The sequence below is a fragment of the Sorex fumeus genome, unplaced genomic scaffold (assembly GCF_029834395.1).
Source record: "Sorex fumeus unplaced genomic scaffold, SorFum_2.1 ptg000035l, whole genome shotgun sequence".
NCBI lineage: Eukaryota > Metazoa > Chordata > Mammalia > Eulipotyphla > Soricidae > Sorex > Sorex fumeus.
In genome coordinates this window covers 37352411-37424499 of record NW_026606092.1, presented here as the reverse complement: position 1 = coordinate 37424499, position 72089 = coordinate 37352411, and positions in this window count along the sequence as shown.

Sequence of the window (72089 nt, the reverse complement as noted above, 5' to 3'; positions counted from 1 at the left end):
AGGGTTTTCTCCTGGCTCTACACTCAGAAATTACTCTTGGTGGTGTTCAGGGGACCATATAGGATGCTGGGAATGGAACCTGTGTCAGCTGCATGCAAGGCAAATGTCCTACCTGCTGTGCTATCGCTCCAGTACTGAGGGGCCAAAACTTTTTTTTTATATTAAAAAAGTTTTTAATGGTGAGACATCATGAGGTACAGTTGCAGACTTACACATTTTTGTGCTTGGGTTTAAGCAAGTTGTCTGAAAGTATATTTGGATAAAAAGAAAATATGCAAAATATTGGGTCATATAGTTCAAGGAAAAGAAAAGATGCATAAATTATAATTTGAACAGCAGTGGGATGTTATGTATGCTAGCATGTTAGCATATGGTAAACATTAAGAAAGACTATAAAAAGCAAACAGTTTAAGTTAACATGCTCCAGCCAAGTTAGAAGCAAAAATAATCAGTATAAATACTCAGAATTATGTCCAAAAATCACACTCCAGAATAGGGAGTGATAGCTAACCAGCAAATGTTCTTAGCTATGAAACTGAAGTTGAAAAATTTTATTTACTGGATAATTAAAATGCAAAAGGTCTTATAAATGGTTAATTTCAAGAGCTTTTTCAAAACGCTTTCAAAACACAAAATTTTCTACATAATGGGCTGGAGCATTAACGCAGCGAGTAGGGCGTTTGTCTTGCATGCGGGCTGACCCAAGTTCGATTCCTCCATCCCTCTCAGAGAGCCTGGCAAGCTAATAAGAGTATCCCACCCACACGGCAGAGCCTGGCAAGCTTCCTGTGGCGTATTCCATATGCCAAAAACAGTAACAACAAGTCTCACAATGGAGACTGTTGTCTCTCTCTTTCTGATTCATTTCACTTAGTTTGATACTCTCCGTGACCATCCACTTATAAGCAAATTTCATGACTTCATCTTTCCTAACAGCTGCATAGTATTCCATTGTGTAGATGTACCAAAGTTTCTTTAACCAGTTGTCACTTATAGTTATTCTTATGTTACCTGGAAACAAGTACCACTGAAAGAACAGGAGCTAGAGGTCCTCATTACTAACTTTAGATTACCTCTGGCTTGCCGGGCTCTCCAAGAGGGGCGGAGGAATCGAACTCGGGTAGGCCATGTTGGCTGTGTGCAAGGCAAATGCCCTACAGCTGTGCTAGAGAAGTAGCAATAAAGAAACATTCAATATTGAAAAAATATAACTATGCAGAGTTATGTTTGTAGGTACTGGCAGAGATTAGAATTAATAATTGCCTGTCCACCTACTGTAATCTCATTGAGAGTTAAAAATTTTAAAAATATCTGGAGTTTAATAAATGTTTTATTTTTTCTTAAATGAACAATTTATGGTCACATGAAAGTTTTTACCTTAATTAATGGTGTTAATTCCAAGTTAGAAACATCAAAACACTTTTAAAATACTTTAACTCTACACCTCAAATATATCTCTCTTGCATGCATTCATCAAGGGCACCAAACACTCCGTTAGTAAAATGTGCCTTTATGGGACAGAAGAACAAAGAAGGAGTTGCCCCTGAGAAATTTCATTTAATTTTTCAAACTCTCCCATAGAAAAGAAAACTAAAAATGTTGGTGTATTTATAGTTTTGTCTGTTTTGTGTGAATGCATGACTTGTACTTTTATTTTAGAGAAATAATAATATATTGCATTGTTACTCAATTTGTATGTGTAAAATTATTCCTAAATTAAATTACATCAGGACAGTTCTTTAAGGTCTTATTTTTTCTTTATTTGTTTTGTTTTCATGTGTTTCCAGGTAGTTAGGAATATGACTGTAAAAGACACTCATGGCTTGGTGATGAATTAAAAGGGTTAATGAAAGCTTATTGCTAGGATTTTCTCTACATGGTAGTGTTCATTCAGTTATTTCGAATATTCTGTTGCTGACATTTTAAACTTTGAGGCCACACCCAACAGTGCTTATATCATGTTTCTAATTATGTGCTCAGAGATCTTGTCTTGTCAGGCTTAGGGACCATATGTGGTATCCAAGGAGTTGGACCACACAAGTTGCATGGAAGGGCAAGTGCTCTCCCAGTCTTCAACAATTTTTTTGTTTGTTTTGTGAGCACCATCTGCATGCTCAGGGCTCTGTCAGGAAAAACCAACAACATCAGTAGGATCAAGATGTTACTTCTTGAGTCCTCTTCTAGTAGTGACATTTTTATTAGTTATCTCATGCTATTGGGCTGGAGCGATAGCACAGCGGTAGGGCATTTGCCTTGCGCACAGCCAGCTCAGCTGAGTCGGGTTCGATTCCTCTGCCCCTCTCAGAGAGCCCAGCAAGCTACCGAGAGTATCAAGCCCACGCAGCAGAGCCTGGCAAGCTTACCGTGATGTATTCGATATGCCAAACACAGTAACAACAAGACTCAAAAATGGAGATGTTACTGGGCCTGCTTGAGCAAATCGATGAAAAATGGGAGAACGGTTGTTTGATTTTTGTTTATCTCATGCTATTAATACAAAATCTCTCAGATTGGGTGATGTATGCAACAGATGTTTTTTTCCCATGTTCCTAAAGGCTAGGAAGTGTAAGATGTTGGCACCAGTGTGATTGAATTTTGGAGAGAACCCTCTTCCTGATTAACACAGCTGCTTTTTTGTTATGTACTCCCAGGAAGGAAAACAATTCCTGGTGTCTTCTTTTAAAATGAATCCAATACGGTAGTTCCACCTTTATGGCTCTCTACAAATCCTATTTCTTCCCCAAAGCACCACACCCAGATTTTTATCACAGTTAGGTGTAGGATTTCAACACAGAAAAGTTGAAATAACAGAAATATTAATCCTATAACACTATTTTATTCCTAATAATCTTGTCATACTTTCTCAACTCACTTATCTTTGAAATGCATAGTGATAAGATGTTCTAAAGCTCAGGAAATATGGAATCATGGTAGAAGTCAACTTACTTCTGGTAAACCTGTCACTAAAATTTATTAATTTTAGCTCTCTGGCTTTCAACATCATGTGTATTAAAATAACTTAGGAGTTTGGATATTACAGTTCTTTGCTGCATTTCAGACCAATACTCTCAGTATCACTGGGTGAAACCCAGGCACTAGTAGAGAAATATTTCGAATCACCTGATGAAGTTTTTTAAAATATTAATTCTTGTGGTCTATTGTTGGATATGCTGATGAAGCATACATAGGAAAGGCATGAACATCAGGACGAGAGTCAAATGATAATAGGCATTATAAAAATCAAAGAAGGATTTGTGATTAAAATGAAAGAAAACATAAGAATGACCATAAATATCTTCATTAAATTTGCTCGTATGAATCATGCAGAATAAAATAGAAAAAATCTTTGTCAAGGCTTCCCATTATATTCAGAACTCAATACTTCAGTTTCACATGTGTCTTCATTTCAGAATTATTTTTGGATTCACAGTCTCCAGATTTACTGATTGAACAGGAAGAAAAGGAACAGTCATTACTTGTCTTTTCTTTTTTGGCATCATGTCTTAATTCAAGGACTTTTTAGTGTAAACATAGAATTAAACTAGAGATATAAGTAGTTATATATGCTGCCACTTTGGTAGATGTAGAATCTGCAGCATAAACTGTTTAACTAATTGATCCTCTGAACTTGAAGCTAGTGAAACAATTATGACAAATTGCTTGATATTCTCTACCTCAGTGCAATGAGGATATAAAATAACAGTAATGAAAAAATATCAAGCCTGATTTTTTTACCAAGGGAATATTGATATTGTTAGGCTCAAATTTTATTAGACATACAACCACAGTTGTATTCCTAATAATATTTTACTTCAGTGATCTCAAATGTGGACAGGGTAAAAAACCAAAAGGTAAAAATGTATTTCTAGAAGAAAGCTCTACATGAAATAATTTAATTGATCCATCCATCCTATTAGAGCCTTAACTTCTATAGGAAAAATTTTGAATACAGCTTACACCTATCTTATTCAACCCTCTCTCAACGTATTTCTGACAAATTATCAAATAATAGTAATCCTATTTCATGTGGAAAAAATTAATTCCACCTGCTCTCATCCCTTTAAGGGACAAAAACAATATAGATAGAAACTTAAGGGTGATGCCGTGCTCAGGAGGTCCAAGGGTCCAAACAGGAGATTCTTGACCCCATTGGACATTGGTTTATCTCAAGGGCCAAGTACTTGTTGATGCTCAGGTTATGCTGCACTAGCATATCTGACCACTCAAATGATGGGGGCAGCTCACAGGGTCACACCTGGTGGCCCTCAAGGCTGTCTAAGATTGCATCCTGAGAATCTCAGGGAACTATGTCATGTAGGAAATCAAACACAAGTGAGGCCCATGTGCCATAAACACTATATTATCTCCCAGTCCTTAGATTAAAAACTTTTTTATGGCCCAGTAGAACTGGGAGGGAAAAAATTTTCATAAGACAAGATAATACTACATTATTGCACCATATTTGATGGGGTTAAAATATGGCTTGAAACATGGGAACACTTGCAAGGATGATTAGATGATTAGAGGCCACCCTAAAAGCCTCTATCCCTGTCAGAGAGCCTGGCAAGCTACCAAGAGTATTTCACCAGCATGGCAGAACCTAGAAAGCTATCCATGGCATTTTCGATATGCCAAAACCAGTAAATACAATAGGTCTTATTCCCCTGACCCTGAAAGAGTCACCATTTGGCAGCTTTAAGAAGGATGAGGAAAGGGAGGCTGATAAAATCTCAGGGCTGAACTAGGCTGCCAAAATGAAGAGGATAACAATGACTGTCTGTACTTTCAATGCACGTACGCTGGCATTGGATACATCCATTGAGGACCTAATGGTGTTAGTGCGAAAGATCAAGTATGACATCATTGGTCTGACCAACATGAGTAGGCATCAATCTCATCACGCGTTTTTCGACACTGAAGAAGAACTGTTTCTCGGAACATGCGAAAAAGAGGTGTCAGTGTCCTTGTCAACATGAACTTGGCCATAAACATTGATTCATTCTAATGCCTAACAACCCGAATTGGTCAATTACACTTGCATAGATGTGGCTCAATGCCAGCAGTTTCTAACTTCATTGTCTATGCACCAACATCCAGTTATGATGAAGAAGAAATTGAGAAGTTCTATGTGGAACTGGAGAAGTTCTATAAAGAAGACCACACCTTCTACAAGATCATTGTCGGTGATATTAATGCCGAGATAGGACCGAAAAGATCAGTCGAAGAACTCCAAATTGGGACCTGTGGCCTAGAATGGAATGAACAGGGTGAGAGACTGTCTGAGTTCATCATGTCGACCAAGACCATCCATGGTAACTCACAATTGCAGAAGGCCTAATCTAAACATTGGACATGGGAGTCTTCCAGTGGATGGTTCCACAACAAAATTGATTGGGAAAAGCATTCGCAATGCCCGCCTTCTACAACTACAAGAGCAAGATGACTGCCCTCTGACATCCTGATGGATCTTTTAGATGTGATAGAAAAGATTATCTATGACTTCTACTCGAATCACTTCGATAGCCATGTCCACCTGCCCACATATCAAATTCTGCAGCACAAATATGTCGTTACCAACATTCTTCTCCCTTCTGAAATCCAACACGCCATTTCATTGGTAAAGAAGCAAACAGACCCGGCCCAGACAAGGTCAGATTCAAACACCTGAAGAACCTGCTGTCAGTACTCATCAATACACTGGCTTGGCTCTTCAAACGCTATCTTTCTGAATGCAAGGTTCGGTCCCAGTGGAAAACCAGCAGGCCTATACTACTGTACAAGAAGGGAGACATCCACAACATTGGTAACTATCGCCAGATCTACCTTTGGTCTGTCGTCTACAAGCTTTTCACTCAAGTTATCAGGAATAGGATTGGCAGAACACTAGATGAAGGACAACCATGCAACAAGTCAGTTTCCGAGAAGGATTCAGCACAATCGACCATATCCACATGATAACCAAGATCATTGAGGTTTATTGGGAGTTCAAGATGCTGCTCTGTCTAACGTTCATTGATTTAAAGAAGGCCTTTGATACTGTTGAGACTGAAGCAGTCATCAAGTCCTAGTCAAACAGGGCATTCAAACTCAATACATAGGATCCTCTGTGAGCTGTATTGCGGATTCACTACCAGGATCTCACCATCTGCAGGGAGGTGATCATTGACGTCAAGAGAGGGATTCAGCAGGGTGATACCATTTCACCAAAACTCTTTATTGTCACCCTTGAGAACATCAGGAGACTACTGGAATGGGAAGGAATGTGAGTGAAGACAGACGGTCGGCAACTACACCATCTCCGCTTCGCTGATGACATCATTCTAATAACACCAAACATCAGCCAAGCAGCACAAATGCTGGCCGGCTTTGACCGGGAGTGTAGAAAGGTCGCACTACAGCTGAATATCACGAAGACAATGTTTATGAGAAACGGTCTCATTCCTGACATTCCATTCACTCTCAACAGGACAAACATCTCCGAATGCAACAGTTATGTGTACCTAGTCAAGAAGTCAACATGACGAATGACCTGGCACCTGAGTTGCACAGAAGGAAGAGAGTGGCTTGGAACGCTTTCCAGAGCTTCAAAGAAATAGCTAAGAGGACTAAGAACCTCTAGCTCAGGGCACATCTCTTTGATTCCACTGTTCTTTCTGCATGCCTTAGAGACCTATGCCTTAGAGACCTGGGCCCTATTAAAACAGGATGAGAACGCTATTCGGATCTCCCAAAGAGAAATTGAAAGTATCATGCTTCATTCAAATGAGAGAAAGATTCTGGAGTTCCGACCTCCATTGACAATCAAATTCAGGGATGCTGTCTCATTTGCCAAGGCATGGAAAATCAGATGGGCTGGACACGTAATGAGATTTGGAGATGACCACTGGACTAGAGCCATTACCAACTGGATTCCACTCAACGTCAAAAGATCGTGTGTCTGCCCTCCAATGAGATTATGAGACTTCTTCGTCAAGAACCTGAACGTTCAGTTTGAGGCTGTTGATGTTCCTAGAATAAGCAGATGCCATTGGGCTACCCTAGCACACGACAGGGACAAATGGAGACAAATGGAGACATTACTGATGCCCTCTAGAGCAAATTGATGAGTAATGGGATGTCAAGTGAAGAATACTACATCCATAGAAACGTATGTGGGGCTACATGTGCTTATTAAATGAATCATGAATTAGCACACATTTTATAAAGATGTTTAATTTAGGATTTGATAGACAAATAATTTCTATGAATATTTGGATGAAGGATACTGCAAATAAGACAAATAAAGAGATGTTAAATTTTTTTCAAAGAATCGCAAAATCTATCAGTTCTTCTGAGAATCTTTTACATATCTTATTAAGGACCATGTCCTGCTGAAATGTGTCTTGTTTTTACAGTCAGATTCATTGATGTATATCATAAACAAATGAGTTTCCAAAATAGAAGCACAGTGAGTGTGTACACACTTCTATAACTACAAATGGAAATAAGATATATAACATTTACTAAAACTCATAAGCCTACCTATATTTCCTTTCCCATCAATATTGTCTTTCTCAAAATTTTTTATGTTATTTTACTGTCAACTAATTATGTTAGCTTTTGACCTTTTTTCAAGTCAAATTATATAAAAATGTACTCTGTGTGTGTGGCTTCTTTAGATCAACATAACACAATGATTTCATCTTTGTCATTGAATGTATTGAGGGTACCAATTTTATTAGTTTTGATAATCTATTGTTTGAATGTCATGTACTCATCCATTTAAATGAGTGGAATTTTTACTGTTTGGGACTATTTAAGTAAAATGTGGTTATCTTTTATTGAAGCCCTTTTATAGACATATTTTAATTTTTATAGAGAATATACCTAGACATGGAAATAATGAATAACAAAAAATTTATATTTAAAATTTTAAAATACTAATGTATTAGTAAAGCATTAACCAAGGTGGAGATTATTCAAAGGATTGGAACACAAGTCTGGCTTTTAAGATCTCTAGATTCCATCCCAAGCACTGCAGTTTTCCTACCAATGATTTCATGGAGTGAACCAAGATCATTGACAAGCCACAATGCTATAGTTGCAAAACAAACAAAGAAATAAAAAATTACCAAGGTGTTAGATCCGCTCACACTTATATTTTCTGTTTGTTTATTTTGTGACCACATCCAATTGTGCTCAGGGCCTGGGGTACCATTCATAGTTCTGAGTATCAAGCATGGATTGGCCATAAGCAAGTGCTTTAAATGGCTGTACTATCTCTCTGTTCTATCTGACATTTTCTAATAGTTTTTACTTGTGATATCAGCAAAGCTTAATATCATCAGTTCATTTTTAGCTGGTTTTTATTATGTGCAATTTTATCAAAGTGTGAGTTTTTTACTTAATTTCTTAATTTCTCAGTTTTTTATCTTAAATTCTTAATTGATGTCAAGAGAGGGGTTCGGCAGGGTGATACCATTTCACCAAAACTCTTCAGTGCCACCCTCGAGAACATCATGCAACGACTGGAATGGGAAGGAATGGGAGTGAAGATAGATGGTCGGCAACTCCACCACCTCCGCTTTGCTGATGACATTGTTTTAATAACACCAAACATCAGCCAAGCTGCACAAATGCTGGCCGACTTTGACCGTGAGTGTGGAAAGGTAGGACTACAGCTGAATCTTACGAAGACAATGTTTATGAGAAACAGCCTCGTTCCTGATGCCCCATTCACTCTCAACGGAATGACCATCTCCGAACGCAACAGCTATGTGTACCTAGGTCGAGAAGTCAACATGACAAATGACCTGGCACCTGAACTGCGCAGGAGGAAGAGAGCGGCTTGGACCGCCTTCAAGAGCATCGAAGAAATAGCTAAGAGGACGAAGAACCTCTGGCTCCGGGCACATCTCTTTGATTCCACTGTTCTTCCTGCATTAACTTATGCCTCAGAGACCTTGGCCTTACGCAAACAGGACGAGAACACTATTCAGGTCTCCCAAAGAAGAATAGAAAGAACTATGCTTGGAATATCACGTTTCACTCAAATGAGAGAAAGAATCCGGAGTTCCGACTTCCGTTGACGATCAAGAATCAGGGACGCTGTCTCGTTTGCCACGGTGTCAAAAATCAGATGAGCTGGTCACGTAATGAGATTTAAAGACGACCGCTGGACTAGAGCTGTTACGGACTGGATTCCACGGGATGTTAATCCAGTGGCTGCCCACCTACCAGATGGTCAGACTTCTTCGTCAAGATCATGAACGATCGGTTTGAGGCTCTTCATGTTCCCAGAGCGAACAGATGCCATTGGGCTATACTAGCATGCTACAGGGACAAATGGAGACGTTACTGGCGCTGACTCGAGCAAATCGACAACTAACAGTAAGTTAAGTGATTAAGTGATTAATTTCTTAATAAGCAGCATCTTACACACTACTGAACGTTTAAGTACTGACTTATCTAGAATAGCTATTAAAATAATTTGTTCATTCTTACTCTGTTAAAATTACAATTATTTATTAATACATTGGTTATTTTTATAAGGACATACACAGCAGTGCTTAATGATTCAGGGGTCACCTCCCAGCTATAATCAGTGTGGAGACTGTGACTGATGGCTCTATCAGGGATGCAGGACTATTTAGACAGGTTAGATCTGGGAACCAATAGAGTCACCAGTGTAAAGAAAGGAAATAGAAACATTTGGGTCTCAGTCCTCATGAATGTTAATCCAGTGCCTTGCCCTTTAGAGCTATCTGTTGTTTTTTAATTAAAGACATATTAAAACCCCAACTTCCTCCTCATTATCCTCCCTCCCCTCTTTCTTTTTCCTTTCTTTCCTTCATTCTTTTTCTGCTTTTCTGAGTGTTTCTTAGAAACTATTATATTTTTAAATTTATGTTTTAATTATTCACTTGCAATAGTATTGATTTTTTTCTCTAGTAAACAAGGCTTTCTTTTTTCCAGTTTCTATTGACATGCTATGATTTGTCACACTGTAAATAATAGTTTCATACTGTTATAACATCACACCCACCACCACTGTATCATTTCCCTCCACTAAAGACTCATAGATTCCTCTTATCTACCACCCACCAACTCCTTTGATAAAGATAGTTCTGCAGCAAATTATCAGGTTATTTTGCTTTTTGTTACTTATTATTCTTTCACTATGCTTTTTTTTATAATCCCATAAAAGAGAAATCATTCTGCCTTTGCCTCTTGCTTCTGACTTCACTCAGCATTTAGGCCTTCTAGTTCCATTCATGTAGCAGTAAATTTCATGATTTTTTTTCTTATAGCTGATTTATATTCCATTATGTATATATACCACAGTTTCTTAATACACTTCTCTGTTCTTGGGCACATCACTTGTTTCCAGAACCTGGTTATTGTGAATATACCTGCAGTGAACATAAAAACAGATGCCAAAAAAAATTAAAAATTAAAAAAAAAAAACAAACACAAACACAGATGCCTTCTTTTTTAAAAAAAAAGTATTTTGGGGGCCTTTGTTGTAGATATCAAGAGTGGACCTCCTGGGTCTTAAAGGAACTCATTTGTCAATTCCTTAAGAAGTTCTTTACACTCTTTTCAACAAGGACTGTACCAGTGGAAATTCCCACTGACAGAATTTCCCCCCCCCACATCCCCACCAACACAAGTTATTTGTATTCCTTGTGATGCTCTGGTGTAAGATGATATCTCATTGTCCTGGTTCTTATCAATCAGGATTTTGAATATACTATTTCGTTTTCTTCCTGCTTATAGAGTTTCATTTGAGAAATCTAATGTGAATTCTATGCTAATTTCATTGCATTTGAGACACTGCTTCTCTTGTGTCACTGTAAATTGTCTCTATCTTCCTCAGTTCTTATCATTGTGATTACAAAGTACCTTAGTATTTGTGTTATTCTTTGGGCCTCCAAGATCAGCATACATGAATCGACCCACAAACTAGGTAAGTTCTCAGCTATTATGTGTTCCATCGGCAATTTGCACATTTACTTCCTGCCAGTCATGAAAATCCCTGATTCATGGGTTGTTTCAAGTATATACCTTAATTTTTCTTTATTCATTTAAATATTTTTATGATTTTTCTTTATTTATGATCTCATGTCTTCAAGGTCACTAATTCAATCTTTAGCTACTTCAGTTCCACTGCTGAGTACTATTTCTGTATTTTTCAGGTCCTTTAATTGTTTTTGAAAGTGTTCTTTCATTTTTTTCCATCACACTCTATTAAATTTTTTTCTATTAAAATTTAACAAATTGTTTTCCAATAGTTTCCTTCAGTGAATACTATGAATTTTGTTGTTCTGAGACCAGAGTCAAAAGTTCTGATGTCCAGAGGAAGGACTTTCTGAACTTCGATCCCTAATTATTAATGAAACTGATGTCCTTCATTTTCCTATTGTTCCTAGTTCTGTAAGAGAGCTAAGAGTTGAAGTTCCAAATCCCAAATTGTCTGAGAAGCAATCCAGTGCACTGAGCTCTAGAAAAACACTTGCAGGGCCTCCTGAACTCATGAGAGATGGCACTGGGGAAAGAATGGAAAAAAACAATTTGACTGGTGTGGTTTTCATTCGATTGTCAGTACTGCTTTTTTCTTACTAACTATTAATGACATAGACTTTCATTATATAATAAGAGAAGTAGTCTGTTATATCTAATGCTAGAAGTCAGAAAAATTCCATAATAATAGTTTATTTAAATAGACTTGTTTGTAAATCTTCAAAATAAAGATATTATATTTTACTTATCACTGTCACTGTCCTCCCGTTGTTCATCAATTTGCTCAAGTGGGCCCAGTAACGTCTCCACTGTGAGACTTGTTACTATGTTTGGCATATCGAATACCTCACATGGAGCTTGCCAGGCTTTGCCATGTGGGCGAGATACTCTCGGTAGCTTGCCGGGCTCTCCGAGAGGGGCGGAGGAATCGAACTCCGGTCGGCCATGTTGGCCACTTGCAAGGCAAATGCCCTATCCTCTGTGCTATTGCTCTAGCCCATTCACTTATTGCTAATTGATTTTACTTATAAAATTAATGTAATCAGATTAAGGGAGATTCAAGTAAGTTATATATTTACTTAACCTTTATTCCATGTGGCTCACACAAATCACAAATCATCCTGTTAATCGTCAATTGCCTTGAGCAGGCCCCAGTAACGTCTCCTTCATCCTAGCCCTGAGATTATATTCAAGGTATTTGGCATATTGGGTATGCCACAGGGAGTTTGCCAGACTCTGCCCTGTGGGCAGGCTACATTCGATAGCCTGCAAGTTTGTCCAAAGTAGGAATGAGATAATAAGATGTCATAATAAGATGTTCCGGGAGCTGGTTTTTATAGTCTCTGAGTCTTGGCCGCTGATGGGATTACACGGCGCCAGGGGGCCAGTTGGTGGGTGTGACCCCCACCTACTGGAATTTGGAGGATCTGGGTGGAGGATGCTTGGCCCAAATCCGAGTAGGTTTGGAGATCTCGGTCCCAGAAACCGTGTGACTTTGTCCCTCTGCCAGTACCTTCATATGTGCGGAGAGTGGTCTCAGCATGGTGGTGGCTGGTCCTGGAGGTCTTTGGCTGCTGGAGCCCTGGTCGGCTTCCATTTGGCTAGAACTTTAAAAATACAAGACACTTTTGGGGTGGTAATCTCCCAGTCAGTCCTCAGGAAGTTCAGAGGCTAACTCAGTACTCTGACCCAAAGATCTGGTACTTTGGGGGCCTAATGGTATGGGAAACACAAAAGCCAAATTTAATGCTGATTGGAGGGTGAGACACATGGTGCTAGAGAAAGAATTTGGGGCCTAGTTTATGCCAGTCATCTACTCTTGTCTATCTCTCCAAACTTAGAATTCTAGGTATTTCATAAATTGGCACATAAAACATACAAGCTTTTAAACAACTTATGAGAGTATTTGAAATATAAACCTAATGTAAAAATATGAAGGTGGTAGGTGGAAGTGATAATGCAGTGGTAAGGCACTTAATTTGCACGTGATCGACCTGAATACAATCTCTGACACCACATACGATCACAAAATCCCCACATTCTCAGCATAATCAGGCATGGAATAAAAACAAAAAATAATGTGAGAAATTAAAAATAAACATTTAATTGTAGCACTGTAGCACTGTCCTCCCCGTTGTTCATCGATTTGCTCGAGTGGGCACTAGTAACGTCTCCATTGTGAGAATTGTTGTGACTGTTTTTGGCATATCGAATATATCACAGGTAGCTTGCCAGACTCTGCCAAGTGGGTGAGATACTCTCAGTAGCTTTCTGGGCTCTCCGAGAGGGGCGGAGGAATCGAACCTGGGTTGGCTGGGTCGGCCTCGCCGGCTGGGTACAAGGCAAATGTCCTACCTGCTGTGCTATTGCTCTAGCCTAAACATTTAACTAAATGTGTAAAATAGGTAGTTTTGGACTCTAACACTTTTATTATCTTGCTAGTTATTGATATTTATTCTGGAGTGATAGCACAGCAGGTAGGGCATTTGTCTTGCACGCAGCCGACCCAAGTTTGATTCCTCTGCCCCTCTCGGAGAGCCCAACAAACTACCTAGATTATCCCACCCACATGGCAGAGCCTGGCAAGCTACCCATGGTGTATTTGATATGCCAAAACCGTAACAACAAGTCTCACAATTTGTTATGAGACGTTACTGGTGCCCGCTTGAGCAAATCGATGAATAACAGGAGGACAGTGCAGTGCAGTGCAGTGGATTGATATTTATATGTATGTACATCTGTCACTGTCACTGTTCTCCTGTTGTACATATAGATAGTAAATACTATACAGTTATAAGAAAATGTGGTATTATGTGAATTTTTGCATGTGGGTTGAACCAAGAGATCTGTTAAGTGAAATAAATCAGAGAGAAGGACAAATATTGGAAGATTGAATGATGTCACTCACTCCTGGTATAAGAGAAAGAAAACAAAAAATGAATAGTATAAAATACTGAAAAATAGGTGGCCTTTTATTGAATAACTGATATTACCAAGCTATGCGGAATGGTGTGAAAGGAAGAATGAAGGAAATGGCTAGGGGTTATAGGTGTACAATGATGGAGGATTCTGGAGACTCTGGTGGTGAAGGTGCAGAAATTGTACATCAAATCCATGTAAGTTAACACTACTACTGTAAACAGATTACCTACATTTTAAAAAATAACCAAAAAACCCCTAAAAAACTCAGAAAGTTATCAACATATTCAGCTTCACCATATTCTCTGTATTTGACCTCAAAACTAGCTTTGAGTTCTTCTGTTATTATACAACAATATAAAGCCTCAAGATTCAAATTTTGCACTCTCTTCAAAAAGTGTTTTGCACATTTCTTTCTTTTCCTTTTTGCAACATTCCTTCACCTCTGTATACCATACATCAAGTTCTCATTTATGAAATCCTTTTGTAATAAAACTTGCTTGAATCCTCAAAGATGAGTGTCAATTCTTATATATAAATTTCAACTCCAACATTTTCTCTTTTACTTACTTTTAATGTGTGCCTCATTATCTCAACTGGACTTTAACCTCCTTATATCAGGCATCTAATTTTGCAGCAATCATTTTTTTTTACTGTGTATTGCTTTTGGTAGGTGCTCACTCATTATCTGTTGATCAATAACCTACATGTTACAAACAGCTTTACATGGTGTGGAAGTAAAAGATGTCAAATAAGCAAAGACATATTGTTTCTACTTTTGCAGATGGAGAAGGTGGATAACTATAATTAGGAACAAAAGAGAAACATAATGAATCAATTTGATGGCCAATAATAACACAAGAAGATTAGTAGGCTTTCCTTTTCTCATATAGCTCAATAGAATAACGTGGATAAAGAATGATGGAAGAAGAGATAAAAATACTGTAATTAAAGTTGCCTTCAATTTCATCATATTAATTTAGAAACTCTGGCAACTGTGCTCCACAGGAGACAGAAAATGATCGATGTGTCAAATTATGGCTTCCTATAGCAATATGGGGGTATTTCTTGAACTGATTTTTATCTATGGACAAAACAGAACCAGCAAATTAGTGTCACTGAAGTGAAACCTTTTCACTTTAATAGTATCAGGTGAAAAAATGAGATAAAAACATTTATTCACAGAATAATTTATAACTTTCTAAATATTGGCCATAAAATAGTCTAAGCAAACTAATGAGCTGTACAATTTAAACTACAAAGTCTTGAGAATTAATGTATATAGAGAACATATATGGTATTCATTCTTATGTTTTTAGTTAGAAAATAATGACACTTTATAATTCATTCTATGAGAATCAACTGAATACCTATTTCATTCTAGACATGAGATACTGAAGGAGGCTTTAAGTCTGGGCTATAAATAAGACATATATCACTCAAATCAAACTCATAGGTTATTGAAAAGAGTGAATTAAAATTTTTAATGGGGGAATTGTGAGTTCAATGATGAAAGAATGTACATTATACGGAAAACAGATAAAGGTGATATGGAGTTAAAGGAATTTATCCCAATGTACATATAACATATGGTAACATATAAAAATGGTGATCCAGATGGAATATAGTACAATGAATAATGGAACAGATATAGAAAAGAGAACATTATAATAGTGAAAACAGTGTATTTATTTATTTTTTAGATTTTTTCGGTAAGCCTTTATTGCTATTCTGTTGCAAACTTAGATTGTTTGGGTTATCCAAATCATATGTTATTCTATCGTTATTCCTGAGTTGGAGAGGAAAGATGGAGATGGATGCTTTTTTTAAAACTAAAATTTCCTTCAAAGTGTATTAAAACAATGAAGTCTTAAGCCCACGTTTTATTGCACATCAAATCATTTGTCATTATCATAAACATAACTGACCAATTATGGCAGCTAATCCTGTTGTAATTTATGTTCACTTTTTTTGTTTGCTTTTGGGTCACAACTGCAGTGTGCCGGGGACTGAACAATTGTCACAACTGCACACATATCGTGTGCCGGGGATTGAACCCAGGTCACCTGTGTGTAAGACAAGCATCCTATCCATTGTACTATTGCTCTGGTACCCATAGTAACTTTCTTTCTTTTATTCTTTTGCTTTCAATGCCAAGGACTTACATGAAAATTTCACACCAAATCAAATGTAGCATCATTCAGATGGAAGAAAAGTCAAATGTGTTTTGATTCATCACAAATCAAATTTTCACTAAATGAATGAACATAGGTGAAATAGAATTCCAGAATAAGGGTGGTTCTCCAAAATTATTAAAATACCTAAGTTGCACTCTAGCACTGTCCTCCCATTGTTCATCGATTTGCTCGAGCAGGCACCAGTAACATCTCCATTGTGAGACTTGATGTTACTGTTTTTGGCATATCGAATATGCCACGGGGAGCTCGCCAGACTTTGCTGTGCGGTTGGGATACTCTTGGTACCTTGCCGTGCTCTCCGAGAGGGAAGGAGAAATCCAACCCAGGTCAGTCACATGCAAGGCAAACGCCCTACCCACTGTGCTATCGCTCCAGCCCATGCCACTTATATTTCCTAAGAGGTTACCAAATATGATTAAATACCATTTTTTCTTAAGAACATCATTATAATAAAGAAAATTTTAATATAAACTCCATTTTGCAAATTTTATAGCTCTCATGAAAATTAGATTATGTTATTTGAAATATTTTGCACAGGTGACTCAACTCAAAAAAGTAAATTACTGAGTAAATTGCTTCAACTATAAAGCACCTATTCCTGTGTTTCTGAAACTTAATTTATACAAGCATATTGTGACATTTATATTGTAGTATATTAGGCTAAGTAATAGATAACAATTTCACAGAAGTACATTTCCTGATTTCAAGGTTATTCACAAGTCAAAGAGACATGTAAATTTCTAATTATAGCTTTCAACAATAAACACTGAATATTTGACCATCATATACAACTGAGGAAAAAAATCTTAAAATAAGACTAAAAAATTAGATTTAGGAAAAGTTTATTAATGTTACATGATAATGAATTACTGCTTATAAATAATATTTAAGCTAGGATAAAAGAAAACTTCAGACCAGGGGAATATCATGAATAGGCAAAATATTCAAAGTCCTCAAACTACAATTAAAATGGGTGAATAACAGTATTACAACTTCACAACTCTCTCTATATAAGTGAAAGAAACAGTTATATGAGTTTAAAGTATATAATATGATTATTTGAGAGATGTATACATTGTGACACATTTATTACAACCAAAGTGACATACCCAGTATCACAGTTAATTCTTTGTTCAGGTTATGAAAACTTTTAAGATTTACTGATCTATATCTTTGGAGCGATAGCACAGAGGGTAGGGCGTTAGCTTTGCACGTGGCCGACCAAGGTTCGATTCCTCCGTTCCTCTCAGAGTCGGGCAAGCTACTGAGAGTATCCCGCCCGCATGGCAGAGCCTGGCAAGCTCCCTGTGGCGCATTTGATATGCCAAAAGCAGCAACAACAAATCTCACAATGGAGATGTTACTGGTGCCCTGCTTGAGCAAATCGATGAACAATGGGAGGATAGTGGTACAGTGCTACAGTACTACATCTTTAGCACAAACTTCAAGTGTACAGTAAGCAAAGTGTTACTAACCTTAATTTTAATATTTAATTTTATCCTATTTTCTTTTCATTATATAAAAATACACTTTTATCTTTGAAATTGCAAACATTTCTCCTAGATTCTGGCAACTGACTTCCAGAAAAATATAAAATAAAATATTCAGAAATAAAATTATTTTCATAATTACTTTTATAAATAATAAATTATTTTGGGGTCACTCTTGCTCATAATTGAAAATAGTTCTAGCTCAGTATTCACCGTCAATTCCTGGTAATTCTTGGGGATCATTCAGTGACAGGGATCAAAACAGGCTCGGCTATATTCAAGGCATGGAACATCATCTCTGTACCAGCTCTTAGAAATAATAAAAATTTAAATCTTTAAAGAGGTTTTCTTTGTACGTCTTTATGTGTGCACATGAATTTGCAAATGCACACCTGCCAACTGTCCTTTTTGGCCCAAAAATCCTAGGTCTATCTACTTGAGTCAAGTTTAATAAAGCTACGAATGGCCTAGCATAACAGTGTTTGCAGAGCCATATACCTGAGGACTTCTCATTTCATACATTATTTACACCTGGCCTACGTGATCCCATATATTCTGGGCCTATATACTTCATATCACAAAAAGTTAAAAATAAAGAATCTATTTATCTGCAAAAAATTCTAGACTCATCATACCTAGCTTTTAAATTCACCCATCCGATTGTTAGTTAAGTGGAAAGAAAAGCCTGAGACTTCCCCTAAACAAAAAACAAAGTTTAGATTTTAGCAATGCCATTTGTTTATACAAAACAATTTCTATTTCTGGTGCATTTGGATTTGCAGTTTTGAAGTTGACAGTAGAATAATAAAACATTGGTAGAGGAATACCATCAAGACCGTCTGTATTTCCAGACGTCAAATTAATTTTTACACCAAAGTTAGAGCCTAGAACCATCACAATTGAAGAGCTCTCCTTCCCTTATATAACTGAAGAAATTTTAGTTGTAAATCAAATTTCAGGAGTGGAATGGAACTAATATACATTAGCAGTGAGAAGTCTGCCACTCTTATATTCAACCAACTTCTTTATTCATTTTATTGTGTATTTATATTTGGAAAAAATGTAATCATCCATGTCAAGAGAGGGGTTCGGCAGGGTGATACCATTTCACCGAAACTCTTCAGTGCCACCCTCGAGAACATCATGCGACGACTGGAATGGGAAGGGATGGGAGTGAAGATAGATGGTCGGCAATTACACCACCTCCGCTTTGCTGATGACATTGTTTTAATAACACCAAACATCAGCCAAGCGGCACAAATGCTGGCCGACTTTGACCGTGAGTGTGGAAAGGTCGGACTACAGCTGAATCTTACGAAGACAATGTTTATGAGAAACAGGCTCGTTCCTGATGCCCCATTCGCTCTCAATGGAACGACCATCTCCGAATGCAACAGCTATGTGTACCTAGGTCTAGAAGTCAACATGACAAATGACCTGGCACCCGAGCTGCCCAGGAGGAAGAGAGAGGCTTGGAACACCTTCAAGAACGTCGAAGAAATAGCTAAGAGGACGAAGAACCTCCGGCTCCGGGCACATCTCTTTGATTCCACTGTTCTTCCTGCATTAACATATGCCTCAGAGACCTGGGCCCTACGCAAACAAGATGAGAACGCTATTCAGGTCTCCCAAAGAAGAATAGAAAGAGCTATGCTTAGAATATCACGTTTCACTCAAATGAGAGAAAGAATCCGGAGTTCCGACCTCCGTGGATGATCAAGAATCAGGGACGAAGTCTCATTTGCCAAGGTGTCAAAAATCAGATGGGCTGGTCACATAATGAGATTTAAAGACGACCGCTGGACTAGAGCTGTTACCGACTGGATTCCACGGGATGTCAAAAGACCGCGTGGCCGCCCACCTACCAGATGGTCAGACTTCTTCATCAAGACCATGAACAATCGGTTTGAGGCTCTTTGTGTTCCTAGAACAAACAGACGCCATTGGGCGACACTAGCACGCGACAGAGACAAATTGAGATGTCACTGGCACCCGGTTGAGCAAATCGACAATCAACGGGAAGTCAAGTGATTTATATTTGGAAAAAATGTTTTCCACATGACATGATATTATTCATTTGGTCATAAAAATAATGGTCATTATAAATATCATTCAGTGGTTAGAGAGATTGGCTGCATATATTGATAATGACACGACTTGGAATTATTTTTTCCTTTTTGAGTCACACCTGGTGGTGCATAGGGGTTACTCTTGGCTCATGCACTTAGGAATTATTCCTGATGGTGCTTGGGGAACCCTATGGAATGCTGGGAAATCAAACTCCGGTTGGCCATGTGCAAGGCAAACACCCTACCCCACTGAGGTATGGCTACAGCTCCACAATTTGAAAATTTTTGTGCTATACTTAGTCTCCTCCCACAGCACCCCCAGCTCTGATAGCAATAAGTCTATTTTGACTCCGCAATTTTAAATCAATCATCTGCTTATGAACAACCATGGAAATTATTATTTATTCTGAGAATTATTTCCAACAAATAATATTTTGTTAAACTTTAACATAATGTACGTTACAAAATGTGTATTTCTATTCATACATATTCTATACATTCTACATAATTACAACTGTGTTTTGATATTTATATAAAACATTCCCTGAAGCACCACCAAGAGCAACTCCTGAGCACAAAATCAGGAGTATATCATGAGCAGAATTAAATGTCTCCCAATCAAAAATATCAAAAATCTAATATAAAAAAGAAACATGTAGAGTCAAGTTGGTCTAAATTTTGATGTCTATGAAATAGCATATTCAGGATTTGAACAAAGGGAATTTATGCTCTCAGTTTATGCTTCTAAATATTATACTCTATCTAGTAAAGCAAAATTATACGACCTTTCAATGGATTCTAGTACTTGTACTTTTATTTATTTTAATTTTTATTTTATTTTTATGAAGTTCACGATGATTTATTACATTCAATATTCCAACACCAATCCCACCACTATTATACCTTCAAACCACCACCATTATTTCCAATTTTCTCAACCCCTGTCCAAGCCTGCTCTAATAGCAGGCTCTGAATGACTGTTTGTATTGCTTGTTATGGTTAATTCAGTAGAAATGATTAAAATATATTTCCTTAGAAGAAAGTGTATGAAGATTGTTGTACCTCACCCTGGAGTGATGAAACCCTTGTATAAAAGATTACTAACATATTGCTGGTTAAGCCTTGTGTCTTAAAATTTTCTTAATTGAGATGGGTTGCCTTCTACTTTATATCTCATGCAATGTAGTGTGTTTCTCTTAGTATATCAGTGAAGCACACTATTAGAATATTACTTGCTCTAAGAATTCTAAAATTTTGACGAGTTGATACAAGTGGAGTTAATTTTGTTTTATCTGGATGGTGGCTTTTGGGTCTGGGAGCATCTTTAAAGCTTGCTGATCTCTTTAGAGATTTCTTTCTGAGTCTCTGGATCGAGGATGGTTATTGAGCTCATATGGTACCAGAGGCAGGTCGTGGGCATGACTGCCAGGTTCCGGAAAGAACAGGAGAATAGCAGAAGGTCATCCATTCCTGAGTCCATGAGAGCCTGGAGATTTCAGTCACAAACCCCGCATGCCTATGTTTTTCAACAGGTTCATTCCTGGATGAGGCTCTTCCAAGCCTGTGGAGATCAGCTGATAGCATGACAACGATTAGGTTATGGAGGGTTTTGGCTGCTGGAGCTCTGTTTGGGTGGGTAGAGGGCTCACCCACACCTACTCTGGGGTGCCCTGGATATGAGACTCAGGATGGAGCGGAGTCTGGACTGTTTGTAATTTAAGTTCTAGTTTATCATTGCCACTTAGTTTTAAACACATAGCACACAAACACAAAGACACACAATTTTAGTCCAAATAATCCTTAAATTCTCCATGCTACTATGGCTTCTGGTGTTGAGTTAATATTTACATTAAAATTAACTATCTATTCCCCTGTCTGTATCTAAATAAAATTATGAGTTATTTTATGACAGGAACAATATTTCATTCTAGGAAATCTATAGTATGTAACACACAAAATGAAATAAAATGCATTTACAATTATTGTGTGTGAAATAAGTAAAATCAATTTTTCAAATGGCACAATATGTACTTATTAAATATTTTCACAAATATCATTAACATCCAAAATCAAAACTTGATTCTGAGTAGTCACCAACATAAGCAGCAGAGCAAAAACTTCTGAGTGCTCTTTAAAAAGGAATGTGAAAACTAACCAAAAAGAAAGTCAAAATTAACTTTTCTGAACTCTATAAATAGATGATAGGCTTAAAGTACTCTGGGAGAATTTAGTTAAATAAAATTGGTTGGATCTTGTTAAAACAATGCACTTTGTAACACTTGAACTTTCCAACTCTGGGTTGTGTATCTTCAGCTCCTTGTGTGCCTTGAAAAACAGCTCATATTCACAGTAAAAATTAGCTAGCTTTGAAGCCACCAAGGAATCCAGAGAGAGAGAGAAAATTTGGAGTTATCTCAAACCTTATTGCCAGATAATTGCCATATTAGTCATGCCTGGTGCCTCCATAGGCGGCATTCCTCACAAGGCTCTTTTATATGTCTTTTCTGGGGGGATTATTTTCTGAAAATTATGTGGAGTTATTGTTTAACTTTAAAATAGTCTTGTCACACCTGGAAAGCTGTTCGTTTCCTGTGTCTACTTAGGAAAGAATTAATGAGGACCATGAAGGCAAGTCATTCTGCATGTATTAAGAAAGTGCACACCAAGGTCCAGAGCAGTAGTATAGAGAGTAAAGCATTTGCCTGGCATGTGGTAGACCTGGGTTCAATTTCCCACAACTCATTTAGTCTCCCAAGCTCTGCCAGAAGGGATCCTTGAGCATAGAGCCAGGAATAAGCTCTGAGCAATTTCAGGAGAGTCCCTAAAACCAATAAATTAATAAATTGCTCTTTAGTTGTTGCTGAATTGAATTACTACTACAAAATCACAGATAGATAATTAGTTTTTAAACTTTATTTTTATTTTTAAAAAAGTATTAAAGATCATATTTACAAAATGACTGTGTTAGGCATATCATAATTCAATACCAATCCCTCCACTAGTGTCATCTTCCCTCCACTCAGTGTTCCCAGATTCCCTTCCCACGCCGAGCTCCACTCCACCCCTGCTTGTCAACTGGACAGGCACCTTACAAAATAGTTGCTGCTTAGGCATCATGTTTTCAGTTTTGTTGAATCTGTGCTTTGGATACATGACTATACTACTCACTCATATCACTGATTTAACTGAAGCACTGATCCTGCTCATCCTTTGCTTCTGTTCTCTTCTTCACCCCTGGATTTCTTTCCTTCTCTGTCCATCTCCTCTTCACACACTGTGATCAAGGATAATCTATGAAGCCCTTTTACTACAATAAATTTACTACAATACATTTTCTCATCCAATATTCTAAACTCCACAAGTAAGTGAGATCATCCTGTATTTTTCTTCTTCTGGCTTATCTCACTCAACACGGTATCCTCCAGTTCCAACCATGTTTCAGCAAGTTACACGATTTTGTTGTTTCTTCAGCTGCATAGTAGTTCACTGTGTATATATACCACACTTTCATTATCCATCCACATGATGTTGGAATCTTTTTCAGAGCCCGGCTTGCTTGTATGGTCGTCCTCGTCTAGTGTTCTGCCTATTCTATTCAGGATGACTCGAGTGAACAACTTGTAGACAATGGACAACAGGCAGATTGGGCAATAGTTGCTTATGTCGTGGATGTCTCCCTTGCATTCAGAAAGATAGCATGTGAAGAGCCAAGCCAGTGTATTGATAAGTACTGGTGGCAGATTCTTCAGGTGTTCAGGTCTGACCTTGTCTGGACTGGGTGCTTATTTATGCTTTTTTACTGATGAAATGGCGTGTTGGATTTGGGATGCGAGAACGTTGGGAATGACATATCCATCCATTCTACGGAATTTGGTATGTGGGCAGGTGGATGTGCCTATCGAAAAGATCTGAGTAGAAGCCGTGGATAATCTTCTCCATTGCCCTTCTGGAAGATGTGATAGATACATCAGGATGATGGAGGGCAGTCATCTTGGTCTTGTAGTTGGTGAAGCACAGGCAAGCAAGTCAGGTTCTGAAAAGGCTTCAGCTTGATCGACCATATCCACACAGTGACCAAGCTCATTGAATTTCGTGAAAGTTCAAGACACTGCTCTGTGTAACATTAGTCGATATAAAGAAGGTCTTTGATTCTGTTGAGATTGAAGTGGTCATCGGAGCCCTAGCCAAACAGGGCATTCAAACTCAGTACATTAGGATCCTCCGTGAGCTGTATTATGCATTTACCACCAGGATTTCACAATTCTACGAGGAAGTGTAAAGAGAGGGGTTCAGCAGAGTGATACCATTTCACTGAAACTCTTCATTGCCATTCTTGAGAACATCATATGATGACTGGAATGGGAAGAAATGAGAGTGAAGATAGATGGTTCGCAACTACACCACTTCCACTCCACTAATGACATCGTTCTAATAACAGCAAGCATTAGCCAAGCAGCACAAATGCTGGCCGACTTCGACCAGCAAGTGAAAAGGTGGAAAGGTCGAACCACAGCTGAATCTCAATAAGACAATGTTCATGAAAAACGAACTAGTCCCTGATGTTCCATTGGCTCTCAATGGAACAAACATCTCCGAAAGCTGCAGTTATGTGTACCTGTGTTGAGAACTCAACATGAGGAACAACTTGGAGCTAGAACTACACTGGAGGAAGAGAGCAATGAGGAATGCCTTCAAGAGCATCAAAGAAATAACTAAGAGGATGAAGAACCTCCTGCTCCGAGCACATGTTTTTGATTCCACCATTCTTCCTGCACTAAGATATGCCTCAGTGATCTGGGCCCTACAAAAACAGGACGAGAACGCTACTCAGAACACCCAAAGAGGAATCAAAAGATCTATGCTTGGAGTATCATGCTTCACTCAAGTGAGAGAAGGAATCCAGAGTTAACACCTCTGTCAATGATTGAAGATCAGGGACAGTGCCTCATTTGCAAAGGTGTTGAAAATCAGATGGGCCGGACACATAATGCAATTTAGAGACGACAGCTGAACTAGAGCTGTTACTGACTGGATTCCATGGGATGTCAAATGGACATGTGGTTGCCCACCTACAACATGGTTAGACTTCTTCGTCAAAACCCTGAACAAATGGTTTGAGGCATTCGTGTTCCTGGAGCTAGCAGATGCCACTGGGCTACACTAGCATTTGACAGGGACAAATGGAGACTTTACTGGCACCAGCTTGAGCAAATTGATGATCAACAGGATGACAAGTGATGCAAGTGATGCTGTTGAACACCTAGGTTGGTTCTTAGCTATTGTACTGAGTGCCACAATGAGTAATGGTGTGCATATATCCTTTTGAGGGAAGGTTTATATCCTGGGTTCCAAAGTGGAACTCTTGGTTCATATGGCTGTTCAATTCTAATTTTACTGAGAACTCTCTGCACTGTTTTCCATAGGATTTGTACAAGACAACATTCCCACCAGCAGTAGATGAGTTTCTTTTTCACCATATCCCCTCCAACACAGATTGTTCCCACCATTTTTGATATGTGCCATTCTTACTGTTGCAAGATGGTGTCTCATTATCGTCTTGATTAGGATTTCTCTGATAAGTAATGCTAAGTATTTTTTCATGTGCCTACTGTCCATCTTCTTGCTTTCTCTAAGAAGTATCTACTCATTTCTTCTCCCCATTTGTTGATAGTTTTTTGTTTTGCTGTTATTGCTGATCTTTGTGAGTATTTTATATACCCTGGATATCAAACCTTTATCTGATGTGTTGAATACAACTATTTCTTCTCCATTAACTTAGCTATCTTTTGATTAGCCTGGTGTTTTTTGGCCATGCAGAAGCTCTTTAACTGTATGTAGTTCCATTGGTTTATTTTTCATTTTGTTGCAGACACAAAATTATTAAGTGATATACATTATTTATTAAAAAAAACTTTGATCAAATGTCTTATATGTATCTCTTTATCAGTGGGTAAGACTTTACATAAATTAAGCAAAATCAGAAGAAAACTAAAACAAAAAACAGACTCAGAAAATTGATTTCATACAGATAAAGTCCAGATTAACATGCACAATCTGAGTGTGGATTTTTCCCGGAGTTCAAGATCTTGGGTATAGTTTCAATTTATGGTAGATGGTAGGCATGTTAAGTTCTTGGAACTATTTTGAGGGAAACAATAAATATTCATTATTTCTCAAAACCAAAGTTAAAAATGAGCATTTTTTTCAATACTGGCCCAAACCCAGTATTTTCTAACAAAGCAAATATATATACTTCCAACAGTGACTTTTGTGAAAATTAAGTACAAATTTAATTCTTCAAGAGTAAACTTATCTAAAGAAATTTTTTAAGGATTATGATCAAGCCAACTTTGTTTATATTAATTGTATAACCACCACATACCCTTCTTTTATCTTTCTGATTTATCTCAATTCTATTATTATATAACTTTGGAAAATTATCTCAACCTGTTTGCATTTCTCCATCTTTATAGATGTAGGAAGCTAATTTTTATTTATAATGTTTTACACTTACAAAAGCAATTATGCATTGGTCTATTTTTCTAACAACCTAAATTTGAATAGACCAACGTAATGGATTGAAATATCAGACTGATAAAAATTTGACTATGTTCAGTGTCAATTACAAAAATACTCATGTCACATATTGTGAAACTTTGACTATCATAAAACTAAAAGAGAAATCTGAAAGCATTTCTACGTTTTATGTTTTTTCTGGATTCGTCTAAAAGAGTTTTGAAAAACTGCTGAAATAATTTGGAGCCTTTTCTTTTTTAGCGAGAGCAGAACTTTTCCCAGGCTGGTGGAGTTTGAATCCACCCCCGGATTCCTGAAACAGAACACTCCCCCAGGCACCATGTCTCAACAGTGAGGGGTACACTGCTGGTGGGCTACAAACTTTATACCAGGCAGTTCCCAAATTATTCCCTTACAGCAATTGTGGAGGACCTAAGTTTCCCTATCCTGGAGTCTCTAAACCAATTGTCAAACTCTTCCAGATAAATAATGCCAATCTGTGCCAAAGGACAGATCTCAGAAATATTAAACGCTTGGGAAGCATAGTCTATCATCTCGCACACATACACATACACACAAATCAATTGCTTTGTGTTTGTGTGTGTGTGTGTGAGAGAGAGAGAGAGAGAGATTATTTCTCTAGTTCTTTATTTATTTTTTTATTAAAGTAGAATTTCATGAAAAACCTCCCATTCATCTTAATAAGGGAAAAGTGTCTCCCAAACTGTTGCTGTCATGTACACACTGGTAAGGTCATGAGAAAGGAAAATGTGAGGGGAAATGAGAGGCATTAAAAACATTTTTACCTACTTGGAAAGATAAATATATGTTCAGGATAAATAGCCACTATTACACAACATGCACCGTAGCACTGTCACTGTTCTCCATTGTTCATTGATTTGCTCCAGCAGGCACCAGTACAGTCTCCATGTGAAACTTATTACTGTATTTGGCATATCACATACACCATGGGGAGCTTGCCAGGCTATGCCATGTGGGTGGGATGCTTTCCTTAGCTTGCCAGGCTCTCTGAGAGGGATGGAAGAATCGAACCCAGGTCAGTTGTGTGCAAGGCAAATGTCCTACCCGCTGTGCTATCACTCCAGCGATCTCTTCATAACGCAAGGAGAGATAATTAACAAGGTTCAGGAACATAGAAATTAAATACATAAAGAGAGGAGGAGGGATATTTGGATCCAGTTTTTCTATAAAAAATTTAAGCAATTCTTCAACAGAATGGATTATAGGGATAAAAGTGTTCATCACCAACTTGAAAAATTCCAAAGAAGAAACCACATTTTTTTCTTATCTTTCATCATCTTTAGTGACAATATTAATAAAGTATCACATTTTTCCAGAGGTTCAGAAGTTATTGCTAGAGAGTTATGGGAAGGGAAGAGAATTTACCTTGAGGTGAACAGGCTGAAGAACCAGTGATTATATGCTGTGCCAAAATTCCTGTCAGGGCAGGAGGTAATTACAACAATGGTGTGTGGTTTGAACTGAGTTTCTGACAACCTCCTCCAGACAGAAAAACTGTGATATACTGAGGATCGAAATGGAGAAAGAAAGAAAGAAAGAAAGAGAGAGTGAGAGAGAGAGAGAAGAAAGAAAGAAAGAAAGAAGAAAGAAAGAAAGAAAGAAAGAAAGAAAGAAAGAAAGAAAGAAAGAAAGAAAGGAGAAAGTTTTTATTGCAGATGAAAAGTTTTTCTTTCTTCCTTCCTTTCCCGTGTTTTTTTCTCCCTCCCTCATTTTTTCCTTAAATCAATTTTTAAAAATCTCCCAATAATCCATTAGTAGAAAGCAGCATATCTGAAACATGCTGTCATGTCAGACAAATGAATCTCCCTTAGGCCTCAGGCACTCCCTCTTACTTCCATCAAATTCAACCAAAAATACAAAGATAGAGAAAATTGAGCATTTTTGAATGTCAGAAAGGCCTATCAGGGAGGCACTAAGTCATCAGCAACTTTTTAAAATGTGTTCCTGAAAGCCAGGAGCTCCTTCCCTCACAGAAGGTCGCAAAGTTCTTTGAATTCCATGGGAAAAGAAACTCTAATTTCAAAAATAAACTTTGAAGCTGTTTGAAGATGAAAGAGGAGACTAGCCTCTGAGGCAGCTCTGGAGCTGTGGGGAGGGACTCCCAGTATTTTGAAATATGCTTCACAGAAATTTATTAGAATTTAAAAGGACTGTGCAAACAGATCCCCTATGGCTCAGCCCCACTGAAGGTATGTGACAGGGTTTTAAGAGTATAACCGAGGCTAAGGTTGATGCTGACTACTATCAAAGTCTTGTTATTTGATTATACAAAATGATTTCTCCTTCAACTGAGAAGATAAAAAGCAATTATTTCAGATACTTACCTGTGAACTTAACTCTACTCACTCTCTCCATCTGAATCAATATTAGAGAGAAAGAAATGAAGCTCGATCACATTTCTCATCGACCATGGAGCACTAATATTCTTCCTTTGACAGGCTGTTGGAACCTTTACTGCAAAACTGGCTTAGTTCCCAAGTAGATCATTAGGTTTGCATGTAAAGTTAATGTACAGGACTCCAGATGTTTATGAAGCTACAGGTATTTATTAAACAGCTTGAAGAGAGTAGCTTCCGGATTCCCCAGGTTTTATGTCCAGGCCTCAGTCTGGCTCTTCACTGGTTCCTTGCTGGTTCACATGTACATCATCCTTGATCTATTCTGGCATCTCACTGGTTCTATCTCTCAAAGTCCACCCCGTTCTGTATATGCCTCTGGGGCTCCATGGTCTACCTCTCAGGGCCTGTAGCTCAATGATTCTATGTCCCTTTGTCTGTCCTCATATCTTAGCCCATAATGTTGAATGTAGGATGTAAGTGAAAATTGTTGCATTCTTGCTGCATGCCCAGGTCGAGGTGAAGGATTAAACTGTCTATCAAGATGCAAGCATAAGGTCAAGGAGAATTGCCTGAATTTTGTTCCCTCTTTAAGGGTCGTTGTTCCTATTCCTTAGCTGTTTCCATTCCAACTGACTTTCCCTCATGGTAGAGAGATTTAAAATGAAAAATTATATTAATATATTACCTCGTAGCATTCCCCTTCCTTTTCCATCTCACCTAAATAGTACAAAAATGAACAATTTTAGCTTACAAAAATTTCTTGCATTTTTTGTACTGGCACTGTGGCACTGTCCTCCTGTTATTCATCGATTTTCTCAAGCGGGCCCAGTAATGTCGCCATCGTGAGACTTGTTGTTACTGTGTTTGGCATATCTAATACGTCACGGGTAGCTTGCCAGGCTCTGCCGTGCGGGCGAGATAGCTTGCCGGGCTCTCTGAGAGGGGCGGAGGAATTGAACTCGGGTCGGCCATGTTGGCTGCGTGCAAGGCAAACGCCCTACCACTGTGCTATCGCTGTACTAATTACTTTAAATTGCAATGTTTAACTCAGTAATAACTCAAAACCCTTTCAATTAAAAGTTCATTGTTTTTATGTTACTATTTATTATATTTTCACTGACATCTATGGTACTAATATTGCTTAAGTCTCAAATATAATCTCTTTTTACTTCTTCTTCTTCTTCTTCTTCTTCTTCTTCTTCTTCTTCTTCTTCTTCTTCTCTGCTTCTCCTTCTTCTGCCTTCTTCTTCTGCTTCTTCCTCTTCTTTTCTTCTTCCCCTTCTTCTCCTTCTCCTTCTCTTTTCTTCTTCTCATACTTTTACTATTTTAAGTACACTGTCTATATATTATATTCTAAATTAAGAGATTTATAATTTAAACATAAATATTTCAGAGTTCTGACCTCCGTCAACAATCGAAGATCAAGGACACTGCCTTATTTGCCAAGATGTCGAAAATCAGATGGTCCGGACATGTACTGCTATTTAGAGATGACCGCTGGATTAGACCTGTTATTGACTAGATTCCATGGGATGTCAAATTGACAAGTGGCCGCCCACCTACAACATGGTCAGACTTCTTCGTCAAAATCTTGAACAAATGGTTTGAGTTTCTTCGAGTTCCTACAGTGATCAGATGCCATTGGCCTACACTGTCACATGACAGGGACGAATGGAGACATTCCTGGCATCCACTCAAGCAAATTGATGATCAACAGGATGACAAGTGATACAAACGATAATATAAATATCAAATATATTTTATATAAATGTTAACCATCAACATATCATTAATCATCTGTTAATCAATAAATGGCTTATGTTAATATGTAAACTTTTTTTTCAAATGTACTTAAACATTTGTTTACAGCCTTGTTCATATACAATTATTTTGCTCAGTGTTCCACACCAATCCCACTACTGCTGTTAATTTTCCTCCATCTTTGTCTCCAGCTTTTCTTACACCCCCGAGACAGAAAATACTTCATTTTAAAACAAAATGGCAAATGGAATTATCAAAAAATAGTTCAGTAAAAGAAAATTTATGAAAATTGTTACATCTCACAATGGTGTTATTAAAGTCTTTGAGAATTTACTGAGCTGTTTGTTGGTAGTGTGATATTGTTTTTGTTTATGGGGCTTAGCAGGGTTATATGCTATCAAACAACTATTTTAATATTGGAAAACGAAAATGAGGCTATTAACTTATTTTAATATATTTAAATATTAGAAGATTTATTAGATAATTAATTATCACATGTCTACCTAATGCTGAGCAAAGAACAACACCCAGTTCATTACTTTCATTAGTACTTTAGTTTTGCTGTCTTATATAAATATTAAAAACACTATTTAGCTGATATGGTGACAACTTCCCTAATAACTGAACTGCTGGAAAAAATTTAGATATAGCAAGATAAGTATATAATTATTATAATTCTCCCCTCTCGGAGAGCCCGGCAAGCTACCGAGAGTATTTGATATGCCAGACACAGTAACAACAAAGTCTCCAATGGAGACGTTACTGGGCCCGCTCGAGCAAATCGACGATCAACGGGAGGGCCTTTACCTTTTACCTTTACCTTATTATAATTCTATAAACCACTATGTCTCTTGAAGATTTCACAACCTTATTATAGTACATAGTACATACATTTCACTTTAAGCATAGTATGGCTAAACCTTAGGAAAAAATGTAGACATAAGGGCTGAAAAGATAGTACAGTGGGAGAATCACTTATCTTTATGCAGCTATGGTTATATGATTATATTACTTTTGACCATAATCTTGCTATTTCTTGGCATAGCAGTTGAATGTTCATCATCATTGCCATCAATTGTCCTCTGTATGGTACTGTAAATGGTCTTGTCATTTAGACTCTGATTTTTCTCCCCCCAATTCTGCAATATTCTAGGGACTTGAGAGGTAGCACTGTGGGATAGGACATTTGTCTTGCATCTGGCTGACCAGGATTTGATCTTTGGCACATCATATGGTTCCTTGACCTTGTCAGGAGTTATTTCCTGTTCACAGAGCCAGACATAAGCTCTGAAAACACCCCAAAAGAAGAGTTTTCTATATTTTGTAATTTCAAGATACCAGACAAAAAAGATCAATTTATCTAGTTTAGAAATTAAAAAGTGTTTAATCTTTGAAATAATAAGTTTTAAACTGTTAATGAAAAAGAAAAACAATTATTTTCATGCTTTTCATGGTAATTTAGAATGTAAAAATTAATGAAATATATTTAGATATTCATACATTAAATTGATAAAGGTGATAGATCATGACTGTACATCTATTATAAATGTTTATACTCTAAGTGTCAACATTTCTACTGTAAATAACACTGTCATACACCTAAAAGTACTGCTTAGATGATCAATAGTTTGGGAATTGTGCAAGAACATGACTTTGATTTGTATATACAAATAAATAAAATGTTCTGATTCCAAATTATTATTAAAATGTAAGTACATACAACCAATGAAAACATTTAGATTTTATAAACTTTTTCCTACATAAATATTTAAACTTCTGGGGCCAGAGAGATATTACAAAAATAAGGTGTATATGTTACATATGGCTGTTGACCTAACTAAAGTCAATCTGCTGGACCGCATATGATCCCCTGATCAGCTCCAGGAATGACCATTGAACCCTGAGCTAGTATTTCTAGCTAGTATTTCTACCCAAAACACTGAGGAGTGTGAAAAAGTCCCTCACCAAATAAAGTTTAAACTTTATAGAATAATATAGGACTCAAAATGCTGGACTTATGCAATTTTTCAATTTTATAGTTTTAGAAATTCTCATTTCTAAAAAGAGAAATTGAGAAATTCTACATGGAGCTGGAGAAGTTCTATAAAGAAGATCACACCTTCTACAAGATCATTGTCGGTGATTTTAATGCCAAGATAGGACCAAGAAGATCAGTCGATGAACTCCACATCGGAACCCATGGCCTGGAATGGAACGAACAGGGTGACAGACTGTCTGAGTTCATCTTGTCAACCAAAACCTTCCATGGTAACTCACAATTCCAAAAGGCTGAATCTAAACGTTGGACATGGGAGTCTCCCGATGGACGGTTCCACAATGAAATAGACCACATCATATTCAATCGGCGGTTTTGCCTAACCGACGTTGCTGTTGTCCCAAAATTCCAAACGGGATCAGACCACCGTCTTCTTCGTGCAAAATTCTACCTCACAGAACGAGGAGAAAAGAATGCAAGGTTTAAGAAGAGGACTCCCAGAACAACCACCAACTGGGAGATCTTTGGCTCTATTGCGGCAACATGGGAAGATGCCGTCATTGACAACATTGATGAGGAATACTATCGAATGATTCAGCACCTCCATGATTGTGCAAGGAATGCCAAGATAGAGATAACCACAAAAAAAGTCTTTCTTCGAACACTCTTGAACTTATTTGCCAACGTGGCTTGGCACATGCCTCAGTCAACCACAAGCGAACATCTGAACTGGCAAAACAGTGCAGAGAAGCCATCAAGGATGACCTCAAAAACAGGAGAGCAGCAGTACTGGTACCAAGATGCAGCAGAAGCTGGGAAAAACATTCGTAATGCCCGCCTGTCCTTCACCAACTACAAAACCAAGATGACTGCCCTCCGACATCATGATGGATCTATCACATCTTCCAGAAGGGCAGTGGAGAAGATTATTCATGACTTCTACTCAGATCTCTTTAATAGCCACATCCACTTGCCCACATACCACATACCACATGATGGATATGTCGTTCCCAATGTTCTCCCTTCTGAAATCCAATATGCCATCTTGTCAGTAAAGAAACAAAGAGCACCTGGCCCAGACAAGATCAGACCTGAACACCTGAAAACCTTACCATCAGTACTCATCAATACATTGGCTCGACTCTTCACACGCTACCTGTTTGAATGCAAGGTTCCATCCCAATGGAAAACCAGCAAGACTGTACTACTATACAAGAAAGGAGACATCCACGACATTGGCAACTATCGCCCAATCTGCCTATTGTCTGTCATCTACAAACTATTCACTCGAGTCATCCTGAATAGGATTAGCAGAACACTAGATGAAGGACAACCATGTGAACAAGCTGGATTCCGAAAAGGATTCAGTACCATCGACCATATCCACACAATAACCAAGCTCATTGAGGTATCTCGGGAGTTCAAGATGCCACTCTGTCTAACGTTCATTGATTTAAAGAAGGCCTTTGATTCTGTTGAGACGGAAGCGGTCATGGAAGCCCTAGCCAATCAGGGCGTACAAACTCAATACATCAGGATCCTTCGTGAGCTCTATTGCGGATTCACTACCAAGATCTCACCATTCTACAAAGAAGTGATCGTTGATGTCAAGAGAGGGGTGCGGCAGGGTGATACCATTTCACCGAAACTCTTCAGTGCCACCCTCGAGAACATCATGCGACGACTGGAATGGGAAAACATGGGAGTGAAGATAGATGGTCGGCAACTACACCACCTCCGCTTTGCTGATGACATCGTTCTAATAACACCAAACATCAGCCAAGCGACACAAGTGCTGAACGACTTTGACCGTGAATGTGGAAAGGTCGGACTACAGCTGAATCTTGCGAAGACAATGTTTATGAGAAACAGCCTTGTTCCTGACGCTCCATTCGCTCTCAACGGAACCACCATCTCCGAATGCAACAGTTATATATACCTAGGTCGAGAAATCAACATGATGAATGACCTGGCACCTGAGTTGCGCAGGAGGAAGAGAGCGGCTTGGAATGCCTTCAAGAGCATTGAAGAAATAACTAAAAGGACAAAGAACCTCCAGCTACGAGCACATCTCTTTGATTCCACTATTCTTCCTGCATTACCATATGCCTCAGAGACCTGGACCCTACGAAAACAGGATGAGAACACTATTCGGGTCTCTCAAAGAGGAATCGAAAGAACTATGCTTGGAATATCACGATTCACTCAAATGAGAGATAGAATCCGGAGTTCTGATCTTCGTCAACGCTCAAGAATCAGGGACGCTGTCTCATTTGCCAAGACATCAAAAATCAGATGGGCTGGACACGTAATGAGGTTTACAGACAACCGCTGGACTAGAGCCATTACTGATTGGATTCCACGAGACATCAAAAGATCACGTGGACGCCCACCTATAAGATGGTCAGACTTCTTCGTCAAGACCCTAAATGATCGGTTTGAGGCTCTGCATGTTCCTAGAACAAACAGATACCATTGGGCTACGCTAACACACAACCGGGATGAATGGAGACGTTACTGGCACCCACTCGAATAAATCGATGAATAATGGGGATTAAGTGATTAAGAAATTCTCATTGCTCTATTAACTAAACCTAACCACTACCACTTATGTTTCTGCACATTTGATACCACAGTATTGTTGTAAGAAGACATTGTATCTTATATTGCCCCCACCCCCTCACCCCCACTGAGGTTATCCTCAGTTTTCTCCACTCCTGTGTAGTGATCAAGACTTATCCCTGCCTATGCTCAGGGATCATGACTGGTGATGCTCAGGGGACCATATATGTTACTGGGGATTGAAGTTAATTTGAATTGTGTGGAAGGCAAAGCCTCCACCTATTATACTATGTTTAGAGCTCCAAGACACTATACCCTCTGGCTTTTTTTTTTTTTTTGGTTTTTGGATCATACCTGGTGATGCATACGGGTTAATCCTGGCTCATGCACTCAGGAATCACTCTTGGCAGTGCTCTAGGAGCCATATGGGATGCTGGGAATCACACCCGGGTTAACTGTGTGCAAGGCAAATGCCCTACACGCTGTGCTATTGCTCCAGTCCTGACACCATCCCTTTACAGATGCGATACTACTTTTCTTCTTGCATTCCTCCATCTGTCATACTTTGCTAATTCCATTTGGACCAATTCAGACTTGTACTTTATGAAAACATTTTTCATTAGTATTCCAAACATAGAACCATCGACAAGAGCTTGCCTTTCTGTGATACTCAGATCACACACACACACACACACACACACACACACACACACATATATGCTATCTGCTCTAAGATATCATCAGATCGCCTTATATTTTTTCTCAATTGATCATTTCCCCCATTCAGACTATTTGTTCCTTGAAAATAGAGATTATTTATCAATAATAATGCAACACTTAGAGCAAAAATATGACATAGAATTGTGTTGAAGTTGTAGATGGGAGAAATGGGTCTCCTTAAGACTCAGGAAATGTTGTAGGTACCTGAATCTTTGTTGTCTAGCCTAAAGATGCAGGTAACTTGGGTAAGGTTGAGGTAAGGGAGGTAATACCCTAAATAGAGGGAGATTACTTTTGCTTTTCTGTCTGAGCCACCTAGATCTCCTGTGTTTTTTGAAGAGGTAAGGCTGGGAAAGTTGGCCATAATCCCATATATGAGAGTTTGTTTCCTACCAAGCGCACTGGACAGCTATCAAATTATACTAGAGATTCACTTCCTGGATTCCTAACACCTTGAGGCTAACTCTTGAAGAACCCTGACCACAGGGTATAGCAAGGGAATTCTCTGCTGAAAAAAAAAAAAAGAAAAAAACTCAGTTCTAATCCCTCTCCTCTAAACTCCCAGATTCATTAAGTAGCCTCTCAGAAAAATATGTGAGGAAAGAGATGAATAGTGAAGTAAGATATCTTTAGTCAGGAAATATGATGGACAAAGAAAGAGAAACACCAGGCTTCTCTAGAGTAGACCAAGACAAGAAGATACAACCCAAGTTGAGAGGTGGGTTGACCCCAAGATAAGTGTGTACCTCCTAAATTGAGATGTGGGAAACTCCCAGAATGGGGAATACATGCTGCTTGCATCTGAAAATTTATATTATAGAGGTTTCCCAAACTGTCCCCACTGCTGTTTTCTACCTAGGCAAGAATCTATTCTTAGGATGCTATCGAGATGAAGAGCTTGGAACTAGTGGAGGTCTTCATTCATGTCCTTACCATAATCTTTTGTTTATGCTAAAGTTTCTCCTTCCTGGGGATCCAGTCCCTTCTATGATATATATATATATTTTTCAGTGACTTTCTAGTATCTTCAGTAGTTTACTCGGTCCACATTTTCTCTGATGTCTCTGACTCCCTCTCTTCTTGCTTGTCTGTCCACCTCCAACAGTGAATAAGTATTCCTGACTCTGCAAAGACGAAGTAAAGATGTCAGGGCCTTGACTAATAAGTAGCTCAACTCTAAAATGATTACTGTTTTTTCTCCTCCCTGTAATAGGAAAGAAAGAGGGGTTCAATTAAGAATGAGAGTTATATTACTCTGAGATACTTAAAAAATCTGAGTATTATAAAGTATTTTTGTATAGGAGAGACACAGTAACATAGTATGAAGCACAGGGAAAATAAACTTTTCCATTCTCACAAATCTCTGTTTTCAGGGGAAAAAATGTAAATGCAAAATAGGCAGAGGTAATGACAATGAGAAAGAAACAAAGGAGAAACATTCAAGATAGAAAGTTGTGCATATGCATGTATTTGAGTAATATGAATAACTTTTGAGAGGTTTACTGTGCATAAAATATCTATTACGACTCAACAGTTTCCTCATTTAGCATGAAAAACACAATCTCTTTGTGTTATGCTGCCAATATGGTGGCACTCAAGTGGGAATACACAGATTGTCAACACTGTTGGTTATTCATGTCTGCAAACCAGCCAAAGATAAAAACATGTGCAGAGGGGAAAAAACACTGAGTTTAGGGACTCTGGAAAACTATCTTTACTTACTTAATAAAAAAAATAGTGTGTGAAATACATAAGCCATGTAAGTCAAGTTAGGAAAGCAACTCAGAGCAGATTTACAGACGTTAAACAAGGGTCTTTGGAGGGAGAATATTTCAAAGCAATCTGCTTAGTGAGTTTCACAGCCTGGGGGCTTGACATCTGCAGACAGCCAAATGCCTGTAGGAAACTAACAAGAAGAACATACAAATTAACAGCATGCAATCTAAATCTGTAATATTTCTTGAAAGAGGTAAAAACATTATCAAAAGAAAACCAGGAAAAAGCAGATGAAATTTATTCCAGCATTACTGGCAATGCTTTACATTTAATGTAGAAGAAATATCAACAATTCATTTAGAGAAACTAAATTCTTTTCTTCTGTAGCACTGCACTGTACCAATGTCCTCCTGTTGTTCGATTTGCTCAAGCGGGCCCAGTAACGTCTCCATCGTGAGACTTTGTTGTTACTGTGTTTGGCATATCAGACACATCACGGGTAGCTTGCCTGACTCTGCAGTGTGGGCGAAATACTCTCGGTAGCTTGCCAGGCTCTCCTAGAGGGGCGGAGGAATCGAACTCAGGTTGGTCGGGCTGGCCACATGCAAGGCAAATGCCCTACTGCTTTGCTATTGCTCAGAGACTAGGATTACATGCAACTGGATTACATACAACTGATCTTAATATCTAGTTTCACCACAGAAAATTGGAAATATTCCTTTGAAAAAGCCTTCTCATTTGCAAAATGAATTAAATGACTTGTACATTTCAGAATAGTTCTAAGAATTAGAGATCAAATTTTCTGTACTTCAAACACAGAAAATGAAACTTGTAAAACACTCAAAGGAGAGCTGTTAATATTTAAATTTTCATCACTGCAAGTTTTAGAATGTTTTGTTAACGCGGAACCAAGAATTACAAGTCAACCACCCATTTTCTCCAGCTAAACTGGAAATTGCAGAATGTAGTTACCCAGAATTGCTTAAAATATCTATTCTCCTTGTCAAAATCTAGTTGAAGAATTTAGGGCTCTGGTTGCTTATTGTTATGCCTTCTGTTTCTAATCATTGAACATTTTGATGGAATTTTATTTGAAGCACTACATGGTTTGCAAAACTGTTCACAGTAGTAATTTCTTTGTAAAACATTCCAATCCCAAACTATCCACTATAGTGTCTCTTTCTCCATTGTTGTCCCATGTCCCCCCCAACCCCTCATCCCTGCCAGCACCACACTATCGACCAAAGTCTGCTTTCCTTCACTAATGAACTGTATCTACCCCTAGCCCTGTCCCTGTGAAAGCATAATACAGGTTCAATGTAGACCCTATAAAAATACCTATGACATTTTTAGAGACATAATCAAATGCTGTTGAAATTTATATAGTGTAAAAACAATTCTAGGAAAAAATAAGACGGGAATTCTTCTTTTGTCCCAACTTCAAAATATACTATAAAGGTCCAGTAACACAAACAGCATTGTCCTGGGATAATTATAGACTTTAATGCCAAGGAAGTAGAACTGATATTCCAGAAACAGATTCTCAGGTATATGGACAGTTAACCTTTGATAAAGGAGCAAAAATTTTGAAGTGCAAAAGGAAAACCTTTTCAACAAATGATATTGGGAAAACTTCTCAATCACATGCAAAAAATAAACTCAGACCCCTTTCTAGAATCATGCACAAAAATCATATTGAAATGAATCAAGGCCTTAATATCAGAACTCAATCAATGCATTATATTGAGGAGAACATAGGTAGAACACTTCAAGACATTGAATATAGAGTCATCTTTGATGATTAAATAGCTACTGGCTAAGCAAGCAGAAACAAAACAAAAGAGACAACATAAAACTGGGTGAATCTGTACCAAAAAGGAAATGATAATTCCTCTAATAAGAGTTGTTATCAAAGAAATATAAAACGCTGAGAGAATTTAACAAGGCAAAGATAGCCAACCTCATCAAAAAGTGGGTGAAAGGGATGAACAGAAACTTTTGCAAGAAGGCATAGCACTGTCAGCACTGTCCTCCAATTGCTCATCAATTTGCTCGAGTGGGCACCAGTAACGTCTCCATTGTGAGACCTGTTACTGTTTTTGGTATATCGAATACATCATGGGGAGCTTGCCAGGCTTTGCCGTGCAGGCTGAATACTCTTGTAGCTTGCCAGGCTTTCCGAAGAGGGGTGGAGGAATCAAACACCCTACCCACTATGCTATCACTCAGGTCCAAGAAGACATAGAGATGGACAAAATATATATGAAAATATGTTCATTGAACGTCAGGGAAATGCAATTTAATGAACATTTAATTCGCCCCCTCCTCCCCAAATATTCTACCTCGGTTCCTTTTTCACTCATTATAATCAACATTTCTGTTCTCTGTCTTTATTCATTCTAGGCCCTAAATGTTTTCATAAAGTAAAGATTTTTTATTGTTTCTACTATTGTTTGTAACAATCACCAGAAAATAGAAATTAAAAGCATCTTACTCACAAACAAGTGTAAATTTACTTATCTGTATTAGTGATGGTTTTAAAATTTTTTGAAGATAGTTCTGAGATTGATAGTGTTTCCATCTATTTTCAGAAATAAGAACATGGTCCAAAAGGAGTACAGTCCATTCATTTGCTATTTTCACTTCATTCCTTCACTTGAACAATGTGTACATTAATGATTGAACATTATTAAACAATTTCAATGGCAAGAAGCCAAAGTTTCTAAATCATTATTATATTTTATCTGTTTAGAAGTTAACCTACGGTTTCTTAAAATGTTTACCAGTTGTGAATAATGTTGAATACTAAAGTCTTCTTTGGAATTTTTTAAATCACAAAACTAATTGAAAACATTTTAAATTTTATTGTCCATCATTCATGTCTGTACCTTACAATGTGACAAAGTATTTACTTTGTACACTCAATTTTTCACATAAAAAATTCTAAATTTTTCAAGATAGAATTGTCTTTACTTCTCAGTGTCTTAGTAGTCTGATGCTACTTGTTTTTAGCATTATAGAATCACTTCACTTGATCACTTGACATCCCGTTACTCATCAATTTGCTCAAGTGGGTGCCAGTAATGTATCTATTCATCCCTGTAGCGCGCCAATGTAGCCCAATGGTGTCTGCTCGTTCTAGGAATATGAAGAGCCTCAAACCAAACGTTCAGGGTCTTGAGGAAGAAGTCTGACCATCTCGTAGGTGGACGGCCATGCGATCTTTTGACGTCTCTTGGAAGCCAGTCGGTAATGACTCTAGTCCAGTGGTTGTCTCCAAATCTCATTACATGTCCAATCCATCTGATTTTCAACACCTTGGGAAACAACAGTGTCCCTGATTCTTGATTGTCGACGGAGGTCAGATCTCCAGATTCTTTCTTTCATTTGAGTGAAGCGTGATACTCCAAGCATAGCTCTTCAATTTCTCTTTGGGAGATCTGAATAGCATTCTCATACTTTTTTCATGGGGCCTGGGTCTCTGAAGCATATGTTAATGCAGGAAGAACAGTGAAAGCAAAGACATGTGCCCAGAGCCAGAGGTACATAGTTCTCTTAGCTATTTCTTCGACGTTCTTGAAGGCATTCCAAGCCACTCTCTTCCTCCTGTGCAGCTCTGGTGTCAGGTCATTTGTCATGTTGACTTCTCGACCTAGGTACACATAGCTGTTGCATTCGGAGATGGTCGTTCCATTGAGAGCGAATGGGGCATCAGGAATGAGGCTGTTTCTCATAAACATTGTCTTCGTAAGATTCAGCTGTAGTCCTACCTTTCCACACTCACGGTCAAAGTTGGTCAGCCTTTGTGCCGCTTGGCTGATGTTTGGTGTTATTAAAACAATGTCATCAGCAAAGCGGAGGTGGTGTAATCGCCGACCGTCTATCTTCACTCCCATTCCTTCCCATTCCTGTCATCACATGGCATTCTTGAGGGTGGAACTAAAGAGTTTTGGTGAAATGATATCACCCTGCCGGACCCCTCTCTTGACATCAATGATCACCTCCAGGTAGAATGGTGAGATCCTGGTAGTGAATCTGCAATACAGCTCAAAGAGGATCCTGATGTAGTTTGAATGCCTGTTTGGCTAGGGTTTCGATAACTGCTTCAGTTTCAAGAGAATCAAAGGCCTTCTTTATATCAATAATCATTAGACAGAGCAGCATCTTGAACTCCTGAGAAATCTCAGTGAGCTTGGTTATTGTGTGGATACGGTCCATTGTGCTGAATCCTTTTCGAAAATTGACTGGCTCGCATGGTTGTCCTTCAACTATTGTTCTGCCTATCCTATTCAGGATGACTCAAGTGAACAGCTTGTAGAGGACAGACAACAGGCAGATCAGGTGATAGTTGCCAATGTTGTAGATGTCTCCCTTCTTGTACATTAGTACAGTCCTGCTGATTTTTCATTGGGACGGACCCTTGCTTTCAGACAGGTAGTGTGTGAAGAGCCGAGTCAGTGTATTGATGAGTACTGATGGCAGGTTCCTCAGGTGTTCAGGTCTGACCTTGTCTGGGCTGGGTGCTGTTTGCTTCCTTAACAACAAAATGGCGTGTCGGATTTCAGAAGGGAGAATGTTGGGAACGACATAACCTTCCTGAAGAATTTGGTATGTGGGCAGGTGGACGTGGCTATTGAAGAGATCCAAGTAGAAGTCATGGATAATCTTACCCATTGCCCTTTTGGAAGATGTGTTAGATCCATCAGGATGTTGGAAGGCAGTCGTCTTGGTCTTGTAGTTGGCGAAGCACAGGCAGGTGTTGTGAATGCTTTTACTGGCTTCTGCTGCATCTGTTCTCTTTGACATCTTCCTTTATCGCTTCTCTGCACTGCTTTGCAAGCTCGAACATTCATGTGCGGTTGCCTTAGTCTTGTGCCAAACCATGTTGACGAAAGAGCTCTAGAGTTTTTGAACACAGGCATCATTTTGTGGCTATCTCTCTCTCGGCATTCTTTGCACAATCATGGAGGTGCTGAACCAGTTGATCATATTCCTCCTCAATGTTGTCAATGATGGCAGACTCCCATGTTGCCACAATAGTGCCAAAGAGTTCCCAGTTAGTTATTGTTCTGGCAGTTCTCTTCTTAAACTTTGCAGCCCTTTATCCCTGCTCTGCGAAGTAGAATCTTGCACAAAGGAGATGGTGGTCAGATCTCATTTGGAATTTTGGAACAACAGCGACATTGGTCAGGCAGGACCTCTGATTGAATATGATGTGGTCAATTTCGTTGTGGAACCGTCCACTGGGAGACTTCCATGTGCAATGTTTAGATTTGGCCTTCTGAAATTGTGACTTACCATGGATGCTCTTGGTTGAAATGATGAACTCAGACAGACTCTCACCCTGTTCATTCCACTCTAGGCCATGGGTCCTGATGTGGAGTTCCTTGGCTGATCTTTTTGGTTTTATCTTGGCATTAAAATCACTGACAATGATCTTGTAGAAGGTGTGGTCTTCTTTATAGAACTTCTCCAGCTTCATGTAGAACTTCTCAATTTCTCCTTCATCATAATTTGATGTTGGTGCATAGACAACGAAGATAGAAACTGCCGGCAGTGAGCCACATCTATTCAAGTGTAATCATCTGATTCGGGTTGTTAGACATTAGCATTAATTGATGTTTATGGCCAAGTTCTTGTTCACAAGGACACTGCCACCACCAACGCCTCTTTTGTCACATGTTCTGAGGAACAGTTCTTCTCCAGTGTCGAAAACAGCGTGATGTGATTCATGACTACTAATCTCATTCAGACCAGTGATGTTGTACTTGATCTTTTGCGCTTGTACCATCAGGTCCTCGATGGATGCATCCGATGCCAGCATGCGTGCATTGAAAGTCCAGACAATCATTTTTGTCCTTCTTCATTTTGGCAGCCTAGTTGGGCCCTGAGATTTTATCAGCCTCTCCTTCTTCATCCTTCTTAACACTGCCATATTGGTGCCTCTTTCAAGGTCAGGGGAATGAGATCCATTGTATTTACTTGTTTTGGCATATGGAATACACCACAGATAGCTTCCCAGGCTCTGCCGTGTGGGCAGTACACTTCTTAGCTTGCCAGGCTCTCCGAAAGGAAAAGAGGCTTTTAAGGGCAGCCTCTAATCATCCTTGCAGGTTTTTCCATGGTTCAAACCATATTTGAACCCCATCAAGTATGGTGCATTAATCTTGTATTAAGTTATGTTTGATTAACAAGTAATCATAAATAACTTGCGGCAAATCAGCAGCTCAGTCTGGAAAGTGTCCTGGAGTGTGGCAGCTGCTGGGTAGTGGAGGTATTGGAGGTAGTGGAGGTTTTTCGGGCTGCTGGGAACAGGACGAGGATCTGTTCCCTGGTCCATTGAGCCTGGAGTCCAAGGTCACAGAGTTCTGCTTCCTTGGGGCTTCACTCGTGCTTGAGTCTTGGTCTGAGTGTCTGGAAAGTGTCCTGGAGCAAGGCGACAGCTGATTAGTGGAGATAGTGGAGGTAGTGGAGGTCTGCCAGGCTCCTGGGAGCAGGCAGAGGATTTCTGTTCCCGGGTCGTTGAGCCTGGAGTCCAAGGTCACAGAGTTCCACTTCCCTGGTTCTGTGGGGCTTCACTTGCTAGTGAGTCTAGGCCCGAGTGTCCGGAAAGTGTCCTGGAGTGTTGTGATGGCTGCGTAGCTGAGGTAGTGGAGGTAGTGGAGGTCTCATAGAAGTACAATATAGAAATTTAACATTAATAGAAATGTTTCTTTATAATGATGATTTTGTTGTTGTAATTTTCTACAATATCTAATCTTTCCCGAGAAATCCAACATATCTATCATTTTAAAATCCACAATTAAGCTTTTTGTGTATTTGATTTTTAATAAAATAGTTACCTCAAACATTAAAAGCATAAAAAATAAGTAAAGAGAAAAAACACATAGATACCCACAGATTCTTAATTAAGAAAAAATTCTTAATTTTTACATGGGTATATGACATAGTACACACATCTATATAGAGGGACATATTTATGTGCATATGTGTAGTGGTGACTTCTTTTCACATTATTAATAACTAATATTGCAAATTGTTATTTAAAAATAAAATATAGTAAGAAAAACAAATCTCTAAAAGCAACAAAAACTGGACACTGGTCTTCAGCAGGAAGCTTACTATATAGCAGAGTGAGGGAAAAGGTAGATGAGATGTTGGGGTGGGAACTGGGCTGATGGGGGAAAGTATGGTGCTGGAATATTTTACACACAAAAAAATGACCATCAATAGTACCATGAATCATAGTATTTAAAATAAAATTTTATAAAATTGTAAAAAATGGGCCAAAAGACATAGCACAGGAATTTAGATGCTTGCCTTGCCACTGGAGACTCTGTTTTCTACCACCACAAATGGTCTCCCAAGGAACACCAAGAATAATCCCAGAGTATACAACCATTAGTAAGCCTTGAGTAAAACTGAGTGTGACCCCAAAACAAACGGAAAATATTAAAAATGATGCACTCTTTGCACTTTCTTATTTTTTTAATAATTCTTAAGAAGCACACTTTTTATTGATTACCTATTTTGTTGTACGCATGTAGTACAATAAATTAAATTCTTGTGTTCAATGTGGATGGGGAACCTCATTTTCTCTCATCACTCTGCAGCATATTTCTTCTGTGAAGAAGGAACATTTGCATGAAAATTTTAGCATCTACCTCCCAAAGGTCAAATACTGGGTCATATTTTCACTAAGTGGGGTGCAGTGCTAAAGGTTTTAGTTTGCTAGAAGGAATTGCTTCTTTTTGATTTTGACCTTCCAATATCTACTAGAACATTCTCTTTCTTCGAGCTTCCTCCCTTTAAGCATTTCGAATTAAAAACCAGAGAGAAAATATTACTCCGGACTGAGAAACTTAGCAGTCATGTGGGCAATTTTTTTGTCTATATCCTCCAGACTATCTCAAGGACCTCCCCCGTACCCAAAGATTTTTCTCAAGATCATGACAGCTTAAACTTTAAATTACTTAATCTAGCCAATATCTGGGAGTTTTGCAATTTGGGAAAATGGTAAATTGCTCTTTTCTCCAAAGATTATAAAGCACAATATTTGAACTCTGTTAACAAGTGATTATTAGGTGTGATTTATTATCTAGTAAGCAATGAGAGGAGAGAAATTCATTGTTATACAACTGATAGAAAGGAATATCTCTAGACAAGTTTGGAAACTAAAATCTGCTAAAATTACTCTATAATGGTATTTTTCACAAACAGCAAACTATAGATTGAATTGAGCAGTTCATTAAATTCCTCTGAGTAAGACCACATATCATCCTAGAAATTTCACTCAGAATGACCTCCCTTACCCCCCAAAAAATATTCAGCTGAGGGAAAGAAATCGTTGTTCTGTTTTCTATTGTCATAAATTATTCTCACTTTTTCTTGGAATTCATTTACATAGAAGTAGATACTATATATGTTTTTGGGTCTCATTCTATATAATATTTATTTGGATTCTTCTATTAATTCATCAGGAATCTATACCATTTCCATTAAAGATTTGGAAACAAATCATGATTTTGGATGCACACATTTACAGGATTGTGTATTTTTAAGCATGAATTTTAATGGACACTTTCTTTTTGCCTTTTTCTTGGATAAATTAAATACTTAAAACTGAAATTGATTGATCATGGGATGGTTCTAGATCTAACTTTTTACAAATTGTTAGGTACTCAACTCAACTTGTTTCTTCTGTTTATACTCACATACCTATAAGGTATGTGAGTTCTGGTTGGTCCAAATTCTGATCAGTTTTTTTTAAACTATTCTATAATTTTTACCATGTATTTCACTTCATTTTAATGTACATCGCATATAAATGCCAACACAATATCAGGGGATAATTGTAGGGGCCTTGCATAATAAACTTACATAAGACAAGAAAATGCAACTTAGAAAAATTATTAGCACTTAAAAAGCTTATTAATTGTATCTAATTTTAGGAAAGAAGAAAGTTGATGAAATTTTAGAATGTTACCTTTTAATAGAGAATCGATACAATGAAGAAATATAGACCACTCTTAGAAAAAGATAAATTATAAGATCAGAAATTAGAGCCTCCATTTATGAAGAAGTCAGTATTAATTACAGACAAATTTGTAACAAAGAGCTTTGAAATAAATATGTATTCTGTGTCGGAGCCTGAGTTCTAAATCCAATCAATGCTATAATAATAATGACCATAAAAGTTTATTTTATGGGTTCTATAAAAAATTTAATTTTTGAGATGGCTATAATTTTATATTTTCTAGCATCTCATTCTGTTATTTACAATAAAACTGCTGCGAATATAAACATTTTGACAAATTTTAATGCAAAATTTCAGTCAAAGCTTTGTTTTTTTCATAGTACAGTATCCAGATTGCATTCAATTAGGAAGAGATTATGTAGTAAAAACATTGACACAAGGAGGCTCATTTTATAATTTTTCTTCCAAATGAATTTTGAAGGCCTGTGTGAAGATTGCAGATGTTTTTAAAAATTGTGTATATTCTCAAAAAGACACCATGTAGAGTGTGTGTATGTGTGTGTGTTTGTGTTTGTGTGTGTGCGTACATGTGGTGTGCTTGCATGCACCAGTATGCTCATATGTACATGTCTCTGAAGAAATATTCTTTGAGACCTGGACACTAAAGAAACTATTACCTAGTCAGGTATATCAGTCAAATAAATCAATTACAATGATTGATTACTACTATGTGAAATGTCAGGGAATACTGTGATTCTTTGTTTTTGAAAGGACAAATGTGAATAGGGAGATAATGAATTTGGAAATAAAAAAAATATTAGAAGGTGGTTATGTATCATTTTAGTTTTCAGGATAAGGAAGACAAATAATTTTAGATGAGGATATAAATTACAGATTAAAAGAAGAAGAAGGCATTGTTTTGTAATAAAGAAACCAGAGGAGTAAAGAATGAATTTGAGAGCACATAAGAAGAAGGAACCATCAATATATTTTGTTGATTACTGGATGAATAATTTTGTTCATCTTTTTAAATATATAAATAAGTATAATATGACTGCTTTTGATGTGTCTACTATTAATATGACTCTTCCATAAAGCATTTAGAAATTAATTTAAAAATCTCCTTAATGTATCATGAAATATTTTTGTACATATCTATGTATGTAGATATTATTCATTTTTACCATTAATTTTTTACATGAAATTCTTATAAACATAGCACTTCTCTATACTTTTATCCTCCTGACAGATTTAGACTGAAGCTAATAGTTATTCTTTGTCTCAGAGAGATATTTTAACAGTTAATTAAGAGTATGGTTTTGGTTTACTTTTTTTTCTCAGCATGATATTTGTCATCTTTAGTGTTTGTTTTATAAAATATTGACAAACAAAATATCTGCTTAGCATTAATGCCTTTGTGTCTACTGCTAATTTGTAATTGTGAAAAGAGTCAATTCCATTCAACTTGTAGCATCACACAACTTTGTTGCTCCTGAGTCAAGTCTCTTCAGGGATAGTAGATGCTATATAAGAGCTACTCAGCAGAATATTGCCTTTCTAGTTTCAATCCTTCTCAAATACTTTAAGTATAGATCTCTGAAGATAAAATTTAAATATTAGTTTGGCTAAGGGAAGATATGGTCTAGTATAAAAGTGATTCAAAGACATTCGTTCTTCAAAAGTATTATTAGTTGTGCCTTTAGAACTATTAGGAAAGCTTACACAAAGCAACCTGTAGATATTTGAAAGTCTTGAAATGAATTCATAAATTATATAATATATGCTTACTACTTTCGGAAAAGTCTGAAAAGTATTAAATAGTACATTTAGTGCGTTTGCCTGAATATGAGGTTATTCCTATGTGCAAAATAGAGTTGAAGTTTCTTGAAAATTCTTTGCCACAAAGGTACAATGTCTATACTTATAATGTTTTACAGGTGATTCAAATTCAAAGACTTTCAAATTCTATATGCTTTTGTTTACAGAAAATTACAATAAGAGGTAGGGCCAAGATGGTTCAAAAGTAGTCAATCTGAGATTCCTTTATGGAATCAAAACAAATAAACAAACAAACAAAAATCATCTAAATTGAATGAAACACTAAATTCCATGTGTCTCTCCTGAGAACATTAATGATAAGCCAGGCCACTATGTCCATGAGCTTCTCCACTGTGAACTAAAAAGCTGAGAACCCAGGAAGGGTTACCTCCCTTCCCAAAATATCATCAATGGTGGAACTTTGTCCTGAAAAAATGGCAGGACAAGCCAAAGACTAATACCACAACCTTAAAACTGTTTTCACATAACTTGAGCTTCAGGGAAGAACTAAAATGGCAAGGTATCTGTGGCCTTTAACAACTTTCTGGAAGGTAAGTCTGAACCCTTTCAGAACAGGGAGAAACCTGGGAGAAATGCCACTATTCCAAGTTGAGGGAAGAACAGCAATGGACTGCAGGACGTCTGTCTTCACCAGATGAAAAACCAGCTTCCCCACCCACACCCTACAATATAACTCATAGTAGGCAACAGAACGAAAGACCAGAGTCCAAAAAACGACTCTTCAGAGTTTAAGGGAAGTTGATAACAAACCTACCTTTGTCTGATGTGCCCATATTTTAAACCCTGTTTGAACAATTGAACATCTGATGAGAAACCAAATGTTCAATTGTTAAGGCTGAGACAAACTTATGATTGGGGTTGAGCAGGCATCCATCAGGACTTTCAGGAATAGAAAAACATAAATGAATTAAATGATATCAAGTTCTTTTGACATTGGAAGCAATGTGTGGGGTACTCCTGATGCCAGACTCCCATCTCTGGTCTACTAGTGGGCTTGAGTACCAGAGTGACTGTCAACCACCAGCAACTATACCTACTCAGATATAGAATAGATTTACCTAATCTTAGGGATATAGTGTGAGGCTTAAGTGGAGCCATGAGAGGTTCCATTTTAAGACTAAAACTCATCAGGCCTAAGTTTCAGTTTGCCCTATCAGAACGTCTCAACTTCTGAGAAAACAATATCACTCTGGGCAGATAAACTGCCCATGGCAGCAGCCTATCAGAGCAGTAGCGACTAGCCATGTAGAAAGGGACTAGGGAGTGGAATCACTAGACTGGATAGGGACCAAGAATTGGAAACATAATGTTGGTCCCTGGAGATACAGGACTAGACAAGGACCAGAACTGGAGATATATTGCCAGTTCCTAAAAAAAAAAATGCTGTTATGTAACCAAACCCTATATAAACTGCTCAGAATTCAGAGTCGGGGGTCCTTGTCAAGACTCCACTGCATTGGATGAGACTTGGACCCTAGCTCAGGCTAGCAATAAAGGGGCCTGGCATTTGCATATTCATGTCTGGTCTGGTCAATGTGCAAGCAAAACTCCCTTTCTGGGACATAACAATAGCTGATAAAGTATACTTGAAACCCAAATATCCAAGAGCATCATAGCTGTTACAGGCCATGTCTGACTACAAATGCCTAGTAAGCATCCTGGTGCACACAGTCTTAGAGCCATTGATACTGACTTAATTTTGAAATGTGAGTCCCTCATTGCCATCTAGGATACCTCATACTCAGATATCACCTGAGACATCATATGTGCCAGGCATAATGAAGAAATGAGGGTCATTGAGCAACATCTATGAACAAGAGCAAAAGATCAGAAAAGTCTTCAAACACATTAGAACTTTTAAAAGTCCCTGAGGAAGCCTCCTAAGCAGCACTCTTGTTGATACTGAATAAAAATGAAGGAATCAGTTAAAAGGATCATTATTAATCCCAGAGGAAAGTATAAATGAAATATGAGAAACATTTAAATAGACATAAATGAGCTAAAGAGAACAATAGCTAAAATAAAACAACAGTAGCATCAATAGTTCATTATATTGTGATTCGGCGACAGAATCAGGAAAGTTCAAACTCAAATCAAAAATCCAAACAAGAACAGATAAAGGACAATTTAATGGCTAGGAAAAAATATTTACATATAACAATAACAACAACAAAGAACCTCACAAAAAGTGAAGAAAAAAGCTAAACAGATGCATGTTCAAAGATGACATATACAAAATAGCACATGACAAAGAGTTCATCATCACTGATTAGCAGGAAAATGAAAATCAAAATTTCAGAGTAATATTGCCTCATACTAGTAAGAATGACCTATATTAAAATATCTGGAAACCTCCAGGGTTGTAAAGAATTAATGAAGAAGAATCACCACCCCTCTGTCATCTGGGCCTGTAGTTTTTATGTAAAATAGTATGGAATTTTTTTTCCAAAAACTAATAGTGCATTTACTATATGAGCTCCTAATTCCATTACTTGGCATCTTTCCAAGGAACACAAAATACTTAAGTGAAAAGCATATTGTTTATTTATATTCATTGGAGGACTGTTTATAATGGTCAAACTCTAGAAACAACTTAAGTGCCCAACAACAGATAGATGGCTGATTAAGTTGTAGAATCTATATACAATGGATACTACTCAGCTCTAAAAAAAGATGAAATCTTGTATTTTATAACTACTTGGTGGAAAATAGAGGTCAGAGGGAGCAAGACAGAAGTCAAAGGACCTAAATAATATTTGGTATATGAAGATACAAGACAGCAGTGACTAATAGTCATTATAAATAAACCCTAGGACTCTGATAATTGGACTGAAACTGTCAAGAAAGTGTTCTAGTGTATTAGAGAATATTGTCACCTTGGTTTGGTTTATCTTGGAGTACAGAGATACATGGCTTAAATCTACATAATTTGTATTTGTAAGCTACAGATGTATGGTTTCATTTCTTTGGTTAAAAAATAAATATTTTATAAGTCATATAAAAATCAAAATTTACTGATAAAACTGTATCACTTCCATGTGATCAACTGCCTTAGGGAGTATTTTATCATAGTAATGTTTCTCACCACAACTAAAATATTAGTAATTGTTTCAAAAAGACTTTTAAATTATAGGGAAATAAAACTTTCTGTATGCAAAAAAATCACAATTTGAGAATGTAATATGGGAGGGAAAAGTTCTAAACTGTTTCAATTCTCGAGGGCATCACTCTATTATTGCACAATGCAGCTAGCATGCTTACAATGATAGCTCTGTCTCAAGGATAATACGCTTTTTAAGTGCTCAGCTTAAGAAAGTAAGAAACAGATATAATACATTTTAGAAATATTTTCATCAAATATGAGAATAGCTTAAGGGGTGTAGTTCAGAACACTCACTTATTTGCATTATTTCCATGCTGGATGAATAAGGTTTCCATGAGGTTATTTTCAACTCAAAAAGGCTTGTGGTTTGGAGAAATAGATGCTATTTCTAAACTCCCTGGGAGCTCTGAACACTATTTTATGTCATGGGATTACTCAGGAGTCTAAAGTAGCTATGTTTCCACCTTAGCCATTTGCTGGGCTCCAACTGACCTTTGTCTAATCTTGTTCATAGTGTTTGATCTACTTTGTAAGACTGGATGGGAGGGAGATTAAAAGAAAAGAAAAATAAGAAAGCTTTGAAAGGGTCAAATCAACCTCTACTATCTACTAAAAAAGAATTTAATAGCAGGAGTATGGTCCCCTGACATTTTTTTAAACTTAAAATCTTCAGTATATTCAAAAGCGGATGATATTCTTAAAAAACTCTTTTTTCCAGTCCTTCTCCATTCAATAGGGGCAAGGAGGGGGGGGCAAATAATTGTGGATAACAATACAAGAAGATTATTCATGAATTCTACTCAGATCTCTTTAATAGCCACATCCACTTGCCCACATACCACATACCACATGATGGATATGTCGTTCCCAATGTTCTCCCTTCCGAAATCCAACATGCCATCTCGTCGGTAAAGAAACAAAAAGCACCTGGCCCAGACAAGATCAGACCTGAACACCTGAAGAACTTACCATCAGTACTCATCAATACATTAGCTCGACTCTTCACACGCTACCTGTCTGAATGCAAGGTTCCATCCCAATGGAAAACCAGCAAGACTGTACTACTATACAAGAAAGGAGACATCCACGACATTGGCAACTATCGCCCAATCTGCCTATTGTCTGTCATCTACAAACTATTCACTCGAGTCATCCTGAATAGGATTAGCAGAACACTAGATGAAGGACAACCATGTGAACAAGCTGGATTCCGAAAAGGATTCAGTACCATCGACCATATCCACACAATAACCAAGCTCATTGAGGTATCTCGGGAGTTCAAGATGCCACTCTGTCTAACGTTCATTGATTTAAAGAAGGCCTTTGATTCTGTTGAGACGGAAGCGGTCATGGAAGCCCTAGCCAATCAGGGCGTACAAACTCAATACATCAGGATCCTTCGTGAGCTCTATTGCGGATTCACTACCAAGATCTCACCATTCTACAAAGAAGTAATCATCCACATCAAGAGAGGGGTTCGGCAGGGTGATACCATTTCACCAAAACTCTTCAGTGCCACCCTCGAGAACATCATGCGACGACTAGAATGGGAAAACATGGGAGTGAAGATAGATGGTCGGCAACTACACCACCTCCGCTTTGCTGATGACATCGTTCTAATAACACCAAACATCAGCCAAGCGGCACAAATGCTTGCGGACTTTGACCGTGAGTGTGGAAAGGTTGGACTACAGCTGAATCTTACGAAGACAATGTTTATGAGAAACAGCCTTGTTCCTGACGCTCCATTCGCTCTCAACGGAACCACCATCTCCGAATGCAACAGTTATATATACTTAGGTCGAGAAATCAACATGATGAATGACCTGGCACCTGAGTTACGCAGGAGGAAGAGAGCGGCTTGGAATGCCTTCAAGAGCATTGAAGAAATAACTAAAAGGACAAAGAACCTCCAGCTACGAGCACATCTCTTTGATTCCACTATTCTTCCTGCATTAACATATGCCTCAGAGACCTGGACCCTACGAAAACAGGATGAGAACACTATTCGGGTCTCTCAAAGAGGAATCGAAAGAACTATGCTTGGAATATCACGATTCACTCAAATGAGAGATAGAATCCGGAGTTCTGATCTTCGTCAACGCTCAAGAATCAGAGACGCTGTCTCATTTGCCAAGACATCAAAAATCAGATGGGCTGGACATGTAATGAGGTTTACAGACAACCGCTGGACTAGAGCCATTACTGATTGGATTCCACGAGACATCAAAAGATCACGTGGACGCCCACCTATAAGATGGTCAGACTTCTTCGTCAAGACCCTAAATGATCGGTTTGAGGCTCTACATGTTCCTAAAATGAACAGATACCATTGGGCTACGCTAGCACGCAACCGGGATGAATGGAGACGTTACTGGCACCCGCTCGAATAAATCGATGAATAACGGGGATTAAGTGAACAATACAAGATGATTAAAGGACACACGGGGGAAAATCCGGAAAACCTTTTGAATTCTGCAGTTCCTCCATGAGTGTCCGGGTAATTGATACCACACATCTGCCATTTGCATTTTCAACAACTGATTTCAGATCTGGAGACACCAATCTGAGAGTCATAGCATGCACGGGGCTATGAATATGCCTTTAGAACTTCTTGCTTTTCTAGAGTGGGTGAAGGTCTGATTTCTCTGGCACTTGAAGACCTGTCTAGATGGCTTGAAAGAATTTACAATCGTCTAGAAAGAACTTCATTGCAAAAGGTAGACAGGTTGCAAGATGGCAACCTCAGAGTTATTGTCTCTTATGCATGATCATGAAATGTGATTTTTATAGAAAAAGATAGCAGAGAAACAGTTTTTAAAGGAAGGGTGAGTTTCCAACAGGGTGGGGTGAGGGGGCTGTCAGAGTGATCAATAAATTCCTCTCTGTGCTGGGCCCCTGAGGCACACTTACTTCTATACAATTCTGTTTCTACAATTCATTGCCAAAGGTTTCTGAGTAAGGGTTCAGCCTGTCCTTAATTTAGGGGTTTTGAGAAATCATAAGATAAGAAAGAATGTTCCCGATGAAATGTATTTGATTTGTTTTGCATTTGTTTTCTTTTTAAAATCTTTGCTTTCAGTTCTTAGTATGTTTTGGGCCAGTTTCACTCCCAGTGATGTGTTATTGACTTTGGACTGTTTGTACCTGTATATTTAATGACATAGAAAAGTAGTTGAACATATTAAAGATGAAAATATCTTTCTATGAATTTACTGCCATTTCTTTTTTTTGAATTTGTAAGAGATCAATATCATTGACATTTACCACAATATAAGTAAATTCACACCAAACTTCCAGATAAAAATACTAAACAAGAAGCAATAGCAAAACATGTAAATTACAGAAATATATGTGGGCATATTTTCCTTTGACAATTCCTGGTAAACTAGGTAAAGTATTAGGGCAAGAAATAAATATATTGTATAAATTATGCTCCCCTATTTCTAAGAACTCAATATAATTGTGAACCTACAGGATACATGGAAAATAAGTACTGATGTCACATCATCTATAGTTCTGACATTTATTTGAACTCATGTTTTTCACAAACCTTTAAAACATTATTAATGGTAAGCATAACAGGGCTTCTTTATCTTAAAAATGGTATATTCGTTGAATATTAATATCTATTCAAAGTGCATTTCATGAAAATACACAAATTGTGTAGGTCACAATAGAAGAAAATTTGATGGAGAAACATGAAAACATAAATAATCTTCTTACTTTGATGAAATTGATGATTTCTTTGTTGTTATACCTGGACACAATGATGACCTGGGTTATCAGCTTCAAGGAATTAAAAGATTTGCAATTTATCTAAAGTTTTGTATTATGTTTTGTAGTTTATTCTTCTAAATAACACTGCAATACTGTCTATTGTTGTTTATATCAGTTTTTCTTTTAAATTTTATTGAATCCCTGTGAGATAGTTACAAGCTTTCATGTTTGGGTTACGATCACACAATGATCTAACACTCATCTCTCCACCAGTGCACATTCCCCACTAACAATATCCCCGTATACCCCTCCTTTCCCACCCTCCCACTACCTTCATGGCAGGTATGATTCCTCATTATCTCTCTCTACTTTTGGGCATTATGGTTTGCACTACAGACACTGAGAGGTTATTATGTTTGGTCCTTTATCTACTTTATGCACACATCTCCCATCCCGACTGATTCCTCCAGCCATCTCTTTCTTAGTGGCCCCTTCTCTATTCCAACTGCCTTCTCCCCTTTGCTCATGAGGCAGGCTTCCAGCTATGGAGCAATCTATCTGTCCCGTGTATCTACTATCCTTAGGTGTCAGCCTCAACTTATGTTGTTTTATACTCCACATATGAGTGCAGTCCTTCTATGTCTGTCCCTCTCTTTCTGACTCATTTCACTTAGTATGATACTCTCCATGTCTATACATTTATAAGTAAAAGCTCATGACTTCAACTCTCCTAACAGCTGCTTAGTATTCCATTGTATAGATGTACGAAAGTTTCTTTAACCAGTCATATGTTCTAGGGCCCTGGTGTTGTTCCCAGATTATGGCGATTGTGAACAGTGCTGCAATGAACATATAGATGTCATTTCTACTGTGATTTTTTGCATCTTTTGGATATATTCCTAGAAGTGGTATTGCGGGGTCATATGGAGACTCAGTTTCTAGTTTTTGAAGGATTGTCCATATTGTTTTCAGAAAGACTGGACTAGTGGGCATTTCCACCAACACTGAAAGAGTGTCCCCTTTCCCCAACATTATGTGAGCACTGGTTGCTTTTGTTCTTTTGAATGTGTGCCAGTCTCTGTGGTGTGAGATGATATCTCATTGTTGTTTTGATTTGCATCTCCCTGATGGCTAGGGATGTGGAGCATTTTTTCATATGACTTTTGGCTATTTGTATTTCTTTTTTGAGGAAACTTCTGTTCGTTTCTTCTCCCCATTTGTTGATGGGGTTGGAGGTTTTTTTCTTGAACAATTCTACTAGTGTCTTGTATATCCTGGATATTAATCCCTTTTCAGATGTGTATTGGGTAAATATTCTTTCCCATTCTGTGGGCTCTATCTCTATTTTGGACACTTTCCTTTGAAGTGCAGAAGCTTCTTAGTTTGATGTTGTCCCATTTGTTTATGTTTGCTTCCACTTGCATGGTCAGTGCTGTTTCATCCTTAAAGATATTTTTAGCTTCAGTGTTGTAGAGAGTTCTGCCTACATTTTCTTTTATGTTCCTTATGGAATCATGTGTGATATTGAGGTCTTCAATGCACTTTGATCTCACTTTTGTGCCTAGCATTAGAGGTCAGAGTTCAGTTTTTTTGCAGGTAGCTATCCAGTTTTCCCAGTACCACTTGTTGAAGAAACTTTCCTTGTTCCACTTCACATTTCTTGCTCCTTTGTCAGAGATTAAGTGGTCATATATTTGGTGATCTGTGACAGAATATTCAACTCTGTTCCATTGGTCTTCAGTTCTGTTTCTAGTCCATTACCATGTTGTCTTAATTACTACTGCTTTGTAGTACAGTTTGAAGTTGGGGAGGGTGGTGCCACTGTCAGATATTCGTGGGGGTTTATTGTCCCATATTAATTTCAGGAGTGTTTTGTCTATTTCTTTGAAAAATGTCATGGGTGTCCTGTTAGGGACCACATTGAATTTGTATAGTGCTTTGGGAAGTATTGGCATTTTGATGATGTTAATCCTTCCTATCCATGTGCAGGGGTTGTGTCTCTATTTCCTAGTGTCCTATTTTATTTCTTCAAGTAGTGTTTTTTAATTTTCCTTGTATAGGTACTTCACCTGTTTGGTTAAGCTGATTCCGAGGTACTTGATTTTTCTGAGGTAATATTGTGAACAGGATTGTTTTTTAATGTCTCTTTCTTTTCTTTTGTTATTTGTATATAAGAAAGCCATGGACTTTTGGGTGTTGATTTTGTAGGCTGCCATTTTACTAAACTGACCTATTGTTTATAGGAGATTTTATGTAGAATCTTTTGGGTTTCTAAGTATAGTATCATATCGTCTGCAAATAGTGATAGTTTGAACTCTTCCTTTCCTATCTGTATTCCCTTGATACCTTTCTCTTGCCTAACTGCAATGGCCAAGACTTCCAGTACTATGTTGAATCTGAGTGGCAGAAGTAGGCAAACTTGCCTCTTGCCCAATCTTAGAGGGAAACCTTTTAGTTTTTTCCCATTGAGAATTAAACTTGTTGTTACTGTGTTTGGACTATTGAAGATAGCACAGTGAGTAGGGTGTTTGCCTTGCAAGCAGCCAGCCCTGCCAACCCGAGTTCGATTCCTCCGCCCTTCTCGGAGAGCCTAGCAAGCTACTGAGAGTATGTCACCCACCTGGAAAAGCCTGGTAAGCTACCCGTGACGTATTTGATATGCCAAAAACAGTGACAACAAGTCTCACAATGGAGACGTTACTGGGCCTGCTTGGGGAAATCAATGAACAATGGGAGGACACTGCTACAGTGAGAATGATACTTGCCGTGGGCTTGTGGTAGATGGCTTTGACTATATTGAGGAAAGTTTCTTCAATGCCTATTTTGCTGAGGTGAGGGTTTTCATCAGTGGTAGGGCCTTTGCATAAAGCTTCTCAAAGTACTCCCTGAGGATCCTTGAATTTCTGTAGTTTCTGTTGTTATCACCTCCTCCTTTTCATTTCTGATTCAGTTTATTAGGGCTTCTCTCTCCCTTTCTTTGTGAGTCTTGCATGAGGCTTATTGATCTCATTTATTTTATCAAAGAAATAGCTCTAGGTATGATTGATCTTTCGGATCGTTTTTTGGGTTTCCATCTCATTAATCTTTGCTCTGAGTTTTATTATTTCCTTCCTCCTGTTCGGATTGGGCTCCTTTTTGTTGGTCCTTTTCCAAGCTCTTAAGCTGTGAGGTTAGGTTACTTATGTGGGTTACTTCTCCTTCCTGAGGAATGCTTGTAGAGCTATAAACTTTCCTCTTAACACAGCTTTTGCTGAGTCCCATAAGTTTTGTGTCCTCATTTTTGTTTGTTTCCAGGAATCTTTTGATTTCCTCTTTGATTTCCTTTCTAAGCCACTTGTTGTGCAATAGTAAGCTGTTTTAATTTCCAGGTGTTTGATTTAGTTTTCTGTTCATGTGTGTGATTTACTTCTAATTTCAGTGCATTGTGGTCTGAGAAGATTGTTGATACAATCTCTACCTTTTTAATTTTATGGAGATGTTTTGTGGCTCAGCATGTGGTCTATCTTGGAGAAAGTTCCATGCACACTTGAGAAGAATATGTTTTCAGATTTTTGAGGATTAAGGTGTTTGTTTATATCTACTAAGTCCCTTTCTTCCATTTTTTTCCCTCAGATTAAGTATGTTCTTGCTAAGCTTGAGTCTGGTTGATCTATCAAGAGGTGATAAAGCAGTGTTGAAGTCTCCCACTAGTATTGTGCTGATATCCATGTCTTTCTGCAAGTCTGTGAGTAGTTGTTTTAAGTACTTTGCTGATCCCTCATTAGGTTCATATACAGATAGTATTGTAAGTTTTTTCTGTTGTACAGATCCCTTGATCAAAAAGAAATGTCCTTCACCATCTCTTGTGACCTTCTTCAGTCTGTAATAATTGTGGTCTGATACTAGGATGGCTACCCCAGCTGTTTTATGAGAGTTCTTTGCCTGAAGAATTGTTTTCTAGCCTTTGACTTTGAGCCTGTGTTTGCTCTGACTATTGAGATGTGTTTCTTGCAGGAAGCAGAATGTTGGGTTCAATTTTCTAATCCATCCTGCCACTCTGTGTCTTTTAATTGGTGCGCTAAGGATGTAAACTGGCCATTCTCAGGGGGTCTAGTTAGATTCGCAGCCTTGGGAAGGGGCCCTGCCGCCTGAAGGAGTGAGCAGAGGGTGTCCGGAAGCCTTATATTAGTTTTATGTTAAGTTTAATCAGATACTTTTATATCTCAAAATAATACATGATTAATTATTTTAAAAAATTCTATGAAAAGTAGAAGCATGCTATTCTTTAATCATCTCAGAGGCATTTTTAATATTAAGTATATGTCTGTTTTATCCTTCTTTACTGAAGTACAGTTTTATCATAAAATATATTACCCTATGGTGTTGATAAAATTTGATTTGAATTGGAGCAAAGAACAGTGGGTAGGGCATTTGCCTTGCATGCAGCCGACTCAGTCAACCTGGGTTCAATTCTTCCTTTTTTCTCTGAGAGCCTGGCAAGCTACCGAGAGTATCTCACCCACATGGTAAAGCCTGGCAAGCTAAAGGTGACGTATTTGATATGCAAAACACAGTAACAACAAGTCTCATAATGAAAATTTTACTGGGTCTGCTCGAGCAAATCGATGAACAAGGGGAGGACAGTGCTACAAAAATGCTATAATAAAAATGTTCTGAGTTGTGGAGCCATATTTACAATAATATTCCTCTACATAATATTAGTTGTTTAATTCCTAGATTGTAAAATCTTATCATGCTAAAGGTTGTGTCTTCACAGGCTCACTGGATGGGTCTTTCTCACCGCCTGCGTTCGGTACTCTTGAGCCCTGTATGTGGCCTGATCAGGACGGCTGTTCTTTCTCTCAAGCTTGAGAACCTCTTGCTCTGACTCTCTCTCCGAGCTCACAATCTTAGTTTATATAGCAATTATGTCAGGCGGCGACACAAAGGTGGGTTGAATATTGACAAATCAACAATGAGAGGTAAAACCACTCCTCCAGGAGATTAACTCAAAAATAAAATCTCATCTAAAGAGATTATTCCAGACTACTAGGAGATCCACTCAAGGGTAGGATCCTAATAAGGGCGTGTTCTTTCCTCAGCTAGTAATCTACTTAAATAGTTGTAGTAAATCTACTTCTAATATTTCTAGCAATGTCATTCTGTGTGAGCACAGTAAGAGATAGAAATATCTCATTATACATTCTGCAGTCCTCAGGCCCAGTTAGTCTTCCTAGCCCTAACAGGGTCCTAGTCTCGGCGTTATTTACTTTGGATCATGACAGCATTTGTCCATGATCATGCCCTCAACTTATAGTTGAGTATCGTTGCTCTTTGGCCTGGCCCATTTTGATGCCAGGGTAGCTCACAGCTTGCCCTGGGTCCCTTCAGTCCATCGTCGGGACCCTGCTTTTGGGGTGCTAGGAACTAAGGGCAACTGAGTCAAGAAAGAAGATGCCCGGGAGTAAATATTATTCAGAATCAATCAACTCCCAAGTTATAAAGCATAATATTAACTGTCTTCCTGTGTCCACACAGAAAGGACATTGCTTACAATACAAGTTCAGTGTCCTTAGATGGGTGTGACCTGATAAACCTAAGATACGTGAGGAAGGACAAAAGAGTGTTATCCTACACTAGATTGGTAATGGTAATACTTTAACTTTTCCAATGTGGTACCATTTCTTTTTAACTATTATCTTCCATTGTGACTTGGCTCCTCTTGTCCTTCTGTGTGATTTGATAAGTAGGAGTTAATCATTTTTATCAAGTAAAATCTATTACTTTCTTCTTTTTTATAATTGTAACACCATCTCAATATAGAAACAACTTTTAGAGTCCAGAATATTCAGCATTGCATGAACTACCTGAAATATTTTTCTTCAGATTTTCCTTAGATATTTCACTACTTTGATTTCCAAAGGTTTAAATTTTTCTGGCACTTAGATTTTTAAAACCAACTATAACTTATATTTGTGTATATAAGAGGAAAAGAGACCAATTTATACTTTGTCATTTGAAAAATTATTATCTCACTAATTACACTGCAAAGTCCACTCTTAACAATTGGTCTTCATTATCAGTTTTGTCATCTGATGTTCAGAATCTCCATTGTTTCACATGATGCTATTTGTTTATCTGCTTTCAATGACATAGTTCATTAATATTGCTTTGTGATAAATTCTAGGGACAAATAGACATTTCTCATTCAATTTCAGAATTCATTTACTTATACTTAGATCATTGTATATCTCTCTATATTGCGAGTTTTCATACAAATTTCCATTAAGAAACTATTAGGGCTTTGTTTAGGGCTTCAGTGACTGTGACTGTTGAGATTAATTTTAAGAGCACTGAAACATTAAGATTTTGTTTTCCAGTGAATGAACACAATCTGTCACTCTATAAGTATCTATAATGGATCATAATCATTAAGAAAATATATTTTGTACCTCTTGTACATTCTTTGAATTCATTTTTCGGTAATTTCCATGTATGAGAGAGTCTACGAAGTACTATTGACTACATATTCTGTTATTATCTTTTTATTTTAGAAAGCCAATGTAATTTCAAACATTGACATTTTAATGGGGAATTATTGAATGCTAATATTTTGTGCTTTTAGTTTCTTTTTAAAATCATAAAACTGATACATTTTATTATTTTTCCCACTAATATATTTCTGTCTTACATGAGTGGTAAAGAGAATTATGATTCATCATTCAGCTTATCGATGGCACCTGACCTTCTTCCACTATATAATACTTCTAGAGTCCACCTACTCAAGTCCTGTAAAAATTATTGCATATGATAAAAAAAAAACAAATAGTAAAAACATGATTTGTGTTTCTTAAATAGCATTGTGTATAATTATCTTTGGAATATTTTATTTATATTTTGAAATATGTAGTGGGACTTACTAAGTACAGGATTTAAAATAAAACACTTCATAGAAAACGGCCCGCTCGAGCAAATCGACGATCAACGGGAGGGCCTTTACCTTTACCTTTACCTTATCTTCTCTTTAGCTAGTTTTGGGGCTACACCTTCTGGTGCTCAGTACGAACTCCTGGCTCTGCACTCAGGGATCACTTCACTCCTGGCAGTGCCTGGGGAACTATATGGGGTTTCCTAAAATATGTAATCTTTTTGAGCTTTTGGGTCATACTCAGAACTTACTGAGTCATGCTCCACACTTAACTGAGACTTACTCCTGGATCTGTGATCAGGTGTCACTTCTAGTGGTACCTGAGACACCATATAAGTTTCCAGAGATTGAACCAGGGTGAAATGCATGCACAACAAGAACCCTAACTCTATTCTAGCTCCAGTGCAATATTTTGAAATATTGACTTGGATAGCCCATTTTAGCAAATGCTGTAAATTATTTATAGAAATTCAAGAATATAATTCAATAACACTACCTTGTGGCATCTTGTTTAAATACCAGTACTATGAGTTTTCCCTCATAGTACTGGTAGTGATTGTTGGAATGGAGAGTGAAGGAAAGAGAGAAAAACATAGTATTTCGTTCCTAGTTTAAATTTGTACTCAAAGCATTTATAGTACAGATAAGAGAATCACTCTTCACATTGTTCAGTCTTCAAAACACGGTAGATTGCAAAGCAAGTATCTCTCCGGTCCCCCAATTATTTTTTTAAGAAGAGTGAGGCTAAAAACTTTTCAAACTTTTGATTTGGAACACAATTAAAATAACATTTTACCAAATTCAACTGAATAAAACTAATGATCAAACTTTAAAAAGTATATGTTAGGCAATGCTTATAAGAAAACATATAATATTATTTAAATGTTAACTATTAAAATATTAGCATAAACATAAACTTATTCATTTTATTATTTTCCAGATTTATTTCTATTGCCTTATTAAGTAATGCTAAAATATATTTAGTATAATTTTAATATTAATGTATCATTATTAAACATTATTTTATCTCAAGCTCTCATAGAAAATGTCTAGCATACTTTAGTATCAATAAATATAAAATAATGCAAATAGATTTTCTATGCTTGGAATTTTGATGTTTATGGAGATAAAAATCACAGAAACTTTATTTACAGATGATTCTTAGATTCATTAGCAATAATGAAAGTCTTGCCTAGATGAGGTTCATAAAAATATGTCAAAGTAGTTTTAAAAATATTAGAAATTCAATAGAAATGTCTAAGAATGAGGAATGCAATATTTAATAAGCCCATTTTGGGGAAGTGAAAATGTCAATATTTGGAAATTCATAATAATAAAATTAAAATATATTAAATGTAAAAGAAACAGACTCACATCTATTTTGATTCATCATTTATACTCTAAAATATAGACATCACGGGCGTATGTGAGATGCAGCTACTGGGTTGCCGTGCTGCTATATTATAACTACATCTAGTAAACACCTTCTGTGTACTCTATTGAAGATGTACCATGAAGTGAAGAAACAAGAATAATATTTACTTTCCATACTTTCTCCTGAAATAGACAATGTGGAAAATGTCATTGTGCTGTTCAATCTATTTTCTACTCAACAAAACACATTGCTTCATGGAAAGTATCACTGTACTTTCAGTGTAGAATTTGTCAAATAGAATGAGTTCTTGACCTTGCAAATCCCATTTCAAAAGCATATTTCACTTTTTAAAGGACTTTTCTATTGAGTAAATTAGAACAAATAATATTTAAGAATTGTTTAATATTTTTAACAGTTTATTGTTTTGTATTGAATAGAAACTTTGAAAGTAATAATTTGTTTATCTGAAGGATCAATATTGAAGCCTTATTTGCTGGAGGCCAAATAAAATTAGAGAATCTCTGAGATATTCTTCATTTAAATTTGAATTTAAGAAAATATTTCTAAAGGTAATCATGAGAATTCAAAAATATTCATTTTCATGGGTGATGATGAGATCCTAACTATTTTAGCAAGATATTATGCTCACCAGATCTCAAGGAATTAAAACGTTTTCTAAAACTTATGCAAGAAAACCACAGATTCTTATTTTAATCCTTCTTTGTCCAATTCTTGACTGCTAAGTAACTATTCCAGGCTTTGTACATCTCCAGTTCTGAATTCATCTGATCAAAATGACCCCATTCTTTCCAAGAATTTCAAGAGATAGAACTTCACAGACTCAAAATGGTCTGTGTGACTTTCTTCAATATATTTTAATAAATACTTAAAAGAATTTTCTTTTTCAAACTATCATAAATGTGACTTAAATGTGTTATATTTAGAACACACTCTGAATATATAATGGGAATATTTAAGACTTTTCACTCACTGCCTAGATTTGAATGTTGGGTTTTTTGCTCCTATAGGTTTATAGAACCTGTATTTATGACTATTCCTCATCTCTGAAAAAAGGGGAAATTATTTGCCTAAAATGCAGAGTTGTGTTGAGAATTAATAATAACTTACTTATCAATAGCAGAAGATACAGCCGACTTTCAAGTCCAGTGAGGAGTCAGAGATTGAGGTTTGCCAACGTTCTAAGCTTATAAGCTACTCATCTCTCAAATCCAGTTAGACATTAAACAATTTCTAACTGACCTTATGAGAATTCTTGAACCAAATACACCCAGTTAAGCTGTGCCCAGGTTCCTGATACACAGAAACTGAAAAATGATAAATATTTGTTTTAAGTGATGAAATTTAGAATTAATTTGTTATGCAGCAATACATGTGGGCACAGTGAATGCAGTATTCCTTGGTAAATACTTTTCTATCACATTATATAATTGCAATCAGAAATTCTTTTTCATTTAAAATTTATCCATATTTATCAAATGTCATAATAATAGTGACTGGATTAGGTCATGTGGGTAGAAACATATTGGGATCAGTGCTCTTAAAAATAAGAGTCCCGAGAAGTCTCCCTTGATTATTCTACCTCATGGGGTTAGGCTAGGAAGACAGAAATTTATGAGTCAAAAAGTAGCTCCATGCCAGACATAAAACTTAATCATGTTGGCATTCTAATATCAGAATTCCAACCTCCAGAACATTTTTTGTGGTTTATAAGTCATCAAGCCTGTAGTTTTTTGTTCTTGCAACCACAAATAAACTAAGACAAAGACTAGTTTATTGGATCATCTGTTTACTTCTATCAGCCTTGAGAAGTAAAATCACCTCTTTATAGTGAGAGTATACATGCAATAATCCTTCTAAGAAAAATAATGTTCCTATTTCATGTACAAATGTAGGAAACTGGCAAAATAACATAATATTAGAGTATTGATATAACATGACCTTGTAACGTTTTGTGAGACTTCTTGGAGATTTATCTTTCTCGAATCTCTTCATTACATTTAAATGTTTTGGAAATATTAAAACAAGTTTAGCAAGAAACTTCCTTATTGCAGAATTTCTTCCAAAAGTGCAGTAGGTAGTATTACAAAAATGTCACTACAACAGAAAGTATTGAAGGTTATTACTTTTGATTTAAATTAAATCAAATAACACTTCAGAAAGAAGAGATTCAATTACACTATTAAAAATGTCGCCTTTCGTTTTTAACATCTGTTAAACACACATGCCAGTAGCAATGGTCTTAGACTACTTGCTAGGTAACTAGTCAACAAATCCCAGTGAATCATTTGTGAGCTGAAACAGTGAAATTTCAAACACAGTGCTTTCCAAGTCTGACTGCTGAGTCCAAGTTAAACACATTTAAGGACTTCCTGATTCTATTTTTCCTTCATTGTATGAGGGAAAAAGCATTTCAGGTTTTTTTCATTATTATGAATTCATTCTGGCATGCTATGTCTCTATTCTAGCAAAAGAGTTGGAGCTCTGCAGAGAGAAGGAGCTTGTTTCTCTAAAAGGTGCCAAATGTGGAGCATTTTGTTGCTCTCATGTGATGTTTCTATAAGGGGAATTTTTAACTTTGATATTTAAAAGGTCAAAGCATTAAAACTTTCAGCTCTGTAAAATGTTTTTGGCTTAAATAATTTTGGATCGATGCTAGCTAATTAGCAGACAGGCAGGAGAGACCCAGGCTGTGGCTGGTAATTCATTTCTGGTAGGCAGATTCCCTTCTCACAGTTCTTTTTCAATCATCAATATATGGACCAGTGAACTGGAATATGACTTTGTTAAAGTAAAGGCCTCCCTGGGCTTCTGTGTCTTCACCTGTAAAAAAGAGGTTTTGGAGTTGGTAAGCCTTCCTAGATTTAAAATTCACTGATCATCAAGAATTATTATCTCAGATCAAGGAAGGATGTGTGACTACTTTTTATTTTCATGTTAGGGTCTTTTTAAGCTTAAAAATAACAAGTTGCATGAAAAAATGATCTAGTGCACTTTTTTCAAATTTTATTTATAAAAACAAATTCCATTTGAGCTTTTATTTCTCCTCATATTGTTAAAATGTTTGTGATGCATCGGAAGTCCACTTCTTTTGTGGTCTCCTTCATGTTACTCTGTGTACATAGCACAGTCTTTGATATTTATACATTACAGAAAGACTTTTCCCATATGCTTATACTTCTATGCTCCGGGATTATGCTTCAGTCCTTGATATTTCCCTCCATATACTTACACTTTAAAATATCCAGTGGTTTCTTTGACTCCAACATGTCCCTGTGGCCACACTGCAAACAGAAGAGACAGATTCTGTGATATTATCACTGGTGAATTTTGTTGTAGTTTTGTTTGGGGGCCCCGTCTGGTGCTTTTTAGGGCTCTGTGCTCAGAAATCAGTCCTGAAGGGACTCCAGGGGCCATAAGTAGCACTGTAGCACTGTCCTCCCTTTGCTTAAGCGGGCACTAGTAACATCTCACAACAAACTATGATTTGTTGTTACTGTTTTTGGCATATCAAATATGCCACGGGTAGCTTGCCAGGCTTTGACATGCTGGCGAGATACTCTTGATAGCTTGCCGGGCTCTCTGAGAGGGGTGGAGGAATTGAACCCGGGTCAGCCGAATGAAAGGCAAACGCTCTACCCACTGTGCTATTGCTCCAGCCTGCAGATCATAAGTGGTGCTGGTAATTGAACCCTGCTTGGCCATGCGCAAAGCAAGCACCCTACTTACTGAACTATCTCTTCAGCCTCATGCTTTTAAAGCCTGTCTTCCGATTTTGCTTTTAGAACTTCTGAAGTTAATATCAGAGACATTATTCTATTCTGTCTATACCATGAAAATGCAGGCTCCATTTCCTCATAGAACTCTTGCTCTGATTATGAAAACTTATTTTGACTCCATACTCAAGTTGGCTGCCTCATTTTGATAACTGTTGACCTGAACTAAAGGACACATTTTGAAAAGTGCCTAGAAAAAAGGAAAGCTAGAAATCTTATTTGTGTAATGATAATAGAACTGTCTTTTAACCTATTTGAATATGCAAATATAAACCATAGTTTCCATCTAATTCTCAAAATAATAGATGGGTATTATTAAATTTGAATAAGTTAATAGCATTTTAAAGACGAGAAACTTACAGTGACAAAATTATATTACTTGCCAAAGTTATACTTTTTTATCATTTACTTGACCAATCTTGCTAATATATTCTTTTTTGTCATTTGGATTAAAACATTGTATATATTAGGCTGGAGTGATAGCACAGCGATAAGGCATCTGCCTTGCACACGGCCATCCCAGTTGAGCTGGGTTCGATTCCTCCACCCCTCTCAGAGAGCCTGGCAAGCTACCGAGAGTATCTCACTTGCACGGCAAAGCCTGGCAAGCGACCTGTGACATATTCGGTATGCCAAACACAGTAACAAGTCTCACAATGGAGATGTTACTGGGCTCGCTTGAGCAAATCAATGAATGATGGGAGGACAGTGTCACAGTGCATTAATATATTTAACTTTTTGAAAACCAATAATAAAATGTATTGCTATGCACAGTAATATGGAATCAAATGTGCTGGTTGTTTTGTTTCTCTTGTTTTAATAATAGCACATAAACACACTTCCAAAACAGCCAACATTAGTTTGACACTTGTTCTATATATATTGTGCAAGGCATTTTTTAAGTACTATTATCCACATTTGTTTTTAATTTTTGAATGTTCTAAAGCAGATGAAGAGATAAAAATTTGCTCGATTTAATCTTCCCCTTCTTTCCAACTGTCGTTACTTTTCCTTTCAAGTTAATGTTTGTATTTTTCCTTGCCTTGAAATGATACTTTTTGTTGTAAAATCTATTAGTTTATATATAATAAACTCCTAAAAAATTGTGACATAAAACAATTATCTATTATATTCACACTTTGATCCTAAGTAGATAGTTCCTTAAGTTCTTCATAGGGTTTTATTCCATGCTGCTTCATTTAGCTAGAAATGTGAGTTAGCCTGGAATGTTCATCATTCACTTATACATTGGTTAGTTCACGGTCCACGGTCATGGTCCTCCCCTTGTTCATCTATTTGCTCGAGCGGGCTCAGTAATGTCTCCATTGGAGATTTTGTTTTTACTGTATTTGGCATATCGAGTATGTCACGGGTAGCTTGCCAGGCTCTGCCGTGCAGGCGAGATACTCTCTGTAGCTTGCCGGGGTCTCCGAGAGGGGTGGAGGAATCGAACTCACGTTGGCCATGTTGGCTGCATGCAAGGCAAAAGCCCTACCGCTGTGCTATTGAAGACTTTTCCCAATACATTGGTTAGTTAGTACTGGCTTTCTCTGTGGCATCTCATTTTCTATTCCAGTAAATTGCTGTCTTTACTTGGTGAAGTCAGGTCACCATTCTTTAAACTTTCCCTCATGGATGGAACCTGAAAGACTTGTACAGTCTACTTCATGACACTTGCACAAAGTGGCATATGCTAGATTTTAATGGGAGAAACAAGACCAGTCCAAATCAAGTGATAAAGAATCAGAGAGCTCATCATTTGCTAGGAGGAGCGGCAAAAAAAAATTTGGTCATTAATTCCAAGTGAAATTTTAATGAACATAGTTACTTTCTTACACTTTCAGTAAACCTATTCATCTTTTTGGAACTTAGTTTCACTGCTAATAAAATCCAATATAAAATTAAATGACCTGGAAGGTCCCTTTCAGATCTCAGTATCTATACTTCCAAGATTCACTGAAAGTTACATTTTCTAAGACTAATTAGTCTGAAAGGATAAAAAAAAATAAGTAGAAGGGTCTGTAGAAGTTGAGCTGAGGAATGTGTGCAAATTTGCAAGTAGATGAAAGCATATACCTCCATGAATTAACTGCCAAATTGATTAGGATATTCTTTTAATGTTTAATTATTCATTGAGTCTTGATATTTTAGCCACATGATGCTTAATATAGTTCCCCTTTATGGTATTGAATTTGTTTTGTAACTTAGGTTAGATGAGAATTGATCATATAGCAAATTATTTTCCTGTAGGATAGCTTTTGGAAAATTGACTTTTGACAAATTTGTCATTTTGTAAATTGTTATTTGACATATTTGACGTTTGATAAGTTGGTTATTTGTTGAATTCATTATTGGATTTGTCATTTCAGCAATTGTCTATCATTGAATTGAACCAGTGACAGGTGTGTTCTGAAACCCGTCTCCAGCACCTCCTACCATACTGTGCACGTCTTCCAAATTTAGATTCAGTCAGATAACATGAACTTTTCTAGAAACTATTGAGTTTTTTTAATAGTAAGCACTTAAAATGCTACGTGCTTCTAAAATCTTTCTTAAAATAGTCAAAATATTAATTGATTTCATCATTGTCACTCACTGTCCTCCCCTTGTTCATTGATTTGCTCGAGCGAGCCCAGTAACGTCTTCATTGTGACAATTGTAATTGTATTTGGTATATTGAATATGTCACAGGTAGCTTGCCAGGCTTTTGCCGAGCGGGCAAGATACTCTCGATAGCTTGCCAGGCTCTCTGAGAGGGGCGAAAGAATCGAACTCAGGTTGGCCATGTTGGCTGCTTGCAATGTAAACACCCTACCCGCTGTGCTATCGTTCCAGCCCAATTTATTTCATATAATTGACAAATTTGCCAACTTAATATGTTGCCACCAGTGTGTAAAATAATTTTAACTTAATAATATAAAATATAAGCTCCCAACATCAGTCTCTTATTGTCAAGTGCATGGGAGGTCAATTACCTTTTGTGCTTTCTTTCAATCCTTGAATAAGAATAAAGAATATATATCATTATTCATGTTATATAAAAAAAGAAAATTTCATCTCAAGAAGAACCAAATTTCCAATTTCAAAGTTCTTTTTCCAGTTTGCCTCATGTTCTTCAAGGGCTCAATTTCTCAGGAATCAGTTTGCTTCATGTTCTTCGAGGGCTAAAGTTCCCAGGTTTCAAACAAATCTAGAAAAAAATAAGGTTTTAAAATCTCGTGTAGTTTGCTGACACAAATTTTTTAAATCTTGATACGATTAACACTAAGCACTCACTAAGTGTGAGTGAGAGCACATAGAGGAAGTTTGGGAGGGAGATGAGATGTGACTGAAGATTAGAGTTCTGACTTTACATTTGGGAACCTGGATGTGATCCCTGAGGCCATATCTACAACAAGACTGTGGCAACAATAAAAAAAGGAAATACATGGAGTATAAAAACATAGAAAACATGGTTTTATACACTCATATCTTTGTTTTAAAATGCTTTAGACGGTGAAATAAAAGTAATAAGCAGAGTATTATTTTTTCTAGGAAAAAAGGCAATTTTTTAAATGAGCATTTGTTGGCAATGTGGGGATATTTACTATCAATGATTATTGAATTGTGCTTTCTATTTGATTAAGTGTGTACATTTTAGTAGAGCAAGTATTTTTGTTGTTAAATAGATAGTCCGGCAAGCTACCGAGAGTATTCGATATGCCAGACACAGTAACAACAAAGTCTCCAATGGAGATGTTACTGGGCCCGCTCGAGCAAATCGACGATCAACGGGAGGGAAATAGATATATCATAGTCTTGATTATTCCAGTGGTGATTGGGAGAACATAACTGAATATCAGAAACATATTTAATGTCAAATATATATATATATTCAGTACCAAATATATATTTAATGGCATTGCGTGAAAATGCTGCAGGAACACAGAGAAAGAAGTGACATGTGATAGCCTTATAAACTTAGATTTATGCAAGTCAACCACAGCCAGTTCAACTCTTAAAAGATTGATTTTATTTAAATGGCATTTCTCATTTACTGAAAAGCTTATGGATTTTCATGCCTACTTAATAAATAAAATCTGGAAGTGGCTGTTTCAAAGGATAAATAGGAAATTATCCCAAATGTACATATAAATTTCATGAGATAATGATAAAAAGATGTTTCTTTTATTTATAACTCCAGTGTATCTTATATAATGCACTTAATTTGGTGGGAGATAAATGTAATTTCATTTGTGAGGTGACTTAATTCTTTTTCACATTTTTATGTTATATTATAGTGTTTTAAATTAGAAACTAATTTCTGGATCTGTGAATTTAATGAGTTGCATGATTTAGGGAATAAGAGAGTCCTAATACATAGAAAAGATAAGGGGGGCAGATATTATTCAAAGATAAATAGCTTTGAAAATAAAAATAAAACTATGTCAAAAGACATCTAGATATGCATATTATCTATAATATATATATATATAAAACATTCACAGTGTAATTCAAAACTTGGGGGAAATGTTTTTTGCTAAGTCATGTTAAGTGACTTTTCACAACTTTGTATTCAAGACCAAGGCTAAATTGTCAGAAAAACCTTGATTTGGTTAAAGATATAATCCCTATCTAAGCTGACTGTAGATAATTTATAATTCTGCATTTTAATTAGATCCCCAAAAGGTTCTTTGCACATTAAAACTTCAAAGCAGAAGATTTGAGATGAAGCTCTGAGACTTGTCCTACCGTGATTCCCATAGTCTTCGCCAGTATGTAACTGGGGAGTTTACACTGCCTGATATTTGTAAATTGCTTAGCATGTTTGCTTTGATTTCATAAAAAAAAACTTTGCTGTATAAGTAACAAGGTTACAATAGCATCAACTTTTATGGTTTTTATTTACAGTTTCTACACCTTCACCACTGCCAAAATGCCCAAGACACTCCCTCATTCCCATTATGACATAGCTGGTTCACTTTTCTTTCTCTTCCCAATTCTGTGATAAAATTACCTATAAAATGATTCTCTATATGCCACAGATAAGAGGCATTATTGATAAC